Raw genomic sequence first — 71507 nt, 5'->3', positions numbered from 1 at the left:
GTGCCCCGTGAGTCTCACATATGGTATGATATGAACAAGCCGACCATCCCCGTGAGCTCAGAGCACACACGATTCTCATAGCATCTGTGAATGATTTTGTAGACCGTCGCACACTGCGTACACTGCACGGAGAACTGCCACGTCCAAGTGTGACCACCCCCCCCTCCCAGGTAGGGTATCTTGTGCCACAGATATCCACTGCAGCATGCTGGCAACTGACTCACACATCTCCTACTGACCACATCAAGAGGCCGTGTGAGCAGCGGTTGGTGTAGCGTAAGTACCTGTGCATCTCAGAACGTGGCACAGTTGCCCCCCAAGGATCATGCTGTACCTCCGTGACCTCATCTCAGGGCAGCTCTGCGGTATAGGAGAGGATTGTTATTATTAGATTCAGGCCTCTGGATGGGAAAAAAAATATCTACCACCCCATGTTCTCTGCATACACCGGGGACACCCACCTCCCTCTGCCAAGGTGTTCTTCTCTTCTAGGGTCAAGGCACTTTCCCCGAAGTGTATCTACAGAACGGTGAATACTGTTGTTCTGAGCCTCTGTTGTCCATACTGTCAGCCACAGCAAGCACTGGTCCAGCTGGACCAGGAATGTGGCCTTGAGCTGGGACCACAAGTCAGAGAGTCCTACCTGCCGTCCATCTCTCTGCCAGACCGTGGTATCCTGCATTTACTCTGGATGTCTTCCTGCCAGGACCTCATCTCCGGGGATGTGTGACTGTCTTCCTGGTTGTCAATCCCCACGTGGCATATGGACATGTATGTCCTTGGTGAGGGTCATTACCTGCTCTGTATGTTCTTGCATGAAGGAGGGACTTGAGCTGAGCTGTCACATGGAATTGCTCCATCTGCCTCCCTGGGAGATCCATCCGCAGGAGACTCAGGGGGTAATAGTCCCTTTGGTCAAACTTGCCGTCACTATCTTGAGTCACATTCAGGGAGTGGGGTGACCGGTGTGGAGGTGATGGCACGTGTGTTTGAGAGAAACTTCAGCTTGTAAAAGGACAATATACTGCTCCCTTCTACAAAGAGCCTGGTGGAACCCCCACCACAGTAGTTAGAGACGGGATTTTCAGATTAGCAGAGGACATTCAGGTGTGACTGGTTTCTGCTCTTGCATAAGCAGGGTGGCTGTTTACTGTTAATTTTCTCTTGATTCCCCCACCTTGTTTTTTCTTTTCCACATAACTCACATCATCGCACAACAGGGTAGCCGCTTCTCAATTGCTTCTACTACCTGATGGTTCATTGTCCAGCCCTCATTTGATATTTGAATGGCCCCTCCCACGAACCTGCTGACTTTGCTGATTTTTCTCAGGTCAGAGGAACTTTGTGGGCCAAAGCATACTTCTAATTCAAACTTGATTATGTAATTACAGTGTGAAACATATTATTTTTTCCTCTTTATTTTTCCTCTCTCAGTTAACGGTATTTTATTGCATAAATAAATTATACATCCTGTAATTCATGCCTTGCAGCCTACACACCAATTAAACAGAAGCTGACATAGTCCATACACAGTGGCATGGAACTGTTTATTTCCCCTGAGCTAATAGCACCACCATTTAGCTACATAGTTGTCGTAAGCACTGGAGGAGGGGGTACATATCCTTCGGAGATAACCCACGGCTCTCTATAGGGCTATCTACAATACATGTCCTCATGTCCCTAAACCCACTCAGAGCAGCAAGTACGCAGGACCCAACGACACTGTCCCTCAGAAGAGGGTGCAGCTTCTCTCTCCCACTCTAGGGAAACTCCTTTAGACAAAGATTCCCCAAGCAAATGGTCATATGGCCTCTGGATCTGGCTACCTAGCTACTCTAGTTTGGTTTCTACTCTGCTGATAAAACACTGACCAAACAAATTTGATGAGGAAAGGATTTATTTAGCTCATTGATTACAGTCCATCACTGAGGGAAGCCAAGGCAGGAACTCAAGATAGTAACAGAGAATCAGGAACTGGAGCAGAGACCGTGTAAGAACGAGCCCACTACGGTTTGCTCAAACTCTTCCTTCCTTCCTTCCCTCCTTCCCTCCTTCCTTCCTTCCCTCCTTCCCTCCTTCCTTCCCTCCTTCCCTCCTTCCTTCCCTCCTTCCCTCCTTCCCTCCTTCCTTCCTTCCTTCCTTCCCTCCTTCCCTCCTTCCTTCCTTCCCTCCTTCCCTCCCTCCTTCCCTCCTTCCCTCCTTCCTTCCCTCCTTCCCTCCTTCCCTCCTTCCTTCCCTCCTTCCCTCCTTCCTTCCCTCCTTCCCTCCTTCCCTCCTTCCTTCCTTCCTTCCTTCCTTCCCTCCTTCCTTCCCTCCTTCCCTCCTTCCCTCCTTCCTTCCTTCCATACAACTCAGGACCACCTTCTCAGGGGTGTACACGCACACTCTGATAAAAAGATGCCTCTATCCTCCTGGCTTCTTCCTAAGTTCTGAAGGCTCCTGGAGGTACAGAGGGATGTCGATGTTAACCCCTCAGAGGCAACATCTTAATGCAGTCATTGCAGGGTCCAGTCCTGTGAGGTGTATGAAAATGGGTAAGGAAGGTCCTGGGGTCTGGAAAAGTCATGCTTGGACACAGTGTTCCAGCAAGTAACCAGTGACCCTCCTGTGATGGGGAATGAAGGGGAGCCTCCCAAGCCCCATCAATCAGCAAGCAGCAGAGAAGCCACAACAGGGCCGGGAAGTCCAGAACATAGATTTATACCCACTTTCAGGACGATGAAATGAGCTTGCACACTCCGCTCTGTCCACAGGCCATAATCAATTGCATTCTATCGCACGCAACTGTTGTCTGTGGACGAGAATTATACACGTAGATGCCTGCTTTCCTCGAGTCAATTCCTCCCTTGATAGTTATAAAACTGCTGCCCACTCCGCAGTCAGAGTGCCCAGAGACTCCACCCCTCCATCGGAAGGATATTCAGCTACGCTTCCGCACACAAAGTCTCAGACAGCTCCTGGCACTAAGAACCAGAAAAGCTGCTTGGGATTCGAGGAGAACATCAGGAAAAGACCGCTGACAAATGTCTTCAGCTATCACTCAGGGGAGGGCTTCCATACACAGGGCCACTCCGTCTGAGACAACGGCCGAGATACCACCAGATACCGCCACCCACTGCCACCAACACACCACCTGCTCCATTTAGCAGAAGGCTTGTCCATGTGCTCCCCAAACACGTCGTTCCTGCCTTTCTACTGACAGATCCCTGATCACTCCTACGTCGGTATAACAACAATGGATCCTCCACGGTTTCTCTGAGCAGACCTATGGTATGTTTGGCTCTGCATCCCTGACGACAGGATGCTTCTCAAGGAGCCTTCCTATCCCTTGGAGAGCGGCCCAACACCCAGGTAACTGCATTGCTGACCAGTTAGTCCCTCCTTCCCCAGTCCACTGCTAGGTTGGAATTGGTCACGAAGGTTTACCCGTGAGGAAGAAAGAAGAAGCCACAAGCACTCCCTAGCTCCCACCATGAATTCTGAAACCCAATTAAACACAATAATTCACCTCAGACCCTTTGGCAAGAATTAAATGCATACCATATTGGTTTCTCATAACCCATCCAATTCTACTCACTGTAAACTGTTGGCATCAAGTGACTATTAAAAAAAAAAGCCAGGCTGAGTATGAAAAAAGTGCACTTTCTGTGTCCACGTGATGTGACTTTATTAAGGAGAAGGAGAGTCTTGGAGGGGATGCTGTCGAGCCTCCCCGCCCCCAAGCCTGAGGCCCCGTGCACACACCCTGCACAGCGGTGTCCGTGGTGGTCCCCTGCACACTCTTCGCTCATCTGCCCATGGCAAGGTGCACACAGTTCCAGCCTGTGGACCAAGCTCCACTCACCTTCCCCTACTCACCGACCTTCCACACCAGCCCTGAAAGGGTCACCTCAGTTCGTTTCTATGACGATTTGGACCCACGTGCTGTCGCCTGCAACCACCCACTTCTTTCTTACACGGAGGAAGCTTGTACCCTAAGGCATGCCACCTGCAGGAGGATACGAGTCCTGCCACCCAGACTCTGGGTGCAGTCCTGTTACCTTCCTCAGCCAACGGGATGTGAGCAAGTGTGACAAGAACCACAAGAGACCAGCAGCTCTGAGAGCTGTGAGTGTTCTCCGTGTCTGTGATTGAGAAAAGCTCAACATGAGGGGACCTCCCTACTCATTCATAGAGCCTAGGACATCAGCACAAGCAGCAGCAGCTGGCCGTGGGTTAAGGGATAAAAGACTTGGGCTGTGTGAAGTCATGGGCTTTGGGATATTTGCTGTGTAGCAAACAGACAGATGCAGCCCTTGTAGTTTGGGCAGGGCTGGGCTGAGGAACCCACCCAAGTCCCCCAGAACTAGCATGAAAGCTCAAGCTGGCTATACAGCATGTTGATGTGAGCTTTGGATGCGGCATTTAACCTCAGGTCCCCACTCAAGAGCTCTGTGTGTCTACTGTCCTCCACCCCAGGCTCCTGCCATTGTCTGTCTAGTCCGTTGTCTTCCCAAGATGTCAGACGACAGACATCCCCACTCTCCAGGGCAGTTCCCACAGCCCCCTAACTAGAGAGAGACAACAGCCCTGCCCCTACCAGCCATAATGCAGCCCCTTCTGGGGGCTGTACTTAGCAGCCCCTGACACTCTGCAGGCCTCTCTGAAGTGTGTGCCCCAGCCCTCGTCTCCCAGCCCCAGGACCATGAGGCCTCTCCATGTAGCTCCCGTGTCACGATATGTGGGCTGAGTGGGCACTCTAGCCTGTTCTGACATGACTGTAGACCCTTCTCCATGGGGGCAGGAACACGGTCCTGCCCCTTTCCAGTCCCTCTAGGAAACCACTGTAAACAGAGTCTCTGGATTGAGCCATCAAGAGTAGAATCTCACTTTTCAGCCAGTCCCCAGTTCAGAATGGAAGCCAGTCCCAGGAGAGAGAGCCATGTGCATGAGAGTGACCAGGTGCTCCCCAAGGACCACAGAGCTGCCACTTTGTAGCCATCATACCCAGCCACCCATTGGGACCAGGAGACTGCCACAGAGTCTGGTCTTCTGGGGAAGGGAAACAGAGAATTCAGATTAGAGAAGGTACTCATGGGTAATGTCTGAGCCTATCATATCCATTCAGAGTGGACAGAGCAAGGGCAGGGACCCAAGGAAGGAAGGGCAGCTCCTGCTGACGAATCCAGAAGGGACGAAGGCTTGCCCTGCCCTTGAGGGCCATAGACGCCCGTCTGAGTCCAGGAGACGGGTGGAACCATGGGGAAATTAGCACATTCTCATCTGTTGCTCTGGCCAGTGGTCCTCTTCCCAAATTGACCCCTTCCCAGGCTCCCGCAGGCAGCAGGCAGGCTTATCTCAGGAGGTTCCTGGATCTGGAGACAGAGTGGTGTAAAGACAGGCTTCAGCAAGGTAGTTAGGCCTGAATCCCAAAGTGGTTCCAACTGGATTCAGCTGGAGACAGTCTTTGAAGGTGCCTGGACCCTTGGCTGGCAGCCACTCCGTGGAGACAGTAACTATTTTATCCTGGGGAAAATCTTGCAGCTCAAGGAGCCTGGGGGGGACACCTGGACAGGTACAGGATGGAACAAGTGTCACAGTGGAACAGCCCACAGGCAGGGAGATAAAGGCTGAAGGTAGCAGAAGCAGGAAAACACACCACTCAGTGAAAGGGGCCAGTCTGTGAAGACTGCAGGGTGTATGGGGGCAGGGGAGGTAGGGACCATGGTGACCAAGGGCTAAGGGTGAAGCACATTGATTATGCCTTTGATCCAATGTGTAGCCTTTGCAATGCCAAATGACTTCAAGAACAAAGGCAGACCTTGGCTATGCATCCACCTTAGAATAACGCTACAATGTCTGCTCTGCTGTGACAGGTTAGCAATAGAGGACTCACGGAGAGGAAGTATGAAGCTCTATGCACTCTCTTCTCACCTACTTATTTTGTGACCTTGTCTCACTGTGTGACCCAGGCCAGCCTTGAACTCACGACCCTCCCACTTTGGTTCGTGAGTGCTGGGATTATAGACCTGGGCCAGCAGACCCAGCTACCCTCTGTAACTTCTCAAATTTTCATGAAACAATAAACTCCTGTAAAAACACAAAGTTATCTAAGGTAAAGGAAGAAGAAGGCAAGAGAGAAATAATGAACTCACGTGAGAAAGTCATCGCTTCACCTTCCTGGCGGCTTCGGAACCAAGACAAAGAGAATCTTTACTGATCTTAAAATTATGATAAAAAATTCTTATGTGTGAACATGTGAGGAGCTGAAGGAAATAGGCCTTGCATGTCCCAGATCTGCTCCTGGAGAGGGAATCCTGAGCTGCACAAATTCCAGCCATGTCTCCAGGACCCAGCACCCAGGACAGTGGTTGCAACAGAGTAACACCTCTCTAACACTCTAGAGTCCTGCACTGACCTGGTGCTGTGTCTCCTGCCGGCAACAGGAGTCCACACCTGACAGGAGGCACCTGAGCCCATATACGGCACTTCTGGGCCCTCACTGGATCTGGGGTACCGAGAATTCCCCAGACAACAGTACTTCTGAGGATATGAGGGTCTCAGCCTGGGCCTGGATCTCTAGCAGGAGGTGGCTCACATCACCACTAGGCCAGGGCCTCTGGAATGTACCAGATGACTGTGACAGATGCCTTCCCCAAAAGTCAGGCGCCCGCCCTGGCTGGCTGACAGGTGTCATCTGGCAGTCACTGGCTCACACCCTGCAGTAGGGTCTGTGGCAACAGAGGCTTCCAAATAGCACAGTGGCTGGGAAAAGGTGAACAGAGGTGACCGCCCTGACACTCCGGGCCTCTCAGCTGGCATTGCCCACCTGCTGGAGGCTAGCAAAGCCGAGGGAAGAAATACAGGTGCCAAGGGAATGGTGCCCTTTGGGCATCTCAGCACCTTCTCCAGAAGTGCCGTCACCCAAATAGGTCTGGAAAGGGATGAGTTAAAAACAAGGTCCACCGAAAATGTGGGCTATGTATGTATGAGTGTGTACAGGTGAGTGCTGTACACACACCCGTGTGAGTACCCCTCCCAGGAAGTTCAGAGTGTCTAATCTCTATCCAGCCCCTCCCTTCACAAGCTCAATGTTAAAATGTCCTTGGCATAATCAGGGACTGCCCAGGTCCTTTACAGGCTGAGACTGTGCAGCTTCTTATGGGGCTGAATCATTCTCTATATGGGAGCTTCAGGGCTGTGTGCACTCAGGGCCCCTTGCCTGTGATTTCGTCAACAGCACAGTGCCCTTCCAGCCACTAGTGCAGAGTGGATATACAGCACACAAGACACACGCTCACGCATGGGGCGGTGTCCGGCCTACCTAAGGTTTGTAAGCAAGTCCTGTGACAGGCATGCATCTTTGCTGCGGAGGGAGCACCCCTTGCTTTTCCACACTAGATAGAGCTGGAAAAGGGGAAAAAGTATAATAAAGGAATTAGAGAGGAGAGGAGGGGAGGGGAGGGGAGAGGAAAGGAGAGGAGGGAAGGGGAGGAGAAGAGGAGGGAGGAAGAGTGAGGGGAGGGGAGAGGGGAGAAGAGAAGAGAAGAGAAGAGAAGAGAAGAGAAGAGAAGAGAAGAGAAGAGAAGAGAGGAGGGAGGGGGAGGAGAGGGGAGGGGAGGAGAGGAGAGGAAAGGAGAGGAGAAGGGGAGGGGGAGGGACAGAAGAGGAGAGGAGAGGGGAGGGGGGAGGGGAGGGGAGGGGAGGGGAGGGGAGGAGAGGAGAGGAGAGGAGAGGAGAGGAGAGGAGAGGAGAGGAGAGGAGAGGAGAGGAGAGGAGAGGAGAGGAGAGGAGAGGAAAGGAGAGGAGAGGAGGAAGTGGGAGAATCAAGAACAGAAGCTAGTGAGGGAGGGGCCCTGGCTCCTGGACACTGGCCTCCTTCCCCTGAGGTGAGTGGCAGCAAGGTCAAAGCTGCACACTCAGCCTTGCTCAGAGGGCACAGTCCTTTACCACCGCCCTCTGAGGCAGCGACCTGAAAGCAGGCAGGAGGCTAGAGGGAAGCAAGGCTGCAGATTGCCTGAGAAAGCTTATCCTGTGGCGCTTGTGGCCCTGGGGAGCCCCGGTGGAGATGAAAGACACAGAAGGCATCTGTGTCCCCAGGTTTCCTTGACCTCTGGGAGCTGGAAGAATGTGGGCAGTGTTTCAGGGGTGGGCAGTGCAGCCTAGGAACCAAGTCTCCTTGGGAACAAAAAGCAACTGGTTTATTCTGGAGAAAACAGAACACAGAAAAGCAATGAGCAAAGGCAGTGGGGCTGTTCACCCTGTCCGAAGCCCCGACCCTGCCCAGCAGCCAGAGACTCAGAGGTGGGAGCCCAGGGCCTGTAGGCTCTAGGTGAGGGCCCCACGAGGCAGAGGCTGCGCATCTGCGTGACGTAGCCACCACTAGTGTTTCCATGAAGCAGCTGTTCCATGCCTCATATCCTCTCTGACCGTTTAGTCTAAAGCCTCAAGTGCAACAACCTCTAGTGAGTCAAGAGTCAAACACCTGGCCAGCTGATAAGTACAAGGTGTGACTCACATGTGAATACCTGTACACGCACGCAGACAAGTACACACAGATAAGCACATGCTTGCTAGCACACATATGCATGTGCCCATCTGCATATAAATAGAAGCACACATATATGCTCTTATGTGTATACAGGTATACACCTACACATACAAAGACAAGAACACACATGTCCATATGTACATATTCACCTGTGGACCCCTGCACACACATGAGCTCATGTACATATTCATATGTATATACACATGTATAGCTGCACATATAGAGACAAGAACATATACATCCTCACATGTAAATACACATGCATACTTATGCATACATGTTTACATGAACAAATAAGCACACATGTACAGGTGTTCACATCTCTACACGCACAAGTATGTGTACATTCTCATATGTGTACACATGTGAACACTCATGTGTAGTGATGGGGTGAGCAGGCCTGCTTTTCATCCTGCCCAGCTCCTGCATGGCTAGCTTAGCCCTGGAAATAACAACACACAAACTGTATTCATTTAAACACTGCCTGGCTCATTAGCTCTAGCCTCGTACTGGCTAACTCTCACATCTTGCTTTAACCCATATCTAGTAATCTGTATATCACCACAGGGTCGTGGCTTATCGGGAAGATTCTAACCCACGTCCATCTCGGGCTGGAGCTTCATGGCGACTGCCTCACTGCCTTCTACCCAGCATCCTGTTCTGTTTACTCCACCTACCTAATTTTCTGTCCTATCAAAAGGCCAAGGCAGTTTCTTTATTAACCAATGAAAGTAACACATAGACAGATGACCCTCCTCCATCACTCATGTTTACTTGTGAAGATGTGTCCATATCTACCACATACAGAAATAAGCACACACACATGCTCATTTATTTACATATATGCCCACTTGTGCACACACTTTCACAAGAGTGCCTATGTGCACACCTGTGCATACGTACTCATATGAACATACTCAGCTGTGAACACACTCAAATAGTCACACACTTTCATATTCACAGCCCCACATAGGTACGGGAACATGCATTCATGAACACGCATGAACATGTGTGTACCACGCTGTTCACACTCATGCATACTCAACCGTTCTCACTGCATAGTTCGGTGGACGGTGACGACGACGTCAGCGTCACTGATGTTAAAGATTCCCCGCGCTCGCGCGACTCACAGAGCAGAGTATGGTGGTCATCACATGGTACGAGAACCCACGTGTAAAGTGCAGTGACTGCCCGTGACCAGTCAGAACTGGGCCTGCTCGTCAAAGACCAGATCCATCTGCTCTTAAGCCCTATCTTCCAAAAGTTGTGTGGTGTCTGGTGCAGTGGCAGAAACGTAGGCCACCACTCCTGCAGCTCAACATATGACACATGAGACCATTGCCAGGGCCCCTCTCTGCTGTTCAGAGCCTTCTCTAGCTTCGACTTGAGCCTGCAGTCCAGGGGGATGCAAGGGGCCCTCCCAATGCACCCCAGCTCACCCATGGCCTCCGCTGAGTAGACTTTACTCTGCCACATAGGCGAAGGTGACCTCAGAGCTGAGTCACAGAGAGGAGTACTGGAGCTGGAAATGGCAATGAGATATCAGCATCAGGAAGTAGGAAGGCGTCAGCCATGAGTCTGGCTAATAGGCAGTGGGTTGCAGGGAACAGGGCAGTGCAGAGGAAGAACTTGGTAAAGGATGGGATATCGTGGGGATCCAGATCCGTCTTGAGATCCAGCTCCAGCTGTTCTGCATGTTGGCTGTGACAGGGAGACCCATGGTCAAAGATCTATCATGCACTCCTCCTCAGACACATGGTCCCCAGGCCGGGCCACACACCCCGTCATGAACACTGTGTCGGAAAGCTTGCCCTTCCCAGTGACCTTTCTGGAAACAGGCTTCCTTGGGCTGGAGAGCTCAGCTCTCCAGAGAAAGGGCCTCATTCTGCCCCTCATGGAGCCAAAGGCCACCTACCCTCATGGAGCCTCACGGTCCTGGGCACAGAGGCACGCAGTGTGTTTATCTTCTTTATGCCTACGCAACAGCTAACTACTTGCCCTGGCTAATTTGTATCAGCTTGACTAGAGTCATCTGAAAGGAATAATCTCTGTTGAGAAAAAATGCCTCCATAAGATCCAGCTGCAGGGCATTTTCCTAATTAGTGATTAATGGGGGAGCCAGCCCATTGTGCGTGGTGCCATCCCTGGGCTGGTGATCCTGGATTCTGTAAGAAAGCAGGCTAAGCAATCCATGGGGACTAAGTCAGTAAAAGTAGGTTCTTGCCCTGTTTGTGTTCCTGTCCTGACTTCCTTCAGTGATGAACAGCAATGCCAAAGTGTAATCCAAATAAACCCTTTCCTCCCCAACTTGCTTTTCAGTCATGGTGTTTAGCCGCAGCAATAGAAACCCCAAGACCGTACTCACTGCCATCCCATTGCTTACGCCAATCCCCGTGGAGGAAATAAGTGAGCAAGGCCCTGGAGCAGGCACTGCCTTCACTACTTCTTTCGTGCATCTCAGGGTTAAGACACAGGTAGCCAGTGGCTTTGTAAATCAGCCTGTGGGCTGGCCTGCTCTCCAGGAAACCTTCCCCTAGGAAGTAGACACAGCTGCCATCAGGAGTCACCAAGCACACTTTGAACGTGTCAGTGACTCTCTGGATGGCCGGAACCCAAGCACACACCCAGAGAGTGGTGTTCCTATCGTTCACGGAGAGAGGCTTTTATAGGGAAAGTGAGGGCCAACGGGGAGGGACAGGTTTAAATCAGGCTCTGCCCTAACCTGGATCTCAAGAAAATCGCTTCCTTCTCTTTGAAGCTGTGGGGCAAGAGAACTGCATGGCCACTTGGGTTTTTTTTTTTTTTAAATTTATTTATTTATTATGTATACAACATTCTGCCTCGATGTATGCTTGCACACCAGAGGAGGGCGCCAGATCTCAGTACAGATGGTTGTGAGCCACCATGTGGTTGCTGGGAGTTGAACTCAGGACCTCTGGAAGAGCAGCCAGTGCTCTTAACCTCTGAGCCATCTCTCCAGCCCGCCACTTGGGTTTTATACTCAGTAGGCAACTAGTTAGACATTCCTGTATAAAATGTCAGAGTTGATCCAGCTGCAAAGAACACTGTGTATTTATTCTATGTCTGTGTCTCAGGAATCAGGGCAGCAGAGACTGGTCCTTACCTTCTCAGACTACAGACTACACATGGCCCTTCTGCCTCTCATCTGAGATTCAGAGGGGAGGCTTTGTCTCCAAGCACTCCTGATTGTCAGCAGCACTCACCCTCTGGTTGTATGGGAAGCTCTCTAGGCTGTTCATGAACTTCCTCAGAACCAGCAAAGGAGGAAGACTCCAAAACATGCCACTATAGTCCTATGAAATGGAAGTACACATATATGATTATATACATCCAACCCCATGCATGTAATCAGACATGAAGCCATATGCCTGTAACTACATGCATGAGCCATTTGCATTCAACCACATATGTATGATAGTGTATTATGATAGCACACGTGGAACCACAGGTGGATAACAAGCATACAGCTACATGCATTTATATGAATAAACATGTATTAACTACATGGTTTAACTGTGCTTATGAAACTCAAGTTATGAGCTGGAGAGATGGCTCAGAGGTTAAGAGCATTGTCTGCTCTTCCAAAGGTCCTGAGTTCAATTCCCAGCAACCACATGGTGGCTCACAACCATCTGTAATGAGGTCTGGTGCCCTCTTCTGCCTGCAGGCATACATGCAAACAGAATATTGTATCCATAATAAATAAATAAATATTTTTTTAAAAAAGAAACTCAAGTTATATAATGTAGTTGTGCCACATGAACATGTAGTCACACACAGTCACTAGTGTAGCCATGCACATATGATCACATATGTAACTGTGCACATGTGATAACATAGACCCCCCCATCCTAGCTGTACTTCAGTTTCCCACCTCATGGGATCCCCACATGCTGACATCTCAGCTTTAAGTTTCACGCCCAGGAACCAGGACGTTGTCACTATGGTTTGTTTTGCTCCCACCAACAACAGTCCAGGACATTGGAAGGCACACCCCCTCTCGGTACCACACTGACCTCACGGTACCAAACAACCGCATCTCCTGTGCTGGGTGTCTTTAGGTTGAGCACATAGCTCACTGATACAGAAACTTGGCTATTGTGTGCAAGGTCCTAGGTTCTATTCCCAGCATCTTTAAAAGAGTATCCAAGCCAGACATGGTAATGCTCACCTCCAACTGAAACTGTGGTAGTGCCAGGGAGATCACTGCAAGTTTAAGGCCAGTCCATCTACATACAGAGTTCTAGGCCAGCTAGGACTATTAAGACTGTATCAAAAAAATATTATAAATATTATAATCAAACCCTTATAAACCGAACACTGCTTCCCACTTTGGTGACATGTATGAGGATAGATAGAAGTTTTGGTGGCATGTAGGTTCTTCTGTTCATGTGTTGCTGTCATTGGCTAATGAATAAAGAAACTGCTTTGGGCCTGATAGGGCAGAACTTAGGTAGGCGGAGAAGACAGAACTGAATGCTGGGAAGAAAGGCAGAGTGGGAAAAGCCATGGATCCTCTGCCTGAGATGGACACCCGTTAGAATCTCTGGTAAGCCACAGCCACGTGGCAATACACAGGTTAATGGAGATGGGTTAAACTAATATGTAACAGTTAGCCAATAAGAAGTTAGAGCTAATGGCCAAGCAGTGTTTTAATTAATACAGTTTCTGTGTGGTTATTTCAGGGTTAAGCTAGCTGGGTGGTCAAGTGGGCCCTGCTCCTTGCAACAGTGGCACACGTGCGGACATGAACAAGGACACATACTTGTTAAATACTGCCAGCTGTCTCTGTGGTGACATGGAACCTCGTTATAACTTTATCAGCAACGTGAAATCATTTCATCATGAAGCATGTAGTAGTCATGACTAACCTGAGTGCACTCCCGGGAGCCTCCTACTGCCTTTGGTGCTATGAGGAGGATTGTTCTTCCCATCCACTGACTACACTCCCGGAATCCTTTGCTGATGTGGATGTTGTCAAGCTTCATGTAGGACAGGATCCTAGACAGTTTCTGCTTTCTAGCCAACCACAGGGACTTACACAGCAACTTCTGGAGAGAGCTAGTTTTCTGATTCTTTTCCATCAATCAAATACTACGTTATGCTTCTGGAACTTGCTGTGAATAGAGATTGCTTTAAAGCCTTTTAGGTGTCCACTTCTTGGTCAATTCATGGAAATTCAAAGTTTATATTTTTAAAACACAGAACTTACTCCTTCCCTTTCCATGTTCTTGGTAGTGCTGGAAGCCATAGGAATGCAGACTTAATCAAACCCAAGTCCAGCCTGTTATTCAGCAAGCACCCTGCAGCACACAATGCCCTGTCTGCACTGAATTAAGTAACTCGTTTTCTTCTTTTCTGCATAGGTGAGAGACTACTGTTCCTGGCCTGCTAGATATCTTTGCTGGCCACATTCAGTCAGTCACCCTTGCTTCCTCCTGAAGGCCAAGTGACTATGCTACCCACAGGTCTGCTTGGCTGTCTGTCAATCATGAGGTAGGGGCAGATCCCGAGGAACAAATGCCCAGCCCCAAAACTTTCAGAATAGACAAACATAGTCACTCATATATGCCCCAGAGCCTAGTGTGTCTGGTGTCTGCACTAATGTGCTGACAGGCCAAGCAAGGGCCCCAGTCCAGCCTGTCTTTGCATGGCCTTGCCTCTGACCACTCAGGATGTCTGATGGCAGCTCCTAGCCAAATGACCTCTCTATCTCTGAGGGTGACAACACTCCCCTCTCAGCCTCTCCAAAGGTCAAGCCTGATAACCAGGGACCCCAGGAGGTTTATCTGCATCCTTCCTCCCGCACTGTTCCTGAAAAGGGAGCAGATAGCCAGGTGAAGACAGGTTCAGAGGGCTCAGCCACGGGACTCAGTCCACAAGTCTGCTGCAGAACTCTCACTTCCAGAATGGCGAGGCCCTGCATCCTGTGCAAACAGAGCCACGTGCTCCGTGACTGTACACCTCCATCAGCCTCAAGCCAAGCAGCGGACAGAGCACAGACCAGTGTTCTTCCTGGAAATGGCAGGAAGACTCTCGCCACGGCGAAGACGGACACTGGAGGTGACCTTTCACAGCCTATAGCTTTCTTCTTATCTGGCCCCAGCAACATGTGGCCCCACAATGTAGCCTATAAGAGGGCCACCAGGTATACACAGAACACGAACACCCATCGAGTTACCTGGCCTGTTGAGGGAGTAACCATGTGGCACTGACTTTCCTAGTTTAGCAATAACTTGGGAGAGCAACAGATGCTACCTGGGCCTTGTGTGTGCCAAGCACGGTGGTGGATGGATCCCTTGGCCACCCCCCTGAACTGACCGCAGTGAGATAGGCAAGTCTGGATGTGACCATTGGGAAGCTGTGTGCCTAAGGTGTCTATGCAGAGAGTGGTATGCAGAGAGAGAATTCTCACTCCACCGTCCCTTCCACTGAGACAACCATGATAATCCCTTCACCTTCTTAAGACTGATTCCCTGGGCCTGAAGCATCAGAGCTCTTCAGATGGGGTGTCCTAACTAGAAATTGCTTCTCATACCTCTAAGCGGTTAGTCTGCAACTAGGGTTCAGCAAGGCTGCTCTTCACCCAGCTGGCCTCATGCCTCTTCCTACTCCCAGAAACACTCAGTGCTGCTTGGTTTTAGATACATCACCTTGTCTCTGTCTTTCTACAGTGTGCATCCTGAGATACTGTGTCCAAACTGCCTTCTTTCTAAGTCCTTGGTCACATAGGACCAGGGCCTTAAGCTAACTTGACCTCATCTTAGCCTGACTATACACCCAAGAACTCTGTTTCCAAATAATGTCCCACACAACATCTAGTGGAGATACATCCAGGGGAGAGAGATCCTGCTCAATCCAGTTGAGGCTCCAACAAACTTGTCCTGGCTCTCTAAGAAGCCTCTGGCGCCTCAACCTCTGCCCGCTGTTGGGTCCTGGGATACTGGTCTCTGCACCCTGTGTTTGGCATCACTTTCTCCTCCTTTGAAGGCCTCCGCAGGCCTGGAGTACACATCACCACCTGAATATGTGGAGTTAGGTCTTCATACTAGAGAGACACTAGACACAAGCTATCACCACATCAGCGCCTCCTGGGAAGGAGGTCTGACCCCGGGACTCCTCTAGGCTCCATTCCTCACTAGAGGCCCATCTGAGGCATGCAAGAACCTCCTCCCTGCGGGACATGGAGCTGCTTTCTGAACCTGTGTGGTCCCTGCGCTGCAATGTGCCAGTTGAGCATCCTGGCCTCCTCAGGCCTGAGGAGGCTGTCAGCTTCCTCATGGAAGAAGAGGAACCTCTTATGTCTTGGACACAGGAGCCGTGCTCAAATGAACCCTGTAGCACACCACTTCTGTGCCTAAGCAGAGACTCTCCTGCACATTTTCAGGAAGCCAGGGTTGTGGCAGCCCCTGCACAGTGCTCTGTGACCCGGCTTGGGTGGCAGAGAAAGTATGATCTAAGGACAGTGGTTCAACAAGGAAATCAAGGCACACGTCTTGTTTCCACATTAGAGAGCGCGGAGAAGAGCACGTGTTAATTACATGAGGGACTAAACAGGACAAACCTTTTGAGCAGTAGACATAACATTTAAGAATAAAATCGACATGGCGGGTAAAGGTCGCAGAAGATCAAGTAAGGCGCTAATAGTTGTGCTTTTTCCATTTTCTTATCGATCAATATTACATTTTTTCCAAGCTAAAACGCAGCAGCAGAGTTATTGCTGACCTTTTCCTCACCCTTCCATTGTGTATAAAATCACAGCAAAATAACAAACGACTTTATAAGCAACAGAATTTTTCTGAAACAAACCCCCAGGTGAGCTAAAATCTTCCTCAAAATTTATTTCTTTGGAAACTAAGAGGAAGGAGCCACTCACAATTAGCAGCGGAAAAGCCCTCACTTCTGAAATGTGTGACCCCCCCCCCCATTTCAAGCAGCTTTGTGATGGCACCAAGAGCACTGTTGGAGGGCTGCACGTCTTAAAAGCTGACTGGGTAAGGTTGGGAGTGCCTACTTGCACACACAAGCTCTAGTCCTGCATTAGACCTGGGTGTCTAATCATAAGACAGCTTCTTTTATTCCAAGGGACCAGATCTCCCTTCCTGAGAAATTCCTTAGGTAATTACCTAGAAACTGTCTTCTGAGCTGGGGAAGAAAGAACACAGTAAGTCCCCAGAGTTACCCTCAGGCCGGATAAAACACACAAACACACGTGACGAGAGGCATGTGGCTCATGTCTGGTGTGTACATGTTCCACTCATTCACTGGAAGTGAGCACTGGAGCGTCATTGCATGGAAGCAGAGCAGACACTTCCAGAAGGAGCCTGTTACAGTAGGTATGAGCAGGAGACAATGGCTTCAGATGCTGGAGGCAGAGCTTTGTCAGCCTAAGGCCACTAGGAAGCCCTCTGTCTCATTAAGGCACATGAGTCCACAGATCCACATGGGCTCTGCTCCCAGGCTCTGCCCCCAGTCCCTTGAGGCCTCTGGCAGAGTGGAAATAAGTCAGAATTGATTTGAACAAGGACTCCTGATTCACAGTAAGTCAGAAATGTGTGTGTGTGTGTGTGTGTGTGTGTGTGTGTGTGCGCGCGTGTGTGTGTGTTTAAAGTGGATTTTCTTCAGGCCTTTGAGTGACAACTGAAAGAATCGAGAGTTCAGCAGCATCACAGCAAGCTTGCTCCTCCAGGCTTCTGGAAATTGTGAGGTCACTGCACAAACGTGGCTTTTCCTGTGGTTACCGCACATTACACATTGGTATCTAGTACTGCTCTCTCATAAGGAGCAATTGAGCTTAACTCCCATATGTTAAAGTCCTAGTCTGATTGCCACAAAGTCCATATCCCATTGAGGTAAGGCCTATCCTATAATCCCATTAAAGAAGCCTGCTCCTTCAGTTATAGGTGGAATGACTGGGGTTCACAGTAATAGTTTATTTTAATTTTAAAAAATTAAATATACACAGGCACAGCTTCAAAGGAGACATAGCTGTTAACAGAAGCTTCCCTTCCTTTGGATTTCTAGCCTTTGAGTTGGGCTAAAAGGGAAGATTTTCTACTTCATGTGATTGTATGTGTGCACTGGCTGTCCAGACTGGATGCTGCCTGTCCGTTGTGTGCTGACTCATCCTGCAGCATGTAAGTGTGTAAATAATGGGGTCACAGGTTTGCAAGTTCATCATGTGAGTGAGCAAACCTTCCTGCCCAGGTCTGAGAAGAGGAGGGAACCAAAGTAGGCGCTGAGAGGTTAGGCTACAGCCATAGTTAGTCCAAGCCAGAACCCCAGAGTCTGGTAGAAGGGGTGCTGGGACTGGGAGACAAAAGCAGACTGGTGTCCTTAGATTAGAGTCCGGAGACAAAATAGCAGCTCCTTCTGCCTATAGATCTGTAAGAAAAGAGATAGTCCTTCAGAGAACGAGAGAGAGAGAGAGACAGAGAGAGAGAGAGAGAGAGAGAGAGAGAGAGAGAGAGACACTCCCTACACCTGGGCCTGCTGGGTCTAGGATGGGTCTTGGATGAATTGTTAAAGGAGCACCTGTTCCTTATGTACTAGGGTCTGAGCCCACAGGTCTCTATGGATCCCTGGGGGTAGGGATATCCTGCAAGCCCGGTGCCAGGATCTGGGCCTAAGCATTCTGGGTACCACTGACATTGTTCTAGAGGAGGGTGAGACAGACCAATACAGCCCATCCAGGGCCCAGCCAGGGAGATCAGAGACACGAAACAAGGCAGGAAAAGCCCAGCAACAGACAGATGGGAAAGAGTGACATGGTGGGCTTTAGATTGACCAGACCAGGGCAGGGCACCCGAGCATATTAAAATTGATGTTCCTGGAGAGACTGTCATCAGGGCTGCTGCTCCTGGTTTAGGTAGAAGCACAGTGCACTCTCTTGGCCTTCAAGCACTAGCTGCCATGGCTTCCAAGAAGGGCTAATTTTCACTCAGAGTCCATGGCAGCAATGGTGAGTGAGCATAGAGCCTAGCTCTGTACTGTCCGAGGCAGGGAACGGGCAGGGCACAGGAGAATTAGGTGGCCAAGCATCGTGATCTTTGCAAGGACAACACGTCATATCCTCTAGGCTCAGGGTGAGCTGGTGATGCTACCTGTTATAACCTGCCACCTGCCGAAGGGGGCCATCTCCTGGAGTCATGCAAAACCTTCTCAGGGGTCCTCAGTGGCGGCAAAGGTAGTGAGAACCAGCAGAGCAGCTGCCGGGTCCTGGGAAGTCCTCTGCATAGAGTCCACCCTTTATTGCCTGATGGAATCAGGGAGAGATGTTAGGACGTCTCTTTTGCCCTGGAGACTCTTAAAATTAAATAAATAAATAAAACCACTCTGAAGTACCCCAGAGCAAGCTCAGGAATGAGCTAGCTCTCAGGGAAAAGTTGGAGGTCATCAGGACAGAGGGCCTACCTAGAGGACAACATGGTGGGAAAGGAGACACCCTAACAAAGGACTCGTTAGAGAGCCTCAAGAGGCAGAGGGAGTGGGAAGAAGCCTGGCTGGGGATGTGAATGGCCACAGTGTGAGGACAGCCTAGGAACAGTGTTGACAAAATGCCCTGCAAGCCTGACCAGCGTGTGGGCTCAAGGGGCCCAACTATGGCAGCTTCTGCAGAGGGAGAGTAAGCGGCGGCCCAAAGATCTCCGACCAGCAGAGCTCGCTCAGCCCAGAATGCCATCCCTGGAGGCCTTTAGATTGTCATCCGTCACCTATTGCCCCTGTGAAGGAATGCGTGGGGCTGATAGATATGAGGCTGCAGAGGAGGGGTTCGCTTAGAGTCCTCAAAAGTGAGTCCTGCCTCTGCTAAGAGAAGTGGGCCAGGCACTGCCCCCAGCAGCTGTGTTAACACTGCTATCAAAGGGAGCGGGCAAATCAGTACTGTGTGCTCAAAGCCTGCCTGCGGCTCAACGAAACTAGCCTGGCTCAGGCGCCGTCTGTCCTGGAATGTCCCCTCACTGGCTATTACCTTCCCGACAAACTCTCTCTGCCGTTTATCTTCCTCGGAGGTGGAAAAGGATTTCACCCGCAGGTGGGAGGAAACAGCCTTGCAGATAAAAGGAAGAAACTTCAAACTGTTTCTTGTGTTGATAAAAGGTAGTAGAGACCAAAGTTACCGGAGAAGGGCCCCGGGGAACAATGGTCTCTCCGGCACAGAATTCCATTTTCATTTTTAAAAAAATTTAATTTAATTCAATTAATAAGCATTTTGGTCACCACACCCCCCAAATCTCTATTTCAGTGTATATTCTTTTTTTAAAAAGCTAAAATTAATTGTTCTACTTACAAATTAAATGAACCTGATTAATAATTACTCTTACCACAAAAATACATCTTAAACTAAAGGTATGGAACAACATGATGGTGGGGAGGCTCCAGGTCTCTTTTAAGGCACTTGCTAGGGACACTTTCCTGTGTTGCTGGCAGCGAAGACAGCAGCTTCAGGTAATTCTGTGACCAAAGGACAGCAGAGGCCCTTAAAGCACAAAGAAACCACCCAACCATCCAGAGCACTGAGCCTCATAACAGCAGCAACAGGGCCTTTATTCGGAGCCTGGTAACATCACAGAGGCTCCCACCATTAGGCACAGCGGCAAACAGGTTCTCCCCAGCCTCCCAGCCTCCCGACAGGACTGGAGAACGTGCCTGTGTCTTGCCCAGAAGTTGGAACTGGTGGAAAGTTATGAAAACTATACAAATAAAAACAGAGGTTTCTGTACTGCTGCATTTTATTTGACGATGCGACATTTTACCTTCATTTACAGAAATGGCGAGGCTGCACGGTGCAGCTTTCGTTCTGATTTTCCAGCCCCTACCCTGTGGCAGTGGCATCCTCTTCAGTCTGCCAGCTGAGCTGCAACCTTCCCCTGCACACGGACTGATCCATGGTCCAGACGATGCAGCAGTGGGCCAGAATGCTTTGTCTGGAAAGGCAGAGGGGCCAGGGATGTGGCCAGCTTTATCTCCTTCTGCTCCTCACTGGAAAAGTCAGGATCGTAGGAGACTGTCTGCCAATCCCTCCACCTGTTTTTGACCAGGTAAACTGACTTTCTGCGGGGCGTATGCTGCTCTTCAGATTCTTTGGGGGGTACTCACCCCGCCCAGGGCAAGGCTGTGTTCCTTTTAATAACAAAGACAAGGGCTACAAATGCTCACTTGAAGGGAGTTTTCCTCTTATGGTGACATCATCATACTCTGGCTCACCTTCATTTTAATGATACTGTGAAATTTCATTTTTAATTACCCGAGCAGAAAGGTTTTGACTCCATCCAAATGCTCTCGGCCACAGAAGCATCAGCGCTCCCGACCAATTACCCACATTTCCATCTTACGTATTGCAAATGTGACCTTTCGTTAGAATTTGATTGTGAGCCTCCTGCTGTGAGCGGTGGCCACGTCTGGGAGGCCGGTTCTCTCTGCCTCCTGACTGCTGTTACTGCTAATCCCCTTTGATGGCTGGAGGACAGGTGAGTGGAACTCACAGGCTGGTGGCACAGGGAGCCTAGGCTGCCTGGCCTAGACAATGCCACATCCATAGCAGAGACAGAACCAAGGAGTGAGTCTCCAGCCTGTGTATGGAGCAAGTATTCTCCCGTATGTGGCTCTAGAACTTCCTCAGCCTCTGAGGACACACTGAGATGGGGTGGAGAGCCCATCACTGCCACCCACATTTGACACAGGACTTTGGGGGAGGTCTGGAGACTGGGAAACTTGGGAAAAGCGGGATTGTGGTTGTCAGGCAGAGTCCTTTTGTTGCAAGGAACACTTCAGCGCTTTAAAACCTGAGTCTCAGGGGTACAAGCCACAAACAGACCCCATGTGGTGTGGGGACAGGCCTTTCCAGAGGAGGAGAATGGCACCAGGAGCTGAGGCCCAAAGGGAGGCCAAGTCTTCTTCTGATACCAATCAAAGGTGCCTTGAAGGATAGGGAGCCAGCCTTCTATGGTAAGGCTGGCTAGAGCTGGGACAGGCAGGGACTCAGAACACTGTGTGAGGCCTGAGGTAGCTGTTGAGAAACAGCTGAACTCCACATGCTCTCTTCCAGCTCACAGATCAGAACCAAGTTCTTACTATGCCGGAAGCCGGAAGATGATGGGAACCTGGAATTTTGGCAGGAAGTGCTGCCGCCTCTGGCCTGGGAGACACCAGGTGCTCCTGCTAATGCCCATGGACAAGAAGAGAGCCTCACAAGCTTGTCTCCAGGAAAGTGACCACAGCAATATGTGTCCAGAGTGTGATGAAATTTAACATGCAAAGATGGCTACAGGGCGAACTCTGGGGCTGGACTCTAGCTCAGCCTGGACTCTAGCCCAAGGCACTAGGTTCAATACACAGAACCCTAGAATAAATGTATGAATGGTGAACTTCGTGTATATATTTTACCATAGTTTCAAAAAGTGATATGACTCACATACTTCGGTCTGTCTGAGGGGCCACTGGCAGTGGGACCAGTATCTTTCCCTAGTGCGTGAGCTGGCTTTTTGGAGCCCATTCCCTATGGTGAGATGCCATGTTCAGCCTTAATGCAAGGGGATAGGGGAACTTGGTCCTGCCTCAACTTAATGTGCAAGGCTTTGTTGACTTCCCATGGGAGGCCTTACGCTATGGGATGAGTGCTTGTGGGGGAGGGGTGGGCTGGGAGGGAGGCTGGGGAGGCAGGAGAGAACTGTGGTTGGAATGTAAAATGAAATAAAAATAAAAATAAAAAAGTGATATAACAACCCAAACTATTGAATATGTAATTTAAATGTTTTCTTACCAGCCAGGGAGAATAGTAACTGGGAAGAAGTCCTTCCTGCCTCTGATGGGCCACATTCCCACCCAACACAGTTCTTCTACAGCCTGCCTTCACTTCTATTTCCAGATCCTCTGTACGAACACTGCCCTGCCCAACCTGAAACCATCCCTGACACTCCTCAGAGACTTCTCACCTGGAATGGAAGCTCTGAGCTACCCGGACTCCCAAGGGTTTAGGAGTATCAACCCGAGCTCAGTCTTGAGCTCCCCACCCTGGCTGAATCTGCATTCCACAGGACAGACGCAGATTTGCAAGTCCTCTGGTGGGCAGGTGCAGACATGGGTCCTGCCTGTCTACTGCCTGACCTGTTTGTCTCCCTTTGGCCAAACCTCAGGAGGGACCACTGACCTTGCTGCACCCCGCACTCAGTGCCTGATAGGCTGGCATATGCAAATGCAGTGGAACCAACAGGTGGGGCTAGCCACAGAAGTTGAGCAGGGTACCTGGCTGGAAAGACCCAGGATGAACTCACTTTGCCTTTGATCCCTAGGGTTTGTATGGCAACTCAGTCAGTGAGACCCACATCTCAACATGCTGTTCTATTCTGCTCCTAAGAGGCTTGTTTCTTTTTTCCTGGTCTTAAGCTACACCAGGTTGAATTTGAAGACTCTGGGCCACTTTCTAAGAAAACAGCCTTAGAAAGCATCCACACTGAGGAGCCATCATTCTGTATCAATCCCAGGGCAACCAGGGTTGTTCTGAAATCATGGTCTCTTCGTGTGTCATGGTGGACAACCACTGACCACTGACTTGGGAAAGAGCCCCAGGAAGAGCCAAGCTTCACCTCCCACAGAGAAGTCAATCCTAGAAAAGCCAGGGCAGCCTCCCAGGGCCGTTCTTGAGACTCTACTCTCACAGGTCCCTCTAAGTCCCAGTGTCCCCTCCTAACACCATACAAGAGTAAGGATCCCAACATGAAACTGGGTATTGGAACACATGAACAGCTTTGCTTGTTGTGACAGTGTTGCTGGGTTGATGTGGGCATCCAATGGAGCACAGCTTCAACACTTCATCAGCCATGACTCAGACATCCGAGAGCCAGCCTGGAAAACAGAGCCCACATTCAACAACAGCTGTTATTAGCATTCATATGCGGAGAATGCACCGGGAGGCCACATGTGGTGGGTAAGGGAGGGGAGATGCCCAGTGTGGTCAGCTACCTTTGAAGGCTTCTCCCAAAGTGTGCCCTCATCCTGTTGACTGGCCATACGTTCTGAATTCTGAATGTGCCAGAAAGCCTCATGAGCAAGGCAATAAGAAGGCTTCGGCATGGGCTGGGAGTCCCCATCCTCGAGCTGATCTGGCGGAATGTGTCTGTCTCGCTTTGCTTCTTTCCTAGCTTCGGCACAGTAATCCCAAGAGCAGAGCCTCGGCGTGGAGATTAAGTTGTTAAGAAGCACGGGGACACCTCATTCATATTTCACAAGACTTAGTGCATTTAGAGCACGATTGACTGGAATTTAATTGGGTTAGACATTATCAGTTTAAACTTTAAATAACCGCACAAAAATGAAATTTAAAATCCCCCGTGTCTAGTGGATTAACACTGTAATACTAGATTGGCCCCTGAGGAGAGGGGAGGTGAGTGTGACCACAGGGCGACGGTGTTAGAACTCTCAGCCTCCACTCTCATGAGCTGTTTCCCACCTGAGTGGCCAGCAGGGCTTGCCAGCAAGCAGTCACAGGGGTCTGAAGCTCACCTGATCACCTTCTTGGTGCACTAACAGGCCACCTTCATGGCAATGTAGATGATTAGGTGCTTGGAAGCTGGGTAGATACAGATGCCAGGAGTCTCAGCATCTGCCTCCTCTGCAGGGGAAGCTGCTGCCAACACACCAAGCTGGACAGCTCTCAGCTGGGGGGGGGGGGGGGGGGCGGGCAGGGCACTGCTCAGAGGTGAAAACTCAAACGCTGGCACATTCTGCACGGGAAGGGCTTCTTTTCCCTTACGTTTCTCATGTTACGGGGGGGGGGGGGGCTCCCTGAGAGCCCACACCTGCTCTGCAGGGCAGAGCCTTGCTCCCCTTGACCTTCAGACATCCTCCCAAATATCTGCTACTGTTCCCAAGAACAGTGCCATTTGTACAATCAGTGCTCTGCACTGTGTCGAATGTGGTCATCTCCAGGGACTTGGACCCAACACCCTAGGCCCTAGTGTCCCTGTTTCTAAGACCAGAAGGATAGCTGTGCGCTACTGCCCTCTGGTGGGCAGGCAGGGGCCATCCTTGACCTACTCAGGGAAATGGGGCCAACTGCTATGTGCAGAGACCAATGGGGAAAGATCACAGCCTGTTCCTGGGAGCATGGGTGTCCAGGCATTAGGGTCACCCACAGACACTCTTTGGGAAATATTAGTACACATTCCAGTCTTTTCACCGTATCCCATGACTGATGATATTTTCCAGAATGTTCTGCCTGGTGGTAGAAGGGGACAGGTCTCAGGACCAAAGCAGGAGACCTTAGGAATATCCATAGTGTCCTGTTCAGCATCCACCTCACATCTTGGAGAATATTCCCGTGATCGCAGACACTGCCGCTTGTCCAGGGCTGGGGCCTCCTATCTAGGAGCTGGAAGCTGCTGTGCTGACACCTTATCCTCTGCAGAGCCCTGGGAAACCCTGATGGTTAAGTGTCCTGGAGTTTATCTCTCTTATAGTCCTGAAATTATTCTTCATTTCCGATATCCATCCCCATCCCCCACAAGGCAGTACATGCTTGACCCTGAGACATTGAGTTGGGTGTGAAGGTAACCATCCACAGCTGGCAACTCAGCTAGGGGAGTGCCAAGAGTGTTCACCCAGATGCCTTCTGAGCTGGGGTGAACATGATCCTCCAAAGAAAGCACCTGCAATTCAGACATAGAAACTAACAGGTCAAGAAGATGGACGGGTAGTTACACAAGGTCAAATTTGAGCAGCCCAGCCTGACCCTCAGAAAATCCCAGGGCCACTGGGAGCCTCACAGAGCTCCCGACTCCTCCAGCTCCAGTGTTAACATGGGATCCCTCCCCTGAGTCATGGCCTCCTCTTTCCCTTCCTTCTTCCTTTCCTGGTGCCTCAGCTTCATCTCTGAATAACTTTCAGGATGTTCACACCCCTGTCCTGGCAGGCTGGGAAGCACACATAGTTGGAAGCCCTGGGCAGTGCATGAGCTGGGGTAGGGACTGTCATGCCATCAGGCATGGTCAGGTGGGGCTCTTGGCCAACTTCTGCCTGTCTTGAAAGATCCCAGGATACTGTCACTACTCACGGAGGGATTCACCCTGTTTATCCATTCCAGCCCCAGAATAGACAGGAGGCTTGGTGACCCCGGAGTATCGGAGCCCAGTTCCCACAGCGAGGCTGGCATCTGGACATGGTGGAGCCTCACAACTGTGCCTGTGGCTCCCGGTCATGGGTTTAGGTGAGGTTACATAGATGTGTGCAGACACCCCAGGAGTTATGAACAGTCACACAGATGCAGCCCAACGAGGCCTTGCTGACCCTGCCCCTTCTCAAACCTGCTGTGGGCGAACGAGTAGTCTGAGTGTGCCTTGGCCTGAGCCCCTTTTCTAGAAAAAAACCAATTCACCAAAAGTGTCCTGCTTGCTACCAGCTTGTTGATGTTGTGCCAGAGGAGAAGCTCTGCTTGGCAACCAACCAAGAATGGCCTCTAACATGAAGGCCACTTCCATATCCTTCTTCCACCTCAGAAGTCCTGCCACCTGGGTACAGGCTGGGTCCTGACAGCAGGTGAAAAGAGTGAATGTTTGCCACAGTCAGCAGCCCGCTCTGGAAGACTCAAGCTTTGCTTTGCCTTGACCAACACGTAATACTGATGCTTAGGGTAAATTAATAACCCCCTTAGATTGGCTAGGGTTTAAAAAATGTCAAGAAATGCTGACATGAATACAGGGAAAGATAAACACTTATTCACTGCTGGTACAAACTGGTGCAGCCACTATGGAAATCAGTATGGATGTTCCTCAAAAAGCTAGAAATAGATCTCCCATATGATCCATGTGTATCACTCTTGGACATATTCCCGAAGGACTCTATCCTACTACACAGATACCTCCTCACCCATGTTCATTGCTGCTCTACTCACAAAAGCCAGGAAATGGAAACAGCCTATGTGTCCTTCGATTGATGAATGGATAATGAGAAAGTGATGCATTTGCATAATAGGATTTTACTCAGCTGTAAAGAAAAATGAAATTATAAAATTCACAGGTAAATGGATGGTGCTAAAAACAATCATCCTGGGTGAGGTAATGCAGACTCAGAAAGACAAACATCACATGTCTCCTCTCATATGTGGATGCTAGCTTCAAATCTACAGATATGTGTTTAAAGTGGAGTACCCATAGGAGCCAAGAACACAGTAAGGGGCCCTGTAGGAGGGGATGAGGATGGAACACAGGTGGTGTGAGGCGGGGAAAGGGAATAACGGAGCAGGAATCCTTAAGTGGAGTAGGGGGCTGGAGGCCAGGTGAGGTGGTTTGAATAGGATTGGGCACCACAGGCTCATACATTCGAATGGCTGGTCAGCAGGGAGTGGCACTACTTGGGAGAGATTAGGTGTGGCTTGCTGGAGTGGATGTGGTCTTACTGGAGGAAGTGTGTCACTGGGGATGGGCTTTGCAGTTTCAAAAGTCCAAGCCATTCCCAGAGTCTCTCTCTTCCTGCTGCCTGTGGATCTGGAAGTAGAATCCTCAGCCACTTCTTCTCTGGCACACCTGCCTGCATGCTGCCATGCTCCCCACCATGACAACAATGAACGAAAACTGTAAGCAAGTCCTAATTAAATGCTCTCTTTTATAGGAGTTGCCACCAGGCAGTGGTAGTGCACGCCTTTGATCCCAGCACTCAGGAGGCAGAGGCAGGCAGATATCTGTGACCTTGAGGCCAGCCTGATCTACAGAGCGAGTTCTAGGACAGCCAGGACTATTACACAGCAATGTAACTGACTAAGACACCAGAGTAGAGAATAGAATGTAGGGAAGAAAAATTAACACTAAAAGACTGTAGAAGCTTCCTAAACATACACACTCACACGCACACACAACTGAGAGAGTTCGAACGGAATTACCTGATAATGTGAGAGGGTACAGATAACAAAGGAAAACCCTACTGTCAGGTATGGGTCATCTCTTTTCAAGTTCTTGTCTACGGGGTCCTATAATATAACAGTTCTCAAATATTACAGGTTATTACCACTGCTCTTAGTTGTCCTACAGAACTTGATGGTAAGAAAGACCCTGCTGCTGAAGACACCACATACTTGAGTCAACAGTGCACAGAAGTCAAGCTGGTACTCACCCGGAAGCTTCATCCCTACTTGATAGCTTTCACGGTGCTAAAAGGTGCTAGGCACACTGCCAGAGGAGAGAAGTAATTAAGAACCGTATCCACTGGTGAATCCTGTGACTGGGCAGGAGATGCCCCTGGTACAGTAGCGGCACAGTGTTATTGGAGCAATCAACTACTTTCTAGTTGGATTTAAGGTCCACTACACGGTAAGGAACGCATGCCTGGCTCCATTAACTGGGCCAAGAACTTGAGGTTGAGTAGGTCATAGACCATAGGAGAAAACCTACTATTCTTCTTCTGATAAACGGACGAAGTATTAAATTACTCCCAAGTTCTTATCTTTATACCCATAGATTAGTACATCTCTCAACCCTCATTAGAGAAGCTACTCTTTGCAGTAGATGGCAATCAGCACTGAGACCCACAACTGTCAGTTTATAGAGTTTAAGAGACTTCAGAAGGCTCAGTCCTACACGTCTCACCTAAGAGATCTTCAAGGGAGAGGGCTCAGGAAGATTCTAAGAGCCAGAGGTTGGGAGCAACTTTAGTGAAATAGTTTTCCAGATGGGGTGGGATCACTGCAAACATGAACTCACCACAGCGGTGACTACATACCCAAGGCCTGCACCAGATCAGCGTGGACGGGGGAAGTTGTCACAAAGCCCCACCTCCACCCCCAGTCAAGGAGCTGCTAGGGATTGATGGAGGAGAGACAGTTTTCTTCAGGGATGCGGCCACTGAGAAGCTATCCATATGGAGAACACCAGACGCAAGAAATGCTGTGCAGGGACGAGGAAAGGGGAACTCGTGCACCATGGGTGGGGATGCCAACTAGTGCAGCCGCTTTGGCAATCAGTCTAAGGCTTCTAAAGTAAGACTACCATAGGACCCAGCGGTTCCCTCCTGGGCATTTACCCAAAGGATTCTAAACTCACAACATGGAAAGGACTCTAAACCTACACCAAGAAAGGACTCTACACCTACAACAGGGAAAGGGCTCTAAGCCTACAACAGGGAAAAGGACGCTACACCTACAACAGGAAAAAGGACTCTACACCTACAACAGGGAAAGGACTCTAAACCTTTAACAGGGAAGGACTCTACACCTACAATAGGGAAAAGGACTCTACACCTACAAAAGGGGAAAGGACTCTAAACCTACAAAAGGGAAAGGACTGTACACCTACAAAAGGGAAAGGACCCTAAACCTACAATAGGGGAAAGAACTGTACACCTACAACAGGGATACCTACTGTATGTCCACACTCACTACAGCTCTATTCCCAATAGCTAGGAAATGGTAGCCCCTTAGATGTCCTTTAACTGGTACACAGATAATGTAAATGTGGTATATATACACAATGAATATGGTTCAGTTCCCAGGAAACAGGGAAGAGGGTACAGGGTTCTACCTTAAGGGACAGGAAATAGTAAAACGTGTTAAAAAGTGAAAAGGGTAATACTGGGATGTAAAGATTTAGACAAGGAAAGAGGTGGGGTGATATGGGTGCAAGGTAGGGGTAATATAAAGAAATCTGTTGGAAAGTAACACGTGCCCACTTGTGCGGTGGCAAATTGACTATGGTGGGGGTAACCAAGTGTCGTCTTACTGGGCTCAGCTCCCACTCCACAGAGGGTATACCTGCACCTGGTACTGTAGGCCTAGCTAGCAACCCAGACCTGGGGAAGCCATAGGCACACAGTGAGCATATTTCTGGACTAAACTGACCTAACACCAAGTGCTTCTATCTATAAACAAAAGTGTCCCGGCACTATCAGAGAAGTCTCTCCTTACAACAGTGGTAAAGGGAAAACAGGGCTGCCCAAAAGTTGAAGTGTAAGTGGTGAAGGCTCAGCGAACACTCGGGACCAGGTGGCAAGGAGCATGGGAGACCAAGCAGAGTCGACCAGGGGCTAGGAACTGCTATGCTTTAGCCTGGATACAACCATCACAATCACTAACAGAAACTATAGTTACCTGTACGGGGTGGGGGGGGGGGCACACACGGTCAGCTTTAACAATGGAACAGGGAGGGGCTTCAGGGGACCCACCCTTTACCTCTGCTAGCAATATAGACAGGGCCATCACTCTTGTCAGTCCTGTGCCCACTGCAGAGCCCACCAGACTCCAGCTGATTGCTACAAGCCCATGGTCACACAGGTGACCCTGGTTAATCTCAGTGGATCACAAAACAAAGCAGACACAAACAGGAAAGCTTTGTGAGGGTTGAGGGACAGGGGAAACAATCAGCATGAAAGCTGTTCATATGCAAAACTGTAATAACCAATTTTACAAACTTCGGGCCAGAGAGACATCTCAGTGGAGAAGAACCCTCTCTGCTCTTTTGGAGTACCTGATGCACACCAGAGAGCTCACAACTGCTGGTGATTCCAGCCCCAGACCCAGTGCCTTCTTCTGGTGTCCACAGGCACTACACTCCCCTGCAGGGACCCAGACCCATAAATAAAAAATATTTTTTAAAACTTAAAGAATACAAGGTTTCCTGTTATTTCAGAACTACTTAGATTTTTTTCCCTTGCTTTCTCTCATGGGAGGATAGTCTCTCCTTTCCCCCCAACTTACTTGCACAGATACAAGAAGGCGTTTCTATTCTGCCATTTTTTTTCTCCTAACCAGACTTTGTGTAAACTCAGAATTAGCTTAGTTATGTCCTTTCTCATGCCTGAGGGTCCTGTCCACCCTTGGGTTCCCCGTATCCTCACATTCTCTACCCTCCCTTAGGGTCCCCATGTTTGTATATTAGAGGGGCCCACATCAAGCATTGTGAGCACTGTTAAATACTAAGGCAGCTAATGCCAGGCCTGCCCTGTGATCCAGCTGCTTAAGCACGGGCCATCAGCCCGTTAGCCGGCTGGCTGGCCCTCATACTGGTGACCGGCGGCTCTGAACACACCAGAGCCTTGAGGAAACTCATGACAAGTACAGCTTTGCTGGCAAAGCCCAACTCCAACTCCTGAAGGCTGCTTTTGCCACTATTTCAAAACAGCTATCACCAGATTTATTAAAAAAAAAAAACAAAAAAAACAAAAAAAAAAAAAACCAACCATTAAGTCTCCATGATCCCTGGATGGTCCTGCAGCTATGTCCAAACAGGCTACAAGTAGAAGACTGACTGGTGACTACCTAGACCTCTGCCTCCAGCTTCTAAGGCTTGGAACTGGAAGCATCTAGGTCGGCCATTCAGCTACGGGGCCTTGGGCGCCCAGAGGTCCAGGACAGCCGGCACTGCAAAGCTTTTCCTGGACTACAGGCTCAGGGTACAGACAGAGCAAAAGAACCTCGACCAGTGCAAACACTTCTCTGGGGGCCCCCAGCTCCTCCCTCGGGAGCGTCCACATCCTTGTGACCGCCTTCCCAGCCAGCTGCTGCTATTGGTGGACACTGCTGCATCAGAACCCTGGGTAAGTACACCACACACCGTTCACTGGGCCTTCCAACAGGGTCTTAAGATGCTCTGCTGGGGTAAGGATGAGGAGGGAGGCCCTGACCTGAGGTGAGGGTCCAGCTCTGAAACAGACTGAGGCCACCCAGACTTGGTCACATGGTGTGTGTGTGTGTGTGTGTGTGTGTGTGTGTGTGTGTGTGTGTGTGTACAAGGCGGAAGTGATTCTCTCCTCTCGCTGCTCCTTCACTTGGCCATTTCTCTGGTCAGCCCACATGAGAAGAGTTGAGGAAGTGCCTGGTACCCATGTGCAGTAGCCAGCACTAGAGGGGCAGCCGCTCCGGAAGCGAAGCTGTTCCTGCCCTTGTTTGCTACATGAGCTCACACTGTGAAAGGAACAAACACCTCATTGTCCACGATGGTAGCATCTTTTATTCATAAGAAGGAACACCGTTCACAGAGCAGTGACCTCACACCTAAACACCTAACGTGGAGACAGATGTTGCACAGGTGTCAGAGGACCAGGTCACAGCCCACACTAATGATGGTGCTGCTTGAATTGCAGGCCACAGTAGCCACACGTCCCCGTTTTTGTTTCTTTGTCCTGAAAAAGATTCAAAAGGAATTATCTCATACTTTTATATTTTACCTCAAATCCCAATTAGACAGCACACTGAAAGCCAGGCTGAACTTGAAATACAGTGTCAACCAGAAAGCCCGTGAAAACACAAGACAGAGACTGAACTTCGGGCTGTGGCTGTTATCTGGGTCCACCCCATGCATGGCGAGGACACCCGGAGAGCCAGGGCAGGTGGATGGGAGGGAAGGTGAACGTCAAGAAACAGCAGGCTGCTTAGCTCCATACCAAATTTATGTACACCTTAGGGTGGCCCAGGGCACCACCACCGCCATCGCAGGCTATGATCCGATGGTCCACCTTGTTCACAGGCTGCTCTGCTATCAAATCGATGGCAAAGTTCTCATTCACCTGAGATGAGGAGAGGGGGAAACACAAACAAGATCTTCATAATTTCATACACGTTATGTATACAGCATCCATCCAAATCCACGAAGTCAACTGAATGCTACTCAAAATGAGCACTACAGTCAGTCCTTCAAAACACAGGTAGGTACATACCATGTACTCATGCAATGGAAGATAATCCTAAACTTCAGACATGGAACAAGGTCAATTCCTCCTTTGTCCCCCACTTGGATTCAGGAACTGCTGAGACTTGGGCTCGTTCTGTGTCACCTGCTCTGTCTCTTATCCTTTCTCCCCACAGCCATCCACACATCTCCCAAACCCAACAGAGAGCACAGATGATCACACGGCCGGGGCAGTGCCATGTGCATTTCCTGAGAATGTGACTTCAGTAACAATAATGTGTCACCTGTCCCCCACATGGAACACGGTGTAACAGCATCACAGGCTTATTCAGAAGACAGAGGCCCCATCCCATACCAGTGTTCCCCACCCAGGGCTGTACGAGGCTACAGTGGCTCTCTGCTGTGGACTATGTCCCTGGGAGTCTCCACACCCTGTTTCTCTATGTAACTAGAGTTTTCTTGAGTTTGATTCTCACAGTCACTCACTGCTGGGTCATGTGCCCTTCTGCAGCTCCATGTCTGTCAATACCAGATGCCCCCCAACACAGTTTGTCTGTGTTCACAAGGCAAACATCCGAAGTTTTCCACCATGCTCTCTATTCATAAACAAATCAACAGTACTGGATCACTGGAGACCCACACACAAAACAGTCAGGGCCTGGTGCTCCCTTCGCTCCTTTAAGGATAGTGGTCTGACTGGGTCCTACTCTTCCGGGATCAATTTATGAGCAGAGGTCAGTGGCACTGTCACTGATGTTTGTCATGTCCTCTCATTACCCTGCGCTCTGGTCACTCCCGGTCAGGTCGATGCTGAGCAGTGACTGGCAATGGTGTCTCTTACCAGGTTCCCTCACAGCTAGGACTTTTACTTCATTAGTGGATACCGACCAGGTTTGTAGTAGGAGCGGTGGGCTGTGTGCCAGCGAGCTTTACCCAAAATAATTACTCGGAAACTGTATTCTTTTAAACACTGCTTGGCCCATTAGTTTCAGCCTCAAATTGGCTAACTCTCACATCTTGACTAAGCCATATTTAGTAATCCGTGTAGCACCACGAGGGGTGGCTTGCCAGGAGAGATCTTAACCTGCATCCGACTCAGAGAGGAGAGGCATGGCGGCTGCCTGAAGCGTCTACCTGACTCTGTTTCCTCTCTCCCACAATTCTGTTCTGTCTACTCCGCCTACCTAATTTTCTGTCCTATTAAAGGGCCAAGGCAGTTTCTTTATTAACCAATGAAAGTAACACATAGACAGATGACCATCCTCCATCACAGGTTGACTACCAGGGCAGAACCAAGCGGCCACTTCCTAATCATGTTGCGCACTTCCAGCAGAGCTTACTTCTGCCCACTTGAAAAATGCCCTGTAACTAGTGTATTTCCAGTGCGCCTAGCATGTCCACAGGCATTTCCTGGAGACAGTTCCTATCTCATGCCTATCCACCATGACGCCGGCCACCATTGAGAAGCATCACTTACCTGCTCAGTACTGAGATGTCCTAGAGCTGTCCCCTCATGACTGATAAAGGACAGAGTCAAGCTACACATTTTTAGAAACCTAACACAGCTAAGCCTATCAGTTAAAGGATTTACTGTCATTTCTAGGTGTGATTCTGCTGTCATGATCATGTTCTGAAGATCAGTTTGTTCTAAGACTTACATGTTCTGGAAAATTTAGAACAATTATCATATTCAATACTTGTTTCCAGACTATCTGGATAGTGGGACCACATGCTGACAGAACAGAGCAAAGGCCATTCTGTGTGCCTTGACATTACCTCAGCTCACCACTGTGGACAGGGGAAGCCCAGCAAATGGAGAGAGGGAACCATTACACTATTCCTGCCCACTTCACTGCTTCCTTATGGTTCAAAATGACTCAAACATCCAAGCATGGAATCCATGGGGCAAAGCCCACAGACTGGCAGAGCTATGGACTGCCTCACAGCTCACTTTCAGATAGAGAAGGGGTGGCAATACTCCAAAACTGCACCCTAGAACCCCAACATCTAGGGTGGTAATACTCTAAAACAACACCCTAGAACCCCAACATCTAGGGCAGTACTCCAGAACTGTACCCTAGAACCCCAACATCTAGGGTGGTAATACTCCAAAACTGCACCCTAGAACCCAACATCTAGGGTGGTAATACTCCAAAACTGCACTCTAGAACCCCAACATCTAGGGTGGCAATGGCCCAAAACTGCACTCTAGAACCCCAACATCTAGGGTGGCGATGGTCCAAGCCTGCACTCTAGAACCCTAACATCTAGGGTGGTGATGGTCCAAAACTGCACTCTAGAACCCCAACATCTAGGGTGGCGATGGTCCAAAACTGCACTCTAGAACCCCAACATATAGGGTGACAATATTCCAAAACTGCATCCTAGAACCCCAACATCTAGGGTGATAATACTCCAAAACTGCACCTAGAACCCCATCATCTAGGGGGTAATATTCCAAACTGCACCCTAGAACCCCAACATCTAAGGTGGTAATACTCCAAAGCTGAACCCTGGAGCCCCAGAGAACTACACAATATCTGAAAGATGCAGACTGTGTACACATGACCTCTAAGCCCACCAGGCCTGTGAGCAGACCCTGCATCCCTTCTGTGAGCAGGATTCTGTCTTCCCTTCTCCAGCAGTTTTTTGAAGCCATGGAGGGTGATCAGCCACTTCTGAAGTGATTTTGGCTATGAGCATGGAAGGTCTGGGCCACTACTCAGCTTCCTGGATGTGCCACCCAGCATCTTCCATCTTGAACCTCAGCAGAACAGCCTTAAGGTCCATCAAGAAAGCCATTCACTTCCTGTTCAGTCCCTGCACTCCCTGGAATATAGACAGGAAAGGGTAATTCCACTCTCACCACAGGCTGGGGGAGTGTGAAGCTTGGTGTGAGGTCTCCAAATCAGACTCAGAAAGGAGTGCAGGGAAGACACCACTGCCATAGAAACAGGATGCTGGCCTCTCTCCTCAGAACCCAGAGACCCACACTCAGAAACAGGCATGTCTGGAAAAGGTTTGATATTCTGAGGGCACATTATGAATTATAGATTACCCCCTGGTAAGCCTCTACTTGGAGGTTCAGCTCTGTAAACACTATGGAAGACACTGGAAATGGTGGCATGCTGCAGCAAAAGGACATTAGGCTTGTTCTCCAACAGTGGTTCCATGCTCTGCGAACAGTCCCCCATGAGCACACTCCACTGTGATCGCAGTCCCTCTGACAGTTAGGCAGCTCCCTGACACCACCACCTAGAACAGCTAGGGAAAGCTGTGTGTTCTGTGCACCCCGTGTGGGTAAAGGCAGCGACCATACGAATGGAGCCCCATGGTATGAGTCCTATGAGTCTGTGAGGTGACAGCATGTCACAAAGGCCGCACTAACAAACGCTCAGGAATTCATCAAAGCAGCTGTGAAGCCTGGCGTCTCCTTGTGGGAAGGACAGCTGACACCTCCACGCTGGTGACTGACAAGTGCCTGCCCTCCTGTCATTTAATCACCACTCCAGGGCACCCTGACCTCCCAGGATTAACATCTGCTTCCTGGAACTTGGTTCAAGGCAGGAATACAAAGAGTCCGGGTCATAAACACTCCAACCACATGCCAAATCTGCACCGTGTTCAACCAGGCTCTGTCCCGCTTCGGGCCCCAGGAGAACTGTCAAAGACTTGTCACGGTGCCTCAACCATCCAACACTGTGAGGTGTGTCCTTTACAGAGGGGCGAGTTAAAACTCAAGAGCCACCATTTCATTTTCTTCTCTGAGGGCAGAGGCAGTTAAGTGAAGTGAGGGCTCCCTGGCACTTTCTGTGCTGTCCTTGTCTATGACCACTGGGTGGCCACCAGCCCCAGAGGTGAAGACCTGAGCTCGGAGGGAGAAGCACACTAGCCTGGCAGCCCAGAATATGACACAGAGACTCCAGTAACACCAAAAGTCCTCAACTGTGGACAAGGCCGCTGTTACCACATCCCAGCACAGGACTGTCTATCCTCAGCGCGTGTCTGACAATCACATAACCAGCTGTTCTGCCTCCTCTTCATTCAGGGATCCCAATGTACAGATCACTAGACCTGACTTCTGGCCTTTCTTCCAGGGCAAGGACAGGTGGCAGAGATGCAGCATCCTCTCGGGATGACCACGCATCACAGACCTAGACCCTGGTCCTTTGTAGGCATCAAACCCTCCAGTCATGCCAGCCAGGATTCTCATGAGCGCTTCCCAGCCTTCTTGTAGATCCGGTCTAACCGCCCAGCATCCTGATACCCACAGTCCTCAGACAAACACCCAGATACAGCTCATTTCCTAACCTATGACTGAAGAAACTCTGACAGAGGGAAACACCCAAATAATGTTCAGGGGAGAGAACCACACACTTGTGAAAACCCAGAACGTGTAGCATTGGGGGGGGGGGGCACTCTGCAAACACGGAGCTGAGTGAGTGAGTCATCAGGTGCCAGCAAGGTTCACCAGCTCTGTAAGGCTGGGAACAGCGATCAGGAAGGGGGGTACATGAGACTTGCACCTTCTGCAGGCCTACAGGGCTCTACAGTAGTCTCTTAAGGGAACAGTTCAGTGGTACAACGCTTGCCTGGTACATGTGGGAATTGAGTTCCACCCCAGTACTGCCAAAAGGATTTTAAAAAAATTCTAAGACTAAAATAAATATTTTTAAATTACCCATGCACAGGGAATTTGTGTTTTGAGAAAGAATGCCTAAGCAGATGCCTCCTCACCCAGCAAACAAGAGTCTGCCACACAGATACGCAGCCAGACGCACACAGCGCTGAGCCAGGACAAGGCACCAGGACAATAGTGGTTAGAGTACCATCTTCGGGGAGCGCAGGGCCAAGTCAGCTCCACACTGGCACAGTGATCCACCCACCACACTGGCTCTACTGTCTCAGTTCATCTTTAAACTCTTCCCTGGGACCCTCTGCCAGGCCAGCCAGAAAACAAAGCTAGGGTCCAGGCTCCAAGAGTCAGGATACATCCACTCCTCAGCTGCTTGACCCTCAGCCCTGCAGAGTGAGGATGGAGTACAGCCACACCCTCAGAAGCACATCTGTTAATGCCCGGGGCACCTGAGAGTAAACGCTGCACCTCCACTGCCACCTCCAGTGCAAAATAGGAGCCGCTGGGCCTGCCTGCCCTCTCAATATGCAGCAGTGTCCAACTGCCAATGTCTCATTTATACACCTAGCTGGAGAAAATAACCTTCAGGAATTGTCCTGTCCTCAACATCAAGTGCTTATTGATGCAAAGCCCCACACTAGAGGGCTGAGGGAAGGGGGAGCGTGTGAAACCTCACACTGGAGGACTGCAGGCAGGAACGCAGGCAAAGGCCACAATAACGAGGAATACAGTAGCACCCAACGGTAAACAGAGAGATCTATCTGCCACACTAGGAGCAGAAGTTGCCTTATGCAATCCAAGGCAATCCAAGGACACCTACAATGGCAAATACTCACTATGAAAAATATTCAAAGTTACAAATGAGAAAACTGAACTTGAGAAGTAATAGCCTATGCTATTCACCCTGAAGCCTGTGTTAGCATATAAGATCACTGGCTTCTACCTACTTAACGAAGGACCCCCCCCCTCCACGCCCCCACCCCCAGTAGACATCAGAACAAATCCCAGCATTCTTTTGCTGAACCTTGAGTGGACCTCAGGATCCTTCTGACATCTAAGCAATATAAACAAGGAGTCAAAAAACACAAAATTCTCTACCTCTTAGTCATTAGACACAACAGGATACTAGTTAAAAGTTGGGGATATGAATTTACAATTAACCAATGCATAGCAAGTATGTTTGTTACAAAGCAGAAGTCAAAAACTAGACACTGGGACAATGTAGCCTAGATCAGAGAGGGCAGGGAAACTCAGATTTGGGGACAGCTATGGTAGAACAAAAAGAATAAGCTGACTGCAATGCTGAAGGCAGACATGAAAGACAAACACCTCTGGAACCATGGAGAACAGTATGAACTACCACATCAGAAGGAAGAGTCCAGACGCTTAGATGCAGGAGATACAGAGAAACTTACTTCGGCTATGTAGGCAGGGCAGAGCCAACCTTAAGAGCAGTCATACTGGTACGAACTAAATGACCTTCCCCTGTGTGGGGGACTGAACCTACCCAAGTTATCCTGGGAGAGCATATCACAGTCTATTTGATGAAAACTATAAAAACTTACCTCAATAAGTCATCAGAACAGTAGATTTTAGTGGTGTGTCTTCTTTTAATGCAGGAGGTCCTGTGCTGGCTAGTTTTACGTCAACCTTCGAGAAAACGCCTCCATAGGACTGGCCTGCAGGCCGGTCTGTGGAGGCATTTTCTTGATGACTGATATGGAAGGGCCCAGCTCACGGTGGGCAGTGCCTCCTCTAGACTGACTGGTCCTGGGTGCCCAAAGAAAACAGGCTGAGCACACCAAGCCAGCAGGCAGCATTCCTCCATGGTCTCTTTCAGCTCCTGCCCTGAGTTCCCTCGGGAATGTGAGCTGAGAGTTACAGAGTGAAAAGAACCCTTTCCTCCCCAAGCTGCTTTGGGTCATGGTGTTTTGTCACAGCAACAGAACCACTAGGACAGGTACCGGACTGAAAACAAGATGACGCAATGGACACCTGAAATACTGTTACAGGATGCTGTGCATTCTATGGACACCTGAAATACTGTTACAGGATGCTGTGCATTCTATGGACACCTGAAATACTGTTACAGGATGCTGTGCATTCTATGGACACCTGAAATACTGTTACAGGATGCTGTGCATTCTATGGACACCTGAAATACTGTTACAGGATGCTGTGCATTCTATGGACACCTGAAATACTGTTACAGGATGCTGTGCATTCTATGGACACCTGAAATACTGTTACAGGATGCTGTGCATTCTATGGACACCTGAAATACTGTTACAGGATGCTGTGCATTCTATGGACAACCTGAAATACTGTTACAGGATGCTGTGCATTCTATGGACACCTGAAATACTGTTACAGGATGCTGTGCATTCTATGGACACCTGAAATACTGTTACAGGATGCTGTGCATTCTATGGACACCTGAAATACTGTTACAGGATGCTGTGCATTCTATGGACACCTGAAATACTGTTACAGGATGCTGTGCATTCTATGGACACCTGAAATACTGTTACAGGATGCTGTGCATTCGGGGGGACAGGATGCTGTGCATTCGGGGGACAGGATGCTGTGCATTCGGGGGGACAGGATGCTGTGCATTCGGGGGGACAGGATGCTGTGCATTCGGGGGACAGGATGCTGTGCATTCGGGGGGACAGGATGCTGTGCATTCGGGGGGACAGGATGCTGTGCATTCGGGGGACAGGATGCTGTGCATTCGGGGGACAGGATGCTGTGCATTCGGGGGACAGGATGCTGTGCATTCGGGGGACAGGATGCTGTGCATTCGGGGGGACAGGATGCTGTGCATTCTGGGGGACAGGATGCTGTGCATTCGGGGGACAGGATGCTGTGCATTCGGGGGGACAGGATGCTGTGCATTCGGGGGACAGGATGCTGTGCATTCTGGGGGACAGGATGCTGTGCATTCTGGGGGACAGGATGCTGTGCATTCTGGGGGACAGGATGCTGTGCATTCTGGGGGGGGAGAGGGGCGGGGAGTTGAGACAATTTACATTTAGGGCCCCGGGTCTCTAGGACGCTTAGGATCTGTGAGAATTTCTTTAATTCTTACATGTTAAACTGGCACACATTAAATACCCGCTCCATGAGAAGCCTGGGACCAGTCAATACCTCAGATTTGAGGATATCTGCTTAGACATGAGTCACTTCAAAGATGGGTCCAAGTGTAAACGTGAAAACCATTTGTTTCTTATATAGTGTTTGCAGGTATTTATATGTACACTGTCACTGAGCCTGTGTTTTCTTCACAGCCCATCCCCTAGACAGGGGCAGAATTAGAAATTTTATTAGAGCTGCTCCATATGCTTGTGCTTTATGATCCCTTTTATCCCTTACCTCTTTCTGACGATCTACAAACCGAATCCTCCTGTAGTCTTTTTCATCATAAACCTGTAAAAGAAAAAAAAATCTATTACTTTTACAATTGGATTCTGATCCCAAACACTACAGGACAGTGTTCCCTGTGGCCTACAGCCATTGACGAGCAGACTCGCCAAGAGGCTGCGTACTCTTAAACGAAGGAATCCTCACGGGAATGACGGACAGGAGTGCAGACTGGAGACAAGCCCCCGCCTTCACAGACAGCCCATTCCAAAAGGCGACATTTCAGGAGGCAGTGTGCTCCTTTCCGCCTCCTCCTCCTTTGATTGTTCGCCATTATATTGAGCGTTAGGGGTGCTTTATACCCTAATGCTAAAACGTGGACCTCAATACAAAGATACCACCCAAAGAGTGAGTGAAGACCGACTCCCAGCCGGAGGTCACAGCTACAGTCAGAGCCGGGCTGCGGGCTGCACCCCAAGGTGAGCCCAGCAAGGGCTGCGCGCGCGCCTGGCAGAAGCACACCTTGCTAGGCGCCCCGCCACCGTCAGTCTCGGGCTCCAGGCGCGGCGGCGGCGGCCGTTACCTGGCCGGTGTGCGTGATCTTCTCCCCACTCGATGACACTCGCACCCCGAAACCCCGCGCAGCCCTGGGGAGAGCCAGCAGCCGGCTGAAGGTCAACGCCGCCGCCATCTTACCGGTGACCCCTGACCCCCGCGCGGCGTACGGAGCGCCGACGCAGGCGCACAGGCTGTCAGCCGGACTGCGCTGGCGGAACTTATTTCGTCCTATGGTGAAGTGGCGTCTCTGGGCCTGCGGGTGAGCCTGCCGGTTCTGCTCCAGCGCGACAGCGGTAGGGGAGGCGGAAACTACAAATGTGCGCTTTTATGGAGATGGAAAAATGCAAGATTTTTAATATTATTTATTGAGTAAAGAAAGAGATTGTTCAGCAGAAGACACAGGACATGCACTCAGCCTTCCTGGTCGTGTGTGTTGGGGCTGGAAAGGGAGCCTTCTGAGCATTTTTGCAGCACAGAGCTAATAAAGTTTCCAGCTTGGAAAACCAGCCTTGAAAAGCTCCAAGTAGAGAGACCAGATGCAAATCGCCCTCGGTAACTTTGGAGAGCGTGTGAGGTCTCCCCTGTCTCACTTGAATCTGAGCCTGAACGTCATACACTTTCAGACCTTAGAATGAGCAACTTTGCTCAGATGTGGACAGGATGGAGGGAGACCCCAGACGCAGAGCAGGGGTGGGTCACTAATTCCAAGAAAGTGCCGGAAATTAGTATGTGCTTGGGATTCCTCGTTGGGATTCCTCGGCCAGGGCTGGAGACTGATGACCTGGCCCTTGCCTTTCTGTGCTCCAGTCATAGCGTAAGAACTAAGTGACTCTAAAGACAAAGTGAAGATGACCAGAAAGGGCAGTAAGACAAAAGGACACACGCACAAAAGTCTTACAAAGCTGAAAATTGCCCCAACAAATGTGAACCTGCATTACCCCGGCTAGCCTTAAGCTATGTAACCCAGGCTAGCCTAGTGCTCACACCTTCCTGCCGTAGACTTCAGACTGCTGGTTTTTCAGGCTTACGTCACGGTGTCCCGTTCTGCAGATTCGTCTTTCTCCCTCTTTTTAAATGATTTATTTCCTTTTATTGTACGTGTCTGAGTGCGTGCATCTATGTCTGGCCATGTGTGTGGGTGCCTGGTACCAGAAAGAAGGCCCAGGACTCCTGGAAGTGGAGTTACAGATGGTTTGAGCCGCTGTGTGGGTTCTGGGAACAGAATGATGGTCTTCTGCCAGAGCAAACAAATGATCTTAAACCGCTAAGACATGGGTTCTCAACTGCGGGTTGACCTCTTTGCGGTCAAGCAATTTTTACAACAGGGTTGTATATCATATATCCTGCCTACCAGGTATTTGCATTACAATTTATAACTAGCAAAATTACAGTTATGATGTAGCAACGAAAATAAAATAATCGTGGTTGGGGGGTCGTCACAACCTAAGGAACTGTATTAGAGAATTGCAGCATTCGGAAGGCTGAGAACCAGTGCACTAAGTCGTCTCCCCCGCCCTGATCTGTCTCTTTTTAAAATGTCTTACTCTGTGTGTTCATACACAGGTTCACACACACGTGTGTACCACAGAACACATGCGAAAGAAGAAGTCGGTCTCTTCTTCCACATGGGTTCTGGGGATTGACCTTAGGCCCTCAAGTTTCTATGGCAAGCACTTTTGACTCCCAAGCCATTTCTCTGACCCACATTATTTTCAAATCACAGAACTCTGGGGTCAAGGCATTCCCATGACCAGGTACCGAGATGGGCTGAGCGAACTTTGTGTGAAGTATAAGAGAGTTGCCTGTAGAAGCCGGTGGTGGTGTGGGAGTTCATGGTCAAACTCTTTCCACCCTTGAAGCTTTTTCATAGTTTGGGGGCATGGAGGGACTTTACTTACTAGCTAGAGCAGTGTCTGCTCCTGCTCTCCTGGCCTTTTCCCATGTGTGCCTGAATGTCACTTAGTGGAAACGTGTAACCTGTACATTTTGTCACATATATGAATATTATATATTTATAAATACACGTTTATGTGTATTATAATAAATATGTAAATATATTTAATATGTTATAGATATAAATATATTATATATGGTTTTTTTCCGCTGTTGGCAGTTACCTTTTCAGTCTAAGTCTGCATTTTGCCCTTAGTTTTTGTCTTCTCGTGGGCACCGGTCTTCCCAATCCACAGTGGTTCCAGCAACCCCAGGGGAGTGCTAGCCTACAGGACACTGGATCAGGACGAGAGAGAGCTATGGACGGAGAAGGCTGTAACTCCGGAAGCCTGCGCCTGGGTCTTCCGTTCCAACCGGCGTGTGAATCCCACGTGACTCCACGCCACCCTCTCGGCCGTGGCGTCCCGCCCTACTGCGCAGACGCGGAAGCTTTGGGTAAGCGGGCGCCCGAGACCGTGTAAGGCAGGAGATTGTGGCGGGTGGCAGCCGTTCCCAGGAGTGGGTCTGCGTTCCGTGGGAGGCAGGCAGAGGCGAGTGGCAGAACTGATGGCCGGGAGTGCGAGCGGGAGACCCTGGTGGCTTCCCGGGAGCGCGCAGGCGGGGCACATGGGGACGCGGAGCCATGCGTGCAAGCCTGGCGAGTGTGCTCTGTCTGACCTCTGACTCCAAGTAACCCCGCAAGGGAGGGCCTAGGGATAATATGTAGACGTGCAGCCGCCGATGACCGCGCTTCTGTCCCCACAGGTCTCGCCTCAGCATGGCTGCCCTGCTTGTGAGAAGCGCGGTGGCTTCGCTCATGGATCCGCTCCTGCACCTGAGTCGCCTCGCGGTGAAGCCCCGGGCCTTCTCCTCATTCCTGCTGGGGACCCTTCCAAGCGCCGGACCCTGCGCAGAGGTGCGCTCGCTTCTCTGGGCCCGCCCTCTGCCGCACCTGCAGCCCTCGCTGGGCTTCAAGACCAAGGGTGTCCTCAAGAAGCGCTGCCGGGACTGCTACATGGTGAAGAGGCGTGGGCGCTGGTTCGTCCTCTGTAAGACCAACCCCAGGCATAAGCAGAGGCAGATGTGAGGGCACATGTCCAGAGGAAGTTCGTTTCGCCGTATCAAAGAAAAATAAATGTAAGCGTTCTGTAATCGAAAATCTGTGGGCCTTAAGAGTTTTGTCAAACTCACCCATTTAACTTCAATCATAGCCCGGTTCCTTCAAATCTAGCCAGACCAGAGCTGCAGATGGGAAAGTATTGCTGCTGTTCCTGGAACTGTTGAGGTGGGGGACAAAAGAAACAGGAATACAGAGCTGGCTTCATCTCTTGAGACGCCATAGCCCTGGCTGTCCTGAAACTTGCAGAGAGCCTCCTGCCTCTGCCTCCCTGGCGTTCGTCATCAAAAGCGGCAGGATGCAAGCGCTTCTAAGAAAACCAGCTGAGTCGGAAGACCCCTGTGGGGAACACAGCAATCCCAGTTTAAAAATAAATGGTGTTGGGTAACAACTATCCCAGCCTTTACTCAAGGAAAATCTTGTTTGCAAAGAGATGTCTTTCAGATACCAATTAAAAATGTTTGTCGTGACTGCCCTTAAACTCTGGAGTGGTAGTGTTCTTTATACCAGCAAATTCATGCTTCCAAGAAGAGGTTCGTGCATTTTTAGCTCAACGAATGCGACAAAACACACTTGGCTTCTGCAGGGAGCATTAGGACACCAGTGGTTTTTTCCAAAATTGCATTCATTAGTATTAAAAAGTGGGGCTGGGCTTGTCCTCCTTTTGGAGTAGACCTTTGGCCCTGTGCCCTTTTGTGGTTTAAAATCTCTTTAGTCCAGTGAACTTGAGGTTCACCTTGTGTAGATTACTTACATCCCAGACCACAGCATGCTTTGTGGCCCTGTGAGTCTGATGCTCAGTGCTGTGGACCCTCTGTCCCCTATAGGGAGTGATTCCTGGTTGCTACTTGTAGTGACATTTTGTTTGTCTTAACAAATAAAGCTTGCGGGGCTGGAGAGATGGCTCAGAGGTTAAGAGCATTGCCTGCTCTTCCAAAGGTCCTGAGTTCAATTCCCAGCAACCACATGGTGGCTTACAACCATCTGTAATGGGGTCTGGTGCCCTCTTCTGGCCTGCAGTCATACACACAGACAGAATATTGTATACATAATGAATAAATAGTTAAAAAAAAAAAAAAAACAAATAAAGCTTGCCTGAAGCTCAGAGTGCAGAGCTAAGTCACTAGAGGCCAGGCAGTGATGGCACACACCTTTAATCCCAGGACTCAGGAGACAGAAACAGAGGGATCTCTGTTAGTCCAAGGCCACCCTGGACTATGTGAGACTGAATCTGTCTAAAAGAGAACCAGTGCTCATACAAAGGTGATGCCAGCACTTGGGATCACACACCTTTAATCCAGCACTAACTAGGAAGGTGGAGCCAGGAGTGATATGGCTGGACTGAGAGGGCTATAAAGGTGGAGTAGTCAGGAGCTCAGTGCAGTCTGGAGATGTCGTCTGATGCAGTCTGAGAACAGGATCGCCCTTTTCGGTCTGAGGATTCCGTAGAGGTAAAAGGTCTCTCTAGTGACTCACTGCACTGCTCTGATCTCTCGGCTTTCACCCCCTAATAACTGACTCTGGTTTTTTGTTAAGAACAATTAGTATTCGTGCTGTAGCTACTAGTACCCTGGCCATTGCCTTTTCCTGGGGTCTTACAATACTTGGTGAGTAGTTAGGTGTAGGCAGGGACCCTCCAGACAAGGCCTTTGAAGAGGGATCCTGGCGATAATGTATTTTTAAGGGAGTTAGGAAAACCATGTACTGTGATCTGTTGCGTTTTGAAGGGCATGTGTGAGCGTACATGTGACCATGAAGCCTGGAGGAGGGTCTGGGGACACAGAAGAATAGCAAGTGGTCGTGAGTAAAATCAGCACCTTAGCAGGAGACAGACCTAGCTCAAATGACAGCATGAAGCAACTTCTCGGGTTTGTTATCTACACAAGGTTCCATGTTGCTGGTTTACAAGCCCGAACTCTGCAGAAAAATCTCTCATGGGCCCAGGCAGCAGGAGGCAAGGTGCAGAAACCCACTTACACACCCGGCCAGCAGCGGGCCATGGGTCAGGGTGACTGAACAATGAGACCACTTTTAGTTCCGGTTCTTGGACTTAGAAGGCAACAGTAGGTCGTGGCACAACTAAGAAGCGAAGCCCAATTCCACCATTTTTAGCTGCGTGACATTCCGTGCCAAGTGCCTCTCAGTTCCCACCTATAAGATGGGAAATAATGTTTCGAAGCTATACTGTCCGAGCCAGAAGTATGTGGCTTGCAACAGATACTTGGTGTGTGCCTGTCTCTGTGTTAGTGATATAGGACACTTGTCATCCTTTTATTTCCAGAGTTCTCCAGATGAAGTTGTTTTCAGGAGACATAAGTAAACTTTCGAATAGCCTGAATCATTCACCCTAGCCTCTGACAACAGGCAGAGCCTAGGTGGGTTAGGATTTCTGTTTATGTGAAGACATTCATGGCCATTTGGAAGAAGTGGGAATGCCTGGCTCAACTCTTGGGCATTTCTCATGGTTCTCAGCTTTGAGTCATTGGGAATGGTTTTGTAAGGCAGTTTGTCTGATCTTCAAGGCATTAGCTGTGGTCCTTTCTTCTGGAGATAGTACTGCACACACCAGTGGCAATGATTCAGTGTAGAAAATTCAAGCTGCCCCACCAACTTCCAGGGTGAGTGGGGAATGGTGACAGACATAGCTGGTCCTGGCTACTTAAATTCCAGTGTCGGGTCTGCTGCCTCAGCTCTGTCGGACCTGAGGGACCTCCAGTTCCCATCTTCTGCTTGATTGGTTGTGCAGATAGGGTAGAGTCGGTGGGTCATTCCCTGGCCACTAGGACCAAATAACACTGACCTGAACAGAAATACAGGTGACCACTCAAGCCTTTGCACCCTGAGGGCGGGCACAAGCATGCTATAAAAGTCATCTGATGGGAGCACACCTCCCCTCCTTTCATTGGTTGGTTAATTTTTTATTTTTTGTCATGATGAAAAATTTAAGTCTTAAAATAGTGTACTTTTTCTAAATTTAAAAATTTAAAGCCTTAATTTACTCGGCTGGTTTTCTCAGAAAAGCATTGAATTCTTTGGGTAAAATGTGGTAGAAACGTTAGTTCCATTAGTTCCTTTCCCTGGAACAGCTTCACAGTTCTCTGACTAGACCTTGTAGGCGCTAATGTCCAAATGAAAACCTGCAAACCAAGACACCGTCTCTAATCTTCTGTCTTCCCTGGGTACTCTGTAGCAGCATTTCAATTGTATGTTAATAAATAAAGCCTGCCTGAAGATCTGAGAGTAAAACAGTCTCACTGGTCAGCTTTGCAGACCAGGTTATAGTAGCACACCTTTAATCCCAGTAGCCACAATAGTTACCATAGAAATCGGGTGGTGCACGCCTTTAATACCAGCCCTAGAGAGGAAACTAGAACAGATGGAAACAGCTCTCAACACACAGCCTCATTCTGAGACTCCAGGAGGCAAGGTCACCCTTTCAGAGGGAGCTAGAGGTAAGAGCCAGTGCCTGGCTGTTTTGATTTTTGGATCTTCAGGTTGAACCCCAATTTCTGACCCTGAGTTTTTATTTTTTTTTAAATATTTATTTATATATTATGTATACAATATTCTGTCTGTGTGTATGCCTGCTGGCCAGAAGAGGGCACCAAACCTCATTACAGATGGTTGTGAGCCACCATGTGTTTGCTGGGAATTGAACTCAGGACCTTTGGAAGAGCAGACAGTGCTCTTAACCTCTGAGCCATCTCTCCAGCCCCCCCCCCCACGAGTTTTTATTAATCGTGCTTCAGTGCTGGATACTGACTGGAATAGCCCTCCCTTTGGGATCTTCAACCAGGTGAGTATCACTGACTGGTGCCTCCTGTGCCCTCCAGTCAGATCTCAGGTTTCACGGGCACAGCTCCCAACTGGCCCATCAGCATGTTTGCCCCTCTGACAAATCAGCAGGATACTAGTGCCCGTGGGAGTTCACCATAGCCTGCAAGCTACATGGCCTGAGAAAACTATGAATGAGACCTTATGCAAAATGGTAAACTTATAACATTATGAGATAAACATTTTGTGGCTCACTTTCATTGTTTCAAATGTGCACATCTCAGTGTTAAACAATACAGGTGTATGTTGTTCTTGGCAACCTGTGGCTATGGCTTGTATATTCCTTATTTAGGCAGAGAGAGCCAGAGCCTATTTATAGTGACAGAGAAAGGCTTTTTAAGACTGGCTGTGTGTGGAAGACCCAGCATGGGCTTTGCTGATGAGCCGTCACTCATCATGGTAGTTATTATTTTTAAGGACCTTCTCTGGGTGGTCTGAATATTGTATTAGATGAAAACAGAATGAGTGACCTTGAAAATTATGGGCTGCAGGACCCTAGTCCATAGACCCCCCCCCCCCCAAGAAGAAGAGTCAGCACTAGCTGTGTGAAAGAGGCATACCTAGGTGAAGAGAAGCCAAGACGTGTGACAGAACAGGACAGTACCAGGGTAGAGAAGCTGAACGCCTCCCAGGAATGATGGGACAGAACTAAAGAGTAGAGTAGAAGACAGGGGTTTCAGTGTGGGTGAGATGAACACTCAGGCTGGAGTGGTTTCTGGACTCTTCTGTGTGCATCAACCGCCAGGCCCCCTGTGTGTCTCCTGTGAGCTGCGAGCTGGGCCGCCCCTGCCCCTGCCGGGTGAGTGAGCAGGTCCCTTGGGAGAGATGGTCTGCTCCTCTTCCCAAGACTGCCTCAGGAGTACTCCCCCACCAACACACGCGCTACACACTATAACCACACCACATGCCTCAAGCCACACACTACACGTTACACAGAGATGTCAAGGCCCTGATCCTGATGGCACTCTCCTCTTCTAAATGTGACGTGAAGCCAAGCCCCTTCCACCTGCACCTAGGACAAGCCTCGCCTAGACTCCCCACACCCCCACACACCTAGATATTGAAATCAAGACTCCCTAGGGTACAAGACAAGTTCGCTGTGCTTAAGGTAGAAACCCTCTCTTTGGGACACAACATAAGCTACGTGGATTCTGGCGGGGAAGAGCCTGTGCAGGCAAAACCCTAAAAATAGACAATCCCATCATCCTGTGGCTGCTCCTTCTTGGACAGGCTCCAGAGTGGCTTGTATTTTCCCCTTTAAAGAGTTTCCAGCCACCGTGAGTTGTTTGTGTGACTGTGTGAGACTTAACCCAGACTTCCCAATCTTTACTCTCTTTTTTTTAATAAACCAGCATAAAGTAGAATTTATTTACATAATGCAATGATCCGTGAAGGTTACCATAACACCGAGGGACTGTATTAGCCGCTTGAATGGAATTCATTAGAAATTAACTACCACTTAAATTAATTTTCCCACAGTCACAGGGCTGTAATGGCAGGAGAAGGAGCCGTCCATCAGCGGGTGCTGACAGGGGACCTGTCACCACCATTATTTATAGGTGAGTGTGTCAGCCATGGAGCAGGCACCAAACACAAGCCTCTGGACGTGGGCCACTTTAAAGGGGTCCCACATCCCCTTCTTGATAAGGAAACCAGCCTTACCAATCCTCACCCTCCCTCCATCACACTAGCAGCCAGGGATAGGCAGCAACTGGTCATGTGGACGCAGCCCAGAGGGACAAGTCTGCTCAGAAACAGTACTGGAACGCACACATGCTTACAGACAGTACTGGTGACTGCCCTTTTGGCTTTTAAAAGGCCACTCAGAACCATGAGTCCAGAGCCCAGTGTCAGATCAATGACCCACAATGGCTTCTCAGACTTCTCTGGGAAAGAATGCAGACCTCAAGGGAAGAGCTTGTAGGTAGCCCATGTGTGCACACATGTGCATTAGTCCATTGTGGTGTGGGATGGTATGTTTGCAAAAGCAAAAGGTGTTCATGTGTAGTGTGTGTGTGTTTAGTGTACATGTATGAGGACACATGCACATATATGTCTGCTCATGCAGTGGGTTTTGGGGGGCATGTGCAAACAGTACACATACATTGTGTATCCATATGTGTTGCAATGCATACTGTGGGTATGCGTTGTCAGTGTGAGCTCACCTGTATATTGTACAGGTGTGTCTACCCACGTATGGTGCATGTTCATGTGTATGTTTGTATGCTTGTGTGAGTGTGCAGATGTGTTGTATGTCTATTCATGCAAGCGCGTTGGCAGATCTCTCAAACAGAACACAGAAGATGCCTTGGCTCCTGATCAATATCTGGACCACAATTCATTTTTGAAAAGTAGGTGTGATAGAAGGGAGTTCCTTAGGGCCAGGTTGTTACTCATGAAATCATACCTCAGCAGTCCCAGGACAGAGGAGAGTCCCCTACATGCAGAGGCAGGAACCCATGTCAGGAATCACTTGCCTGGGAAGCTGAGGATGCTTATCTTTGTCTGGGGGGAAGTTGATTGATGGATAGAGAGGAGCACCCAGGAGTATATCGCTTGAGGACATGTGAAAAGAGACAGGAGCATGGGGAATACCCCACCTGGAGCCTGCACGTGCCCACTCAGCATCTCGGTCCTTAGTGTGTTGATGCTGGCACATAGCCCAGCTGTGGTGCACAATACACCCCAGGCTGTGGTGCGGCACACACCCTCAGCTCCTGTGTGCCCAGGGAACTTTCTCTTCAGCAGAGAAGGCGCAGCAGCTTCACATTAATCTTAATCCAGTCCCTTTCTCGTCAAGAGCTCTCCTCTCACCACAGCCCTGGTGGAGATGTTGCTCTAATCCTGCCATTCAGCCACAGAGTCAAGAGAGATGAGCCCGTTCTCTAGGTGGCACAGCAGGTTGGTACCCATGAGAGATCCATGTCCCATAGTTTTCCTCAGGCCTGACTTCAGGGCCAGCTCTACTGGGGAGACTGTGGACATCAGAGGAGAGTCCATCCACAGGGAGAACAAGCCTCACTGAGAACCTACAAGTCCTTCTGGGGTCTCTAATGAGACCCTGGGCTCAAGCCTTGTGCTCAGGCCAGGTCCTGACTTAATGCGGCATGCGATTCTGGCTCATTTGTCAAAGAGAATGTTTCACATTTCCACATCTGCAGAAGATTCTGCAGCCTATCCAGCACCTTTACACTAGGGAGAAGCTACTACATACAGGGCTCTCTGAAGGGGTCTTCTGGAAGTCTGTGGCCTTGCTCTTCCTGTGGGCTCTGCACTCTCAAGCTGACTGAGAGATTTGGTAACACTGGCCCAGGGTGTCATCTTGGGCAAAGAGTCCGCATGTCCATCTGGCTGAGCTTCACTCCTGGTTCGGACCTTGTGGGATTGGTTGCCTTTGGCCCCCTCAACCACCTGTCCACCCATGGCTCTGGACCCTTCTGCTGATTCTGATTAACCTGCAGGACGTGCTCCCCCTAACGCAAAACAGCGGCTCTGTTTCCTTATCCCCTAGCTCCGCCGACTAGAAAACACATAGCCCGAGGCCGCCGGAATAATGCTGGTGTCGAGTACTAAGAAACATATTTGTTTTGAGTCCTCTAAGGACAGATGATAGACATGTAAAAATGTTTTCCTGCCTTTCTTGCGGGGGAATACTTAGTTTAGAATTAACTTCTGTCAGGGAAAACACGATTTCCCGCACCCACTCTCCATGACTTCTCACCGTTTCTATTTTACAGAGAAAAATACCACAGTGTGTTTGACACGTATGATTACAAGTTTACAGAATCTGCTTACGTTCCTGCTGCTATGATGACTTCTCTTTAGGAAAAGCTACTCATTAGAACCAAACAGAAGCCTTCTTGTACAAGAAACAAATAAACACAGAAAATTGGTTATTCCCCACTGAGCCAGCCTAATTCCTGGGGAAGAGAGCTCCCCAGGGCTCAGAGGACCAGGTTGGGGTTGGAGACATGTTGCCCTCCTTGTGGAACACACATGCACATGCAGTACAGATGGGCATGCATATGCTCACACACGCTCTTCACTCTGGGGACAAAGGGTTTGCTTGGGACATACACAGTGGACAGATGCTGGTCCGTAACACAGCTAGCACTGACCTTGTGACACGGGATCACTTAGCTTGTGGTCCAGCAGGCAGCTGCTTCCTTGTTTTCCAGCCCACTCATCTTCTCACTTTATCTTTGCCAGAGTCTCCAGCGAGTCGGGGACACTGGATGCTTGATTTCCTGGCTACAAGTCCATTGCCTCAGGTGTACTATGCATAGTTGCCCTCTCTTGGGAGAGGAGAGGAACAAGCAGAGGGCTTTTATACAGGAAGCCCATTCTTCCATTCTCCACAGTTTAGACCAGGAACAGGGAATCCGGATGGTACTACTCCCAGCCTAACTCCCAGAGAAGCCTCCTTTGGCTTCCCGTAGAGTCACTGTTGTGGTCATTGTCACCATCTCTTGTGTGTGAGGTCCGCCATACTGAGCACTCCAGCCTGGCAGCTTCAACAGCCAGCATCCACTTTCCCATTGCCGTGAGGCTGGATATCTGTGACTCGAGTGTTGGCCGTCTTGAGTACTTGTGCTCTCTCTTTCTGCGTACAGGTACTCTCGTGGTGCTGCCTACGCCTAAAACACACTGCTTCTGTTTACCTAGCACCTCTCTAAAGCCTCTCCCTCCCAGTGCAGTTTCTGAATGTGACAGAGAAGCGTAGATTGAAATGAATCAGCACGATTAACATATGAAAGCTGACAAATAGACCAGAGGTGCTTCCTTGTCTCCTATCTCACATCTCTCTTGTCTCATGGGGATATCTGAAACCCCAAGTCTCTTCCCTTGCTTCAAAATAGGATCTCTCCTTCCCACTGTTTTCCCAGATGAATAAAACTTTTCTTTCATGCCAAACCTACACCTCTTATTTTCTTTTCATTGTTAAAGATGATTCTTAAAACCTACTAACCCAACAACTATGTTAGCACAAGAGGTTTCTTTTTTTTTTTTTTTTTTTTTTTTGGTTTTTCGAGACAGGGTTTCACTGTAGTTTTAGAGCCTGTCCTGGAACTAGCTCTTGTAGACCAGGCTGGCCTCGAACTCGCAGAGATCCGCCTGCCTCTGCCTCCCAAGTGCTGGGATTAAAGGCGTGCGCCACCACCGCCCGGCAAGAGGTTTCAATAGTACAAGAACTTCAGGCTCCATAGACTCAGCTGTTAAACACTTCCTTCTTCATGTCAAACAACTGCAACCTGAAGAAACCTCCCTGGCCACCTTACAAGACTGATTGTGTATAAGACATTCAGTCAGACACAAAGTAGCCTCACAGACCTCCCAAGAACTACCTCATTCCCTCCAAATACAGGGATCGGAACCTTTTTACCTCTTGATGTAACGGAATGTTCACATGTGTTTCTATGTAATGGCTTGTATGCATTCTATGTTGGGACAGCATGGAACAGAATTTAGTCTTCCCATATAATTTGCCCAAAATATCCAAGTAACAAACCAGTAGCCACTTAAATTTTTTTCATTCCATTTTTTGTCTGTGTACTGAAATTATTATTTTATATGCCATGACCTGCATACCTTGAAAGTGTGTGTTCATGTGTGTGAATGCATCTTGAGTATACATTTAAAGACCTTATAGGTATGTACTTATAAACTAAGGTGCTCACTTACCTTATTTACCTTCTTAAAGCCTATTAAAACAGGATATCTGGCTATATTAAGTGTTTTATAAAATCTTAAAATGCTTAAATAAAACAACACTCACTGGCATCATAAGATAAACATTTTGTTAGGTTATAAAATTTAACATTGAATACAGATATTCTCACAATGATAAAAAAGCTCTTTTAAATTATTAGTTCTATCAGGAACAAGACAAGGCTGTCCACTCTCTTCATATCTCTTCAACATAGTTCTTGAAGTTCTGACTATAGCGATAAGACAACAAAAGGAGATCAAGGGGATTCAAATTGGAAAGGAAGAAGTCAAACTTTCATTATTTGCAGATGATGTGATAGTACATATATAAGTGACCCCAAAAGCTCTACCAGAGAACTCCTACAGCTGATAAATACCTCCAGTGATGTGGCAGGATACAAGATCAACTCAAAAAAATCAGTAGCCTGAGAGGCAACCCAGACACAAAAAGATGAATATGGTATGCGCTCACTAATAAGTGGATACTATTCATAAACAAAGGATATTAAGCCTGTAGTTCATGCCCTAGAGAAGATAAGTAATAAGGTAAACCCTAAGAATAACATATATAGATCCACCTGGAAAGTGGAAACAGACAAGAATGCCTGACAAAATTGGGAGCATGGGAGTGAGGGGAGAGAGGAGGGTAGAAGGGGAAGAGGAGGGGAGAGGAGAGGGGTGAGGAGAACTTGTGGGAATGAGATAATCAAGAAGGAGGAAGAACAGAGATGAGAGCAAGGAAAGAGATATCTTGATTGAGGGAGCCACTATAGGGTTAGCAAGAAATCTGGCTCTAGAGAAATTCCCAGGAATCCACAAGGATGACCCAAGCTAAGATCCTAAGCAATAGAGGAGAGGGGAGCCTGATCTTGTCTTGCCCTGTAGTCAGACTGATGAATATCTTAAATATCATAGAGCCTTCATCCAGCAACTGATGGAAACAGAGGCAGAGATGCATTGGAGCACTGGTCTGAGCTCCCAAAGTCCAGTTGAAGAGTAGGAGGAGTGAGAATATGAACAAAGAGGTCAAGACCATGATGGGTTCACCCACTGAAATAGTCTACTTGAGCTAATGGGAGCTCACCAACTCCAGAGAGACTGGGAAGAAACAAGCATAGAACCAAACTAGTCCCTCTAATTGTAGTTGATAGTTGCATAGCTGGGGCAGATTGAGGGCCACTGGCAGTGGCACCAGGATTTATCCCTACTGCATGTACTGGCTTTTTGTGAACCTGTTCTCTGTGGATGAATACCTTGCTCAGCCTAGATTTAGTGGGGAGGGTCTTGGGCCTTACTCAAATGTGTCTTACTCTCTCTGAGGATTGGATGGGGTGGGGTGAGAAAGAATAGGAGGAGGGGAGGAAGTGGGAACTTGTATTGGTATGTAAAATGAAAGAAAAGGTATTTTGTTTCTTTTTTAAAAAAAATAAAGAAAACTTTAAAAAATAAATTATTAATTTTTTATTTGTCTAACAGTCATGAACAACAAAAGCTAAAAGGACATGAAAATGTTTTTTGTTTCTTGGACTGTGGGTTATGTACATTATAGGTCCTCATTGGACAAACTGAACTAATTGCTATGGGTTTCTTTTGCGGGAATAGTCTTAATATGCAATGTTAAATGTAGGATGCTTGCTAAGACTGTACTATGAGCAAAATGATGTATGTTTGCCAACTATCTCTATGCCAAATTTCTTTTTCATGGTGTGTATTACAAGAGATTCAATAATAACAAGCAGGGGCTGGAGAGATGGCTCAGTGGTTAAGATCATTGCCTGCTCTTCCAAAGGTCCTGAGTTCAATTCCCAGCAACCACATGGTGGCTCACAACCATCTGTAATGAGGTCTGGTGCCCTCTTCTGGCCTGCAAACATACACACAGACAGAATATTGTTTACATAATGAATAAATAAATAAATATTTAAAAATAACAACAAGCAGTAACATTCAAAATCCATGTATAGCCTATATATAAGAAAAAGAGTTATTATAAAGTATTAGGATAATAATAACAGTTAATATCTCACATTTCTGAGAAAATTATCACTTATAATGTTAAGATATTAAAAACTGTCTGTACACTGTGCCCTCCTTTCAAGTTTTTCATGCTGGGAGAAAGAAGGGTGGAGTCAGCGAGAAGCCACGTAGCCCCACCAGAGCCAGACAGAACTTTACCTGGTTAGCCCCTGCCACATGGCGATACACAGATTAACAGAAATGGATTAAATTAATATGTAAGATCTAGCCAGTAAAGAAGCTAGAGTTAATAGACCAAGCAGTGATTTAATTAATACAGCTTCTTTGTGGTTATTTCACAGCTCACAAACAAGCAGCCTCCCTCCAACAAGCATGAACTGTTGAGTTGGGTAAGACCTGACAGGATGGCCCTAGATCACACCAGAGTTGAGATGGGTTGTGCTTATCTTCAGTGTTGGCATGGGTCTCTCAGTTCTACTGATCTTACGAAGATTTCTCTGTTGCTCTACATTTCACTAAGTTCCCTACTACTTTTGTTATTTCTCACTCTCTCCCTCTCCTTTATTATTTTAAATTTAAAAATACTTTTATGTCAGCATGTATGTGCACATGTGTGTGAGTGCATGAACCTTAGCAGGTGAGGGAAGGCCAAACGAGAAGCTCTGGTATTCTGCCCTATCATACTCAGCCTTATTCTTTTGAGACAGGGTCTCTCACTGAGCTTGAAACTGGACCAGTGGCCAGCAGCTCCTGAATCCTCCCATTTCCATCTCCACAGCTCTAGGGATTAAAGGCACACACATAACCACACTGCTTTACACTTCTGTTTTCTTTCAAATGTTTTTTTTTATTTTGTTTGGTTGTTGTATCTATATACTGTCTTACCATGTATCTTTGTCTGGCCTAGTACTTGCTATGTAGCCCAGGCTGGCCTGGAACTTAAAGCAATCTGTGATGCCACCATACCCTTGAGGGTTTTGAGGCTGACTTTCTCATGCTGCTTCTTTCTACACAAACCTTTGCAGAAGGGTGCTGTTTTATCAACAGGATTCTCTGCCACATTTCCTAACCTTTTGCTGACTGATTCAGGGAGGAATCTGGGATGCAGGTGGTTCATAAGTTGAGGAAAATTAAATACAAATGTCATGGTTCGTGGCAGTAGCTTGGTCAGCTCAGCCAGGCATGGTCTGGCTCCTGCCCTTTTGCCCTTTGGTCCTGAAGGTCAATGGGAACCCCCAGTCTTCTCTGTGGAGAATCAACCACTGCATGACACGGACCTACATCCCTCTACACTTGGCAGCCGTGTGTGCGCCCACCCTGCTGCAGCTCCCTTCTGACCGGTGCTTTGGGCAGGATGAGACAGAAAGTCAACAGACCCTGTTCACAGAGCATTGCCCCAGCAGTAGCCACTCCAGTCACACAGAGCAGTGTTCCTCGGGACTCGCTGTCCATCCCCTACCTCTTGCCCCAGCCTCTGGTCTCATTATTGACCCTGGAGCTCAAACCCTTCAGCATGAAGGAAACAATAACCCCCGTCATACAAACTTACACATCCCTGGCTGCCCTATCCCTACCAGAACAGAACAGATCTGAGGCGATGACTGTAAACTCCCCACGGAACTCTTCACTCACCTTGACCCCCCTCTCTGTCATAGGCACCTTCACCCCACATCTGAATCCTACCCTATGCCAGTGTTCTGTCCTGAGGTTGGCCATGCCTGGGCACTTTCAACTAGTATCCTATGCCCATCCCTGTCCCATGCTCCTAGAGATCTCTGGGTAGCTAGGCCCTATGGTCCCTGGATGCTCCCCAGCTGAGCAACCCCTTAGCCCAGCTCAGAGAGCCTTCTCTGTGAACATTGCAGCCCTGTGGCAGCAGGTTCATGCCTTCCTGGGAAGTCACCTCCTTCACCCCACCTCCCTTTGACAGTTCCGAGGGTAGAGATCTTCCCACGTTTCCCAGGACACTGCCACAGGTCCTTTCCAGTGGGCCACCTGGACACTGATATGGACTGTGCCCTGCTCCTGGAATTTGGGTTGGAGTTGGGAAGGCAGGTGTGAATGATGGTTTTATAAGATTTCATTCCCACTGGCTTTACTACTTTTTAATGAAGGGATTCTTCTTCTCTTTCTTGCTCCCAACAGAAATAGCAAGTTAGCCAAACTTAGGTACCCACGTTTCCGCTTCAGAGGAAAAGCCATCTGATTTCCAGACTTATCATTAACACAGTGAGTCTGAGCCCAGAACATGAAGCCCATTGTGAAAAAGACCCTCTCCTATTTGTTGGAAGTCCAGTGTTTTCTGTTTTTAAGTAATACCTCCCGGAGTCAGTGTTGCATGTTCTTAGGGAGCTAGAGACTTAACAGGCTTAATTGAGAATTAGTCTCATTCTCAATAAAGAGTTGTTACATTTTCTTTAAAATGGTTACCCTGTTCCTTATAGCGTGGCTGTGGAAGGAAGGAAGAGGTGACTGGACAGGGGCAACTAAGCCTCACTTGTGTGAAGCCCTGAACCATGGACAGACACTGAATCTTAGGTATTGATCAGGGCTGGGACCCCTCACTTTTTTTAGCTAATTATCAGGACACTTCATAAGTGAAGTCAACACAGAAGAGCAGAGGCCGCATGTCTGATTTCTGAGCCTTCTTGACTGTGACAACAGCCTGGGACTATTATCTGGACACGCCATTTAGCATGGGCTGTACACAGTATCAGCATCTAATCCTATCTGATACATCACTGGAAATGCAGGCTTGAGGCAGGTGTAGCCCACGATGGAAGCAGCACAGGTTTCGCACCTGCCATGCCAGAGAATGGCCACCTGACAGCATCAGCTCACAGGAGGAAACAGGAACGTATCTGGGATTTGGTGGGAGTCCCCAGAGCGATCGTTCCCTGGAAAAGGTGCATGGAGGCTCAGAGGAAGCAGCAGAGGCAGTCTTGAGTCTGAAATCTATAGTCAGATCAGAGACAGGAGCAGGCCCACTATGGCTGTAAAGCTTCAGCCTGACTGGGTGACCCACCCTCACAGGGGCGGGCTATCTTCTTCACTCAGAATCTGCCGATTCCAATAGTAATCTGATCTAAGAATGCCTTCACAAGAACAGCCAGGCTGGCGTTTATTTCAACAGCAGGGCTCTCCACTCTTGCCAAGTGTGTCCTATAGAATTTACCATCTGATAGAAAAAGATACATGACCCACATCTGGAGTTCCAGCTGTCACTTTGCCTCTGTGGAAGGGTGAGGGAAAGACGGGCAGGCAGAGAGCAATGACTTTACCGCTTTCTTTGTTAACCCACGCATGGTAACACTTTAAGTGTATCTGTGGGTCGGCTGTCACGTGTTTAATTAAATGACTATGCCCGCTGAGCCTGCAGAATGCACCCATCCTTACCGAAGTCCCTGTTTTCAGTCAGCTTGCAGAAGCTCATCTCTGGCTCTTCCCACAGTCTGTGGATATTTGTGTTAACCCAGTGGAGATGGGTGAGCTGACATCAGAAGGGAAAGAGCAGGCAACGTCAGCTATCCAACATTGGCCTAGGTACCACCTCCCCCGTGAGCCTCCCACCCACTCCACAGTCTCTCTGCCTCTCTCTTCAGACCCAGCACCATCCAGGTTATCTACCCAGGAATGACTAGCTTCGTAGCTATCCAGTTTTATTTCAGAACACACGTGCTCACTGGCAGCAAAGGGAACGTTTGCTCTGAAAAGACTTCTTGTCGATTTCGTTACACAGGCAAGTGCATAGCACATTCTTCTCTCAAGCAAGAACAAACTGGAAACAGTGGAGGTGTCCATTTGGTGTTTCTAGACCGCCCTCTATGGACACTCAGCTGACCCGTTTCCACCTCTTCCCTTCCAACCAACCTGGAGGTTGCCCATGAACTCACGGACACAAGTGCTTCTTCCTATACTACCAGTGCTGCTGTGAAGAGCCAGGTTCATCGCTTTTAGCCCCTGGTTCCATGGTAGGCTGTGAATAGAACTCATATATGAGGTATATTCCAAGGACGTGGAGGCTCCTGACTCAGGCTCTCAACAGCAAAAACAAGGGACTCTGGAACACTGAAAGAGCTCTTTGGAGTGTGGGCAACATTCACGCACTACACACAGGGCAGAGACGGCCCCTGCCCCTCTGTGCCTGATGTGGGAAGTCCTTCTGTATATGTGTTGCTTTTATTGGTTAATGGATAAAGAAGCTTCTTGGACCTATGACAAGGCAGAATAGAGTTAGGCAGGAAAACTGAACTGAGTGCTGGGAGAAAGAAGGCAGAGTCAAAGAGAAGCCATGTAGCCACCACAGGAGACAGACACTGGACACTGAATAGAACCTTATGGGTAGGCCAAAACCACGTGGCAATACACAGCTTAATAGAAATAGGTAAATTTAAGATATAAGAGCTAGCCAATAAGAAGCGTGAGCTAATAGGCCAAGCAGTGTTGTAATAATACAGTTTCTGTGTGGTTATTTCGGGTCTGGGTGGCTTGGGAAATGAACAAGCGGCCTCTGTCTACATGTGTCTAGAGAGATCTGTACAGCAGGGAAACAGAAAAGGCTGCATCAAAGCAGCGAGTGACTACCCCTGGCAGTATCCAATTCGGAAGTCCACAGTGGGCACGCAGGAAGAGGCTAATTTAGCTTAAAGTGATCAAGAGACATGAAGCACGGTTGTTCCACATACACTTACAGATTAGACACAGGGTGGGAGGGAACGCTTCAAGCAGTCCCAGTGTCAGCGAGCTGTTGCTTCAGAATCCAGAGAGGGGATATCTCCTCTGACAAGCCCAGCAGATGCTGCTGGATGTGGGCATCGTGGGGATCCAGGGAGAGAAGCAGGCAGCAGGCCAGGTCTGCAGAACTCTGGCTTTAGGTTGTGGAAGAAGCTCAACTGTCCATGCCAGGTCAGCTTGTTGCTTGGAACTCATCCTGGACCAACCAAATCATGTGGCTCAGAGGGTAGTTGGTCCTTTGAAAATCTGTGCAGCCCATGTCCACAAACCCAGAATAGGCAGGTGGGGACAGGTAGAGCTCAGGACTACGGAACACAGGAAACAGGTGCCTCGTTACTGGCCACATGGAGACAACGCAGAACTCCAGGAAAGGGAGCGAGCATGGCTCACACACCCTCAGAGGTGTGTGACACACTCAGGCTTTGGCTCCTCTGAGGGAGACCTTATTGACACAGGGCCCTCTTAACTCTGACCCTGAGGGGCCAAGTTGCCTTGAGAGCCTGCGTAGCTGTGTGTGGGAACCCAGGATTTAGCACCATACACAGCTGGGGGAAGACTCCCGGGCACCATCATTGCCAGCTGTAGAGCCCTGTGTGACCCCAACAGAAGGGGCCAGGCTACCTTCCTTCAAAGTGGCACATGGTACCCTACCTAAGCAGAGATAAGGCAGATCAGTCAGGTGTCCGTCCTGGTTCTGGACTGAAGACAGACAGCAGGAGAAAGCGGAGCAGTGGCCTGCAATGGAACCGCCACATTCTCCCAAGTGTGGCCACAAGAGTCCACCTTTCAGGGCACACATTTCTCTAGCCATCCCTCCTCGTTATTTAGAACATTTCTCCACCATTCAATCTGTTATCACTAATTGGCTATAATTTTTCCAAATGGTTTACTTCAGTTCATTTAAACTCTATGAATTTCAAGCCATTCATTTCATTCTACAACCAAATGTGATTCTAGAAGGGACTGCTTTTTAATTAAAGGGGGAACCCCCTGTTTTGAGAAGGCTTAACAGTGTGCTTACACCGTGGAAGAAAAATTAATTTGGAAATAAATGAGACCCCAGAGTCCAAATACTATGGAATTTACTGGCCACGTAAATCAACAATCACTTTTCTTACTTCAACATGGTACTAATTTTAATTATTTCTTAAATACTGCACCTGTCAAAATAAACACTACCATCAGAGTGGCCAGCTGTACCATGAGATGGTACCATGAATGTGGCTGTAGCACTTTCGATAACAACTGGATGGATATTGTTCCATCTTCCTTTGAGGAATATTAAGGTCCCTTCCTTTGCAAAAACTCCTCTCAGAGGCCTCTGTATAGGCAGCACAGTTGGGTTAGTGGGTTCTTCTGGTTAGGGGAGCAGAGAAGAAACCGGGCTTGCTCCAGGCCTGCCAATCGGCCCAAGGGTTGGGAACAATCCTATGGCCACTGGGGCTAGATTCTCTCTGTGACCATGCCACAGCTCCATGAAAGCACCGTGGACTATGTGTGGATCATTCCTCAAGTATGACATTTATAAAGCAGCAAAGACTGACCATCCCCATGGCAGAAGGACTGCCTCTACAGGCAGCTGAGGCTCTTTGTCGTAAGCCCAGGTGTCACTTTCTTTTGGAGATCAAGAGGATCAAACCTGTTTTCTGGAGATATCGTAGGAATACTAGAGTTCATGCCAGTGGGGTTTGTAAAGCTTCCCAGGAGATATTAATGAGAACCAGGGTCAAGATCTTGATAAGAGGGCACACACACACACACATACACACACACACACACCACACATGAGCTTAGATACACACACATGTACCATGCACAGAACACACATGAACATGCAGGGGCATGTATACATGTATACAGATGTATAGAACACATGTACATATGTACATGCACAGACTCACCTTTTACTATAACAGTCCCAGTCCACACCACAGCAATCTGAATCACAAGTAACATGTAACCTTGTTCCTGTAATTAGCACACTCTCTTACATTCACTCGGTTTCCAAAGGCCTTCCAGGCCCAAGGAAAACAGGGTTGTGAAGTCCCATAGGCTGTGTCCTCCAACACCAGCATATGGATAGCTGCTCACTTAACACCCTGGGGACCAGAGGAACCGGAAAATCAGCAACACCCTTGGAAAAAAATGCATGGTCACCCAGACCCACTCTGCCAAGGAAAAAGCGTTCAGAATCCTAAGAGGAGTAACATGATGTCAATAGTGCCTGGCTTCATGGTCCCCGGAAAAAGACTCAGGAGAGAGCCTCCCACAGACGACATGCTGGCAAGGGTCACAGGCCACACAGCCATGACACAGGACTGCTTCCCAGTGACTGCAGACCTAAGGTGACTCATTGTATGACCAATCATCTTCAGATGCAGAGAGGAAACTCCTTAGAGATTTCTTTATATGAGGTCTGTTTTAATTTTTTTCATAGCACAAAAATTAAACGGTGTGAAAGTTTATCAAATGAAAAGTGGGAGCCAGTCTTTCACTTCTAGCAAAACCCTGGATTCCTGGAAGGTTCGTGCTTGCTCCCATGGATATAGAAGAATCAGATTTTGATGAGATATTCTTTTCTGCACTCAGCTGTTTCTTGTCTTGACAATCCTCTGTCTTGATATATACCGTTCATTCTTTCATGTGTGTGAATATGTTGGGTGCACACCCACACATGTGGGGGGTGTGTACATGCGGTACTCTAACCCATACAGGTACATATGGAGGCCAGAAGTTGATGCTGGGTCTACTCCTCAATTTCTCTCCACCTTATTTTTGTAGAGAGGATCTCTCACTGACCCTGGTGCTTGTGGCTTGGCTAGACTGGCTGGTCCCTGAGCTGAGCTTTGGGAACCCTGCTGTCCCCACAGCCCCCATAACACCGTGCTACAGATGGCTGCCATCTTCTGCTTTTAAGCGAGTGTGGGGATCCCAGCTCAAGTCCTCTTGCTTACACAGAAAGCTCATTATCATTGTGCCAGCTCCCTGGTCCACACCTCATTTTTTTAAATGGTTCCGTGGAACTCCAGCCCCGGGGTTGGGTGAACATTTTCACTTTTCACTCTCAGAACGGCATCTCTGAACGTGTCTTTGTCTGGATCATGCACAAGTGTATGTCCAAGGAAGTTTCCTATAAACAAAACTGCTAAGTTCAAAGAAGAGGTCAGTTTCTACAGTGTTCTTACCCTGCTAAAGGGTTCCTGCTTCGTTTTGCATCAGAGTCCCTGACTATGGCAGCCTCTTTTACTTGGAGTTTTTCCTTCTCATGTAATCTACTTCTTCCCTGGAAATTCGAGGGTTTTTTTTTTCTTTGTCTTTGATGTTATATGTTCTTCGTGGACCATGTCCCCAGAGGGAGCATAGCCTAGAGGCAGTGCTGGGAAGCATCCTCACCCTATAGAGTGGCAGTGGCTCACATCCCTTCATCTCGGAGGATGTCTGCTACTTTTCCGATCTCTCTGGAATCCTAGGGAAGTTCTGGGAACTGTGGAGATCACGTGAATGCCTCTTTCTCTCTTTCAGCATTTTTCAGTGTAGTAAACACATAAGGAGTGACTGCCTTCCTGCTGACCTCTGACCTCTGCTTCTGAGTGGTCCCTTCAGGCGGAACTGGCAAGTCACTGGTGTGATCTTGAGTCCTGTTCAGAATGGTGTCCTATCTCATTATTATTTTATTTTCTGTTTAAGGAAACATACATGCTTTAAATTTTGATTTTTATTTTGTTGTCCTTATTGGGGGCGAGCGGGCTTGTTTTATTTTATGTATACTTTAAATCACTTGATACTCCCCCACTCAGTAAAATATCTGTGGTGATTTTATATTCTGAAGTATTGGTTTCCCAGACCACCCACTCTGCCTGTTTAACTTCATTTCTTCTCTTTTGTAGACCTAGTTTTATCCGTGTGCCCGGAGTCCCCATGGTGTCTTCATGGCTGATAAAGGACCAGCTTGCTATGCTGGCTAATTCCACCCACCATGTAAATGGTTTTTCCTAACATCAGTGACTGTGGGAATTGGATGGGCATCCAGGACCTCACGTCAGCAGCTCTCCCAAGACAGCAAGGCCTGGACCAGGGGCCTGCCCGGATTCTCTTCCATTGGCAATGGCAGAAACACCACATGAGGTGTCTGTCCCCTTTCCTAGGAACCACAGCGTTCCCTGTCTTGGATCAGCTGGTTTGGCTTCTAAGCCACTGTGGTAAGTCTCTCCTCTCAGCCCCCTGGTGCACAGCACACTATAGAAGGTGTCCCCTTCTCTTGGAAGCACCCTCTCCTCACAGCTCAACCGAGCCACAGTTTCAATATCTCCTTTCCTGGGTGCCTACCATCTCTAGCCTTCCCAGCTCCTTCCCAATGTCTACCTGCAATGTTCTCTTTCATTCAGTTTGATGCCGTACTTTATTCCTTGGGAATATGGCATGGTTCTTGAATCATTGGGCATTTTCAGTATTGCCAAACTGAAGAAAGGCCCACTCTTGGATCCACACTGTGTGGAGGGGCTGTAGACCATTCCCACATCCTTCCTTGGAGGTGGGCTTGAAGGCTGGGAGGGAGCCAGCCCGCATTTCCATTAGATTCCCCGCCTTGCTACAGTGAATTTACATTGCTTTGGTAATTAAAACATCAAATAAAACAAAACAATGCCAAAGTTAAATGAAGTGAAAACAGCTCCACAATTGCAGGGTCACAACTGTGGGAGAGGCTCGGTACACAGTGCAAACGCCTTTTGGGGTGGGGGCGATGCTCTCCCTCTCTGAGGACCCTTCCCTGCAACCTAAAGCACTGCTGTATCGGCCACTTTGCAGCGCTGTGACAAAATACAGATGACAGACAACATGGACAGGACAGAGCTGTTTGGGGTTGAACGGGGTCTGTCTGGGGTGGGCAGGTGCATCGCTTTGGGTCTGGGACTGAACGTCATGGGACCTGCATCGTGAAAATGATGCTCACACAGTGAAAGGTGATGATGGCCAGGAAACAGGGAGTGAGGTAAGACGTAGCCCTTGAAGGCATGTCTCAATGATCCCTTCCTACAGTGAGGCCCCACCTACACAGTTTCCCCCACTTCTCCGAGCCCTTTTGATTACAGTTCCACCAGTGAATTGATCCTTGATGGGCCAGAGAATGAAAATCCCCATCACCCCTCAATGGTCAGATCTACTAGCTAGGGACGAAACTTTGGACACACAAGACCTTTGTGGGGACAGTTCCCACGCAAGCCACAACAACTCCTTCTGGAGTCACACCGTAGACGACATGTCTTGTCCCCATTCAGGAGGTGGTGAGTGCCGGGTCCCAGTACAGATCAGTCTGGGCCTGGAGAGGGTGTCTTTTCACTGTGCCCTCTGGGTGGCAGGCTGGGGGACCCGTGTGGATCCCCTTTTATAGCAGTGCCAACCCTATCCATGAGGTCCCCTTGGGATAGCCATGCCTGGCCATTACGTTCAAACTGTTCCACACCTCAAGTGATCAGGTAAGTTGCAAGTTCTGCCCGGTGTCTGCCTAGCAGGCACAAAGCTCTGGGTTAGTTTCCAGCACTGAATACTTAAGGGGAAATAATTTGCAAAATGTTTCAAATTTTATGAAATGATTGGAGGAAACAATCTAAGTGTTAAAGTCGTATAAAGCCTATAAGTGCAACGAGGTAACAAGAAATCTCCTAGATTTTGTTACATAGTATGCATGTGTGCTACTGAACATTTGCTTGTGATGCTGTACTGAAATATAAATTAGAGCATATAGTATCATCTCCTAGGCATTTCTGCCAAGCATGCTAATGTTGTTTCTTTGCTTCTTAACAAATATGATTTGCAGCACAGGAGGCTTAATTAAAAGTGAATTTCAATACACACACACACACACACACACACACACACACACACGAGAAACATCAGGTTGCCCAGTCTCTAGACACAAGGAACCTACCTAAGGGCTGCAGAGATGGATCAGTGGTTAAGAATGACTACTGCTTTTGCAGAGGACCTGGGTTGGTTTCCAGCAACCACATGGCAGCTCACAACCATCTGTGATGACAATTCCAGGGGATCCAATTCCTTCTTCTTGTTTCTATGGGCACTGCACACATATGGTGCAATACACACACTCAGGCTTACACACATGCATACAAAATAAAATAAATAAAATTTTAAAAAGTTACAAAGAGCCTATCTGGAGGTCACTATGTCCACATCCACCTGTCACCTGACAGACTGAAAGACCAAATGGTTTCCTTACTTTTATTTTTGTTTTGTTTTGTTTATAACTCTGCACACACCTCCTCCATGCACAATCGTTCTAAGTGTCCCAGGGAGCTGGAACACACCCTTGTGTACTTTTTAGTCTAAATGACTCATAATAGCTACCTCGTTGTAATTCTATGTAAATACTTGTTGTGTTGTATTGTTTGGGGAATGATACAGTCTGCACATGCTCAGTACACACCCAGTTGTTTTTTTTTTTTTTTCAAGTATTTTCAATCTGCGGTTAGTTGAACCAGCAGATGCAAAGCCCAGGGACACCGAGGGCTGACTGTAATTTAGATTGCTTTAGAACGTTGGATGAAATGTCAGATTTCCTCAGGTTTTCATTTGCTCTGACAATATTTCCCAAGGAGGGTAAGCAATCAAAACACTATGTTCTCACGTCACTGGAAATAATACTTCTCTCCTGGGTTTTGTCACCAACCTGATACATAATTAGGTTCTTTTGTTTTAGCTTGTTTTCAATTTCCAGGGTTGCATTTTCTTTCCTCGGCTTTAATTTTTGGCCTTTGTTTGCAGAAAGCATAAATGACTGTGAAGATGCTGCTTCGGCGGCAGAAGGCATCTTGATGTCTCCCGCGTCACTGTAGCCCAAGCCTTGATGCCTCTCAGGGAACGCGTCCTGAGTACATGCTTCTCAGCTGTGTCTCGTTTGTGCCCCATTGCCACAGCTTTACAAGCTATAACCCCAAATCTTCGTTGCCAAAAACACCTAGCACCTCAGAGCAACAGCGACCTCCAGGCTGTTGCAGGGTTGCCTCAGTTTATGTGGATTTCCTCAGGCAGACGAGTGGGATCCTGGCATACACTTTTTGGGTTTCTGGAGTCTTTCCATCTCCTTGATGACTGCTCTATCAGAGTGTGAGAGAGTCTTTGCTGGGTCTTTTCTTCACCAGCGTTTGTGCAGACTGGAGGTGCACTTTTCGTGACGTTGACCTTGACTGGACTTCCCGACGGCTTACGCATTTTTACCTGTTTTTGGGAGCAGTGAACCCCCAGATCCTGAATTTCTTGTAAACAACTTGTTTTCCCCTGATCTGAGTGCCTACAGCTGCTCTGAGCATGAGACCTTCAGGAGTTCCTGATGGCAGGAGAGTGGTTTCTGGTGCGTTTGGCTGGGGCATGGCTATCTCTATATAAGCTGCCACGGGACACAATAAAGGGGTCATTCTTGGGGCATTCTGGCATCAAGGATGACCCGTGTCTCTGTCTGTGAGTCTTTGTGTGTTTCAATCTCCAACCCCTTGCACGAACTGCATGGTGTACCCCAACCTGTTACCTCCTGCTCTGAAGTTGCAGTCCTGCTGAGTATCTACCTGCTGGACTGCCTCACACACACACACACACACACACACACAGTAAAAACACATCTAGGGTCTGTGCGTGCGTGTATGTATGTGTGCATGTATGTGTGTGCATGTGTGTGCTCTCATATATGTGTGCATGTGATGGCCAGAGGTTAGCCTCTAGTGTTATTCAACAGGAGCACTTGGTTTTTTGAGTCAGGGTCTCTCATTAGCCTGGGGATCATTGATTAGTCTCAGCGGGATGGTCATTGACATCCAAGGATCTGCCCATATTTCTCTTTACAGTGCTAAGAATGCAAGCGTGTGCTGCTACACCTACATCTTTTTTAAAGGCTAAAAAAGCTGAATGAATATTTTGATTGCATGTATACATGCTTAACGTGTGTGTGTCCAGCATCCATGAAGTCCAAAATGAGATATGTGATATCTTAGAGTTACATGCAATTGTGAGCCATCATGTGTGTGCTGGGAGCCTAACCTGTATCTTCTGGAGCAAGTACTCTTGGCCACTAAGGCATTCCTCCAATCCCAGTACCTGGCCTTGTTACATGGATTTCAGGGATGGATCTCAGATCGCCATGGTTGTACAGCCCTCACTTTACCCCAGTCCCAGTGCACGTCATTTATTGGCTGTGGAAAGCAAGAATATTGTCTCTGGTTTGGGGGTCATACTGGCACTTTCTTTTGTTGTTGTTGCTGTTTTGTTTGTTTTTCGACATAAGGTTTCTCTGTAGCTTTGGAATCTGTCCTGGAACTAGCTCTTGTAGACCAGATTGGCCTCGAACTCACAGAGAACCGCCTGCCTCTGTCTCCCAAGTGCTGGGATTAAAGGCGTGCGCCACTGCCCGGCTACACTGATACTTTCTTTCTCAGGCATACCTGACACCAAGACTTTGAGATAGTAACACTTGACTCCGTTTCTAGACGACCATGTTGTGGCTCAAGAGTAAGAAGCAATGGGAAGCCACTGTCTCTCCATTCTTGCCAGTTCTGAACACCCCCTAGGGCACTGTTGACCTTCACTGGAAAGGGAGACCTGACTTTGGGGTTAGTATCAGAGCTGAGTATATCCTATATGAGTGCTGGGCAGCTGTGCCCTGCGATCCCATGACTTATGGATGCTGTGTTCCCCGCAGAGCATAAATACTGCACTAAAGCCTCCATTTGTCATTTGGGCTGAACATCTCTGAGCTTATGCAATATGAATTACATTTTGTAATGGCCTTCGTGCTCAAGTCTTAGGGGAAAATATTGTTTTCGGCAAGACAAAGCAAATTGCAGGCATTCCTGAAGGGGCTTTGGACTTGTACATGGAAATACATTTAATCTGACACAGTTGCTCTAATGATCTCTTCTGCTATCTTTTCTGGAACATAGAATGTGCTTTTCCCGTCCAAATGGAGCATGACGCTGGGCTGGCAGGAAAGTCCAAAGCCGCACTGAAGGAGGCTGCAGAGAAAGAAACACAGGCAACTTGCGGGGGCAGTCCAAGGCTCTGCCTTGCCTGCAGCAGTGGAGGCTAGCAAAAGCGGTCCCACAGCCCTAGGGCTATGTGTGGTCTCCTACCCCAGAGCGGAGAGGGCTGAGGGGGCTTCTCGTCACAGGTGCTGCTGGCCTGCTGCTGCCAAGCCCTCTGACTCAGCTGTGTAGCACTAAAGGAAGAGGAGCAAGAGTCGAACTCCCAGGAAAGCCCTTCCTACTCTGTGACTGAGACAGCTGACAATGACTTGTGTCTTCCTCTACAGACCACGTACCCACCCTACACGGTGCTGAGTCCCCGTTTCTCACGCTGCTCCTGAACAGCCTGCCCTATCTTCCTTAGACCTAGCCATGATTTTATGTCCCAACGGCCCCATGCCCAAGGCCCCCAGGGCAAGTCGAGGAAAGCAGCACCAGTACCGCTGCCAAGGTCCTGCAGCCTGGACGAAAGGCTGCATTGTCCTGAGGTCGCTCCTGGGACTGGCATCCAGGAGGGCTCCAGGCTGGGGGCCTGCAGAGAACCATTTTGTGAAACATTCTTCGGTGAGGATGGAGACAGAAGGTCCTGGAATGATGAGCAGCTGGGACAAGCTGGAGTAGCAGGGCAGGGAGCGGGAGGGCCAGGTGATACATTTAGGGAGAGAACAGGTGATGACCTGGAGGTGGGGATTTGGTGGAGATAGAGTAGACGGGTTTGGGGTTTCCCGGCACTGGAAGTGCAGACCTGGGAGAGATGGTCAGGGCTTAGAGTCAGGGAAGCTCGGGGGTAGCACCACCCATATCTGTCACTACCAGACAGACAGAGAGAGGTGAGGCAGCAATCCCTAGTCACACTCTTTCACAACCGGCCTCTAAGGAAGGCCTTCGCTTCTGTCGTGTGTTAGCCTTCAGGACGGAGTCATTGAGTCCAGACCAGCTTGCTTGGGACAGGCCATGATTCAGGAATTATGAGAGCCACGGAGTCTAGAGCATCTTAAATGTCACATGACATCACTAGAGGCTCCCAGAAGCAAATGTCTTTGCAGAGATTTGCCAACCAACAGTTGGGTGGTACCCACTCAGAGATCTGCACCTACACAGAAAGGGTGTTTATATCAGCCTGGCTTCTGATGAAAGACAGTGGTACAAATAGACAGTTTGAACCTTAGCAATTCCATCAGCTACAGATAGATGCCCTGGGATACACTACTGTTGTCCTCTCTGTGCTGGTTAGACGTTTGTAAAATCGACACAAGCTAGGGTCATCTGGGAAGAGAGAACCTCAGTTGAACAAAAATGCTTCCAGAAGGGGCATTTTCTTGATTAATGATGGATACAAAAGGGTTCGGCTTGCTGTGGGCAGTGCCACCCCTTGGTAGGGAGTCCTGACTGTAAAAAAGCAAAGTGAGCAAGCCTTGGGCAGGGGCGGGGGGGGAAGCCACAGCAATGTTCCTCTGTGGTCTCTGCTTCAGTTCCGTGCCTGCGGGTTCCTCCTTTGAGCTCAGGACTTCCCTCCATGATGGACTGTAACCTGTGTAAGGTGAAATGAACCCTTTCCCTCCCAAGTTGCTTTATGGTATTTATCATATCCAGAGAAAGAGAACTGGGACACTCTGACGAGGTGAATGAAGAGAATGGCTGGGTCTGGAGCTGGGACAGAACTCTTTCCTTTTACAAATACGACAGATTAGCCGTCCATGACCAGGGTGCTGCCCTGTTCAGCTCTGGGTAGGGCGGCTTCCTGGTTTGCCAATACTATATTCTCACAGTGCTCTCACAAGGTGGAAAGAGAGCGCAGGGAGGGAGGGAGAGAGAGAGAGAGAGAGAGAGAGAGAGAGAGAGAGAGAGAGAGAGAGAGAGAGAGAGAGAGAGGGTTCCTCTCCTGGTTTTCCTCCAGGTCCATTACTTACATTTTCTTTCGTTTTTATTTTAGATCAGCATACAAAGTTTTAGGTTTCATTACAGCATTTTTCAAACATCCTGGGTAGTCTCATCCTTTCAAGGGTGCCTAGCTACCTCCCAAAAGTCCCTCTTCTTACCACCTTGGAGCTGAAAATTTGGCACTGACTGCTGGCTCTGCACTGACCACTGGCCCTGCACTGACCATTGGCTCTGCACTGACCATTGGCCCTGCACTGACCATTGGCTCTGCACTGACCGCTGGCTCTGCACTAACCACTGGCTCTGCACTGACCACTGGCCCTGCACTGACCATTGGCTCTGCACTGACCGCTGGCTCTGCACTAACCACTGGCTCTGCACTGACCACTGGCCCTGCACTGACCACTGGCTCTGCACTGACCACTGGCTCTGCATTGACCACTGGCCCTGCACTGACCACTGGCTCTACACTGACCGCTGGCTCTGCACTGACCACTGGCCCTGTTTCAGAGTAAAGCTGTTCCATAAAAGCCAGAGAGAGTAGAGAAAATTGAACTAAGGAGCAAAGCTAGTATCAGACCTGAAA

The 71507-nt window shown here is 48.8% G+C and overlaps 2 protein-coding genes across 4 annotated transcripts; one reads left to right on the top strand and one right to left on the bottom strand.

Annotated features, from left to right (window-relative positions):
- Window positions 1-31453: 31453 nt before the first annotated feature.
- On the bottom strand, window positions 31454-40883 carry Ndufs6 (NADH:ubiquinone oxidoreductase subunit S6). Its single transcript, XM_038323876.1, has 4 exons — window positions 40737-40883; window positions 40166-40219; window positions 31910-32032; window positions 31454-31648 (listed from the first exon to the last, which is right to left on the bottom strand). Exons 1-4 carry the CDS (start codon window positions 40842-40844, stop codon window positions 31583-31585), a joined length of 351 nt encoding a protein of 116 aa, XP_038179804.1. The 5' UTR covers window positions 40845-40883; the 3' UTR covers window positions 31454-31582.
- Window positions 40884-42901: 2018 nt separating this feature from the next.
- Mrpl36 (mitochondrial ribosomal protein L36) lies at window positions 42902-44241 on the top strand. 3 transcript variants are annotated; one of them, XM_038323174.1, is made up of 2 exons: window positions 42902-43099; window positions 43409-44241. In XM_038323174.1, the coding sequence occupies exon 2, from the start codon at window positions 43422-43424 to the stop codon at window positions 43728-43730; it is 309 nt and encodes a 102-aa protein (XP_038179102.1). In that variant the 5' UTR covers window positions 42902-43099; window positions 43409-43421; the 3' UTR covers window positions 43731-44241. The 3 variants fall into 3 exon arrangements, with proteins under 3 accessions (XP_038179102.1, XP_038179104.1, XP_038179101.1); XM_038323176.1 differs by having other exon boundaries at window positions 43099-43121; XM_038323173.1 differs by lacking the exon at window positions 42902-43099 and adding an exon at window positions 43100-43194.
- Window positions 44242-71507: the final 27266 nt, after the last annotated feature.

The sequence above is a fragment of the Arvicola amphibius genome, chromosome 3 (genome assembly GCF_903992535.2).
Source record: "Arvicola amphibius chromosome 3, mArvAmp1.2, whole genome shotgun sequence".
In the NCBI taxonomy this organism is placed as follows: Eukaryota; Metazoa; Chordata; class Mammalia; order Rodentia; family Cricetidae; genus Arvicola; species Arvicola amphibius.
This window is presented reverse-complemented; position numbering and strand designations above follow the sequence as displayed.

Excerpts from the sequence above, each read along its gene's own strand:
- Ndufs6 (XM_038323876.1), bottom strand. The coding sequence starts at position 40,844 with ATGGCGGCGGCGTTGACCTTCAGCCGGCTGCTGGCTCTCCCCAGGGCT. Across the intron at positions 40,220-40,736 it reads AGATCACGCACACCGGCCAG|GTTTATGATGAAAAAGACTA; the intron begins GTAACGGCCGCC and ends TTTCTTTTACAG. Across the intron at positions 32,033-40,165 it reads TTGTAGATCGTCAGAAAGAG|GTGAATGAGAACTTTGCCAT; the intron begins GTAAGGGATAAA and ends TCCTCATCTCAG.
- Mrpl36 (XM_038323174.1), top strand. The coding sequence starts at position 43,422 with ATGGCTGCCCTGCTTGTGAGAAGCGCGGTGGCTTCGCTCATGGATCCG.